We start from the raw sequence: 72,089 nt of genomic DNA, 5'->3' as shown, positions 1-72,089 counted from the left end.
GAAAGAGTGTTAAGTCGAATATGTAATTGGCTTGATAGTAAACCGGCTTCGTCAGAGCCACGCGAATCGGACCAGACCAAACCGTGTGTCAGCACTAGTTAGCATGCCAAGCATGGTTGCATACTTGCATTGCCCCATGCGTGACAGCGGTGCATTTAGCAGCGCACGTGCAACCTTCCTGGCCTCGAATTGTAATATTGTGTTGCGGCGGCTGCACCATAATTCAATTTCCTATTTTTGAGTTTAAAATTAAAATTTTGCCTCTGTTTTTAATTTTTTAATTTAATTTAATTTTTCTAACATACTTGAATTTAGAAATAAAAATAGTTTTATAGAAATTAAATTCACACAATATGAATCTGACTTGTAAAGAATGTCATATCTAGTCAGAGGAAATATAAAATACTTAAAATATTATGAGGATTATTAAAGTTTGACGTAGTAATGTGAATTTATGCATGTCCAACAAAATTCTGTCAAAAAGACGATAAAAATTTAAGGAAACAAGGTATTTAAGTGGGATAATCCTTATGTATCCTCAGCTATCGAATGTTGGATGTCCTACATCTATATGCAACCTAACAATGACTAATTGTTATGTCAACATAAGATATAGCATTGCATGTTTAAGTTCTATTTACTTTACAGGGTGAATTCCTATGTCTAGTTCATCACTAATTTTATATTAAGCATGACATTTTTGGAATCAAGTTAAACTCAACTCAGGAAACTTAATCCAAAATCAAGTATTGTTCTGATATGTTCTACTAAGATAGGCCCTTTTGTGGCTCTTTCTTAGCCTTTATCATTCGATGCGTGGTTAGCCAAAATAATGAATGTAAATAAGCTTTACCAAAACAAAATACTATAGCAAATATGCACAACATATATATCCAGTCAATAACCGATTAAGATTGTTTATCACTCAACCACAAGTAAATTTAGTTAATAGTTTGTGAAAGAAAAGTAAACAACAAAGTTTCAGCCATTGAATACTTCTTCATGATCAAAGAATAAACAAGCAAACAAGAAAATAATAAGAAAGATTGAATTCTAATTGATTCCCACAAATTCTCCATTGATTGCAGCCTTGATTTTTGCTCTTGAATTCTGTTTTTTTTCTTTATTTCTTTTCAGTTTTTGATTTTAGTTGACAACTCTCTCTTTTCCTTTGTGCGTGTCTTTCTTTTATATTTGAAAACTAGGGTAAATGAAAGTCTAGGGCATGCATATTCCAGATTAGGAAACTACAGATAGCAATCTGATAAGTGCCTCGAGCAAAATCTTTTCCGTCGTTGTTCCAGGATTGTTACAGCAATGGATGCTACAGTAACCGCTACAACATCTACATTATTTCAGATTTGTTTTAATTCTTCTATAGCCAAGTTCTTTTCCATCTTTTGCAAGCCTATTGGCATATCATCCTTCCCATGAAATTTGAACTTCCGGTTACCTACAATTATGTATATGTTTTAAGCACACGATTATTCGAAATCAAACAAACTTTTATTAAACTTAAACTGAAATTAATGTTAATGCAAACTATCATTAAAATGCACTAAAAAACATCAATTACTCTCTAAGTAATCTTGATTTGACCGTAAAAATATCATGATAACTCTCATTTCATAGAGTTATCACTGAGCTGCATGCAAGATGACCTTATGTGTAAATTCGAAGAGTACTGTATGCCTTATGTAATGTAGCTTGAATGAAAAGTTAGGTGGTACTTTGACCACTAAACTAAGAGGGCTCAACATAAAAAATGATGGACATGTATTGACTGATGAGCAATATGTTCAGGCAATCATACGATTGCTTCCTAATAATTGGGAATATATGAGAGTTAACATAACCCATAATTATAGCATTAAGACATTTAATGATATCAAGTGTCATTTGGAATTAGATGATGATCGCCTAAAGGCTGCTAAAACTTCTAGCCAACTCTGTATGGATAACTCTAAGCCGCATTAAGCTTCAGGCTTTAAGAGTAAAAAAAGAAGGAACACTTTTCAAAGGAAAAAGAGAAATGTGACAGCTCAAGGGAACCCTAATAATAGAAAGCGCATGAAAGGAAAGCGCGTTGGATAAAAGAAAGACAAGACTAAAATGTATTGTTATAATTGTGGAAAATTAGGCCACTTCGCTTGTGAATGCACTGAGCTAAAAAAGGTACAATTCATCTCCACAAATTTATGTTCTAACTCTGTGATAATTTTTTTTTTAACTGAATCTCGTCCTTCGGGGGCTGTAGACTCAGGACCAATAGACCACATGGTTGGAGAGTGCAGAGCATTTGTGGAGTATCGTCGGATTAATCAAGGAACAAAATAGTATACGTGGGTAACAACTCATAGGTTGAGGCGAAATGAATTGACACTTGCAAGTTAGAGTTGCGTGGTGGCCAAATACTTTATCTCCATGATGTTCTTTATACTCTAAACATCCAATAAAACTTAGTCTATGTTACTGTTCTTCTTAGGATGGGATATCAATTACAATTTTATGGTGCTAGTTTAAAGATTGTTCTTAATTCAACTATAGTTGCTGGTGATTATTTATTGGATGGTTTTCTTGTTTTGGATACTAAATATTATGATTTCAATAATAATTGGTTTTCGGTAAATGCATTTTCCAATGTGGATGTAAATACTTGGCATGTTATACTAGGATATGTAGGGCAAGAAAGAATGGACAGATTAGTTAGAGAAAGCTTATTATATATTGTCTTGCCTATTTGTGAAAGTTGTCTAGCTGGAAAAGCAACTAGAAAACCATTTGGCAAAGCTACTAGAGCTGAAAGTCCATTGCAAATAGTCCATTTTGACATCCGTGGACCAATGAGTGTGAGGGCTAAATATGGAACCATCTATTTTATCACATTTATTGATGACTACTTCTGCTTTGGTCATGTTTATTTGATATCTCATAAATCTGAAGCATTGGATTGCTTTAGATCATACTTGAATTTAGTAGAGAATCAATTAGACAAAAGATCAAAGTCCTAAGAACAGATCGTGGGTGTGAATACCTTTTAAAGCAGTTCAAGGAATTGTGCAATGATAAAGGTATTGAGAAACAACTAATTGTTCTAAGGACTCCACAACAACATGGTGTTGCAGAAAGGAGGAATAGAACATTACTCGAGATGGTTAGGTCTATGAGGACATTATTGACTGCCATTTATGTACTTAATCGAGTTCCAAGCAAGTTAGTAAGTTCTACTCCATATGAGTTATGGATAAATAGAAAACGTGATCTTACTTATTTGCGTCCTTGGGGGTCTGTAATGTATGTTCACAACCCATCTCATAAACATGGGAAATTAGGTCTAAGAGGAAAGAAAAATGTCTTTATAAGATACCCAAAACACTCCAAAAGATATGTGTTCAAAGGTGAACATGATGATGGAAATATAACTGAGATAGAGTCATGAGATGTTACATTTTTGGAAAATGAATTATTAGCATTTCAGAAGTTGACAAAGAAATTCATCTATATGAGTTGAATGATCCAGAGATTAATGACACTTCTGATTTGCTAATTGAGAGAAACTTAGATATAATTGGGAATACTATTCCTAGTAGGAGTCACCCACAAAATAAGTCTACTCCACAAGACAACTCAATTCGTAAAAGCAATTGCATACCCCTCCCATGTCGTCGTTTTAAGATTGAGAATGAGGCATTTATAATTGCTTCACATGATGGTGATGAGCCAAGAACTTATAGAGACGCCATCACATTATCAACTAAGGAATTATGGATTGAGGTAATGAATAGATGAAAAAATGGAGTCTATGAAATCAAACCATATCTGGGACTTGGGTGATCTACCGCTTAACTGAAAGGCATTGGAAACAAATGGTTTTTATGTGTTAAACGAAAGGCGGATGACATAATTGAATGATACAAGGCATGCTTGGTAGCGAAAGGATATACCCAACAAGAGGGTATAAATTATGAGGAAACATATTCTTTAGTAGTAAAGTTTGTTTTTATAAGATTAATTCTAGTAATTGTTGCACACATGGACCTTGAATTACATCAAATGGATGTTAAAACAACTTTTTTCAATGGAGAACTAGAGGAAGAAATTTATATGAAATAGCTAGAGGGTTATATAACCAGTTACCAAGAGCGCAAAGTTTGCAAGCTAAAAAGGTCTATATATGGGCTAAAATAATCCTCTAGACAATAGTATCTTAGGTTTCATTAATCTATAATGTCTTATTGGTTCTCGATGACAGAAGAAAACCATTATGTGTATGTTAAAAGGTTTGAAGGTAACTTTTTTTATCCTATCTCTATATGTGGACGATATATTGTTGGCTGAAAATAATAAGGAGTTTGTCCAAATCATCAAGGAATGGTTATTTTCAAACTTTGAAATAAAAGATATGGGTGAGGCATTTTATATCTTGGGAGTTAAAATCCATAAGGATTGTTTCAGAAAACTTCTAATTTTGTCACAAGAGTCTTACGTTAGAAGAATTCTTAAAAAAATTAAAATAAATAAGCGTAAACCTATATATACTCCCGTCTCTAAAAAATAAACTCTTAGCTTTTAACCGTGTCCAATGAATCTAAAAGAACGTAGTGAAATGACACGAGTTCCATACTCGAATGCTGTTGGAAGTCTCATGTACGCTATGATGTGTACAAGGCCAAATATTTACTATGCTATGGGGTTGGTAAGCAGATACCAATCAAATCTTGGGCGTAAACATTGGAATGCTGTCCAAAGCTTTTCAACATATTTGAAAGGCACTATTGACTATTTTTTATGTTATCAAGGAGGTGTTTTATGCTTAATTACATAAACAGACGACGATTGAGGAGGCGATCATGATGAGCGCAAATCAATCTCATGATATGTATTGCTACTGAGTCGCGGTGCGATCTCATAGAGTAGCAAGAAGCAAACATGCATGGCTCTGTCGATTATGGAAGCAGAATATGTGGCATGTTTAGTTGTAGTATAAGAGGTTGTTTGGCTTAAGCATTTCTTAGATGATCTCGAGATTGTTACTGTGATAGCCAAGCAGCCATATCTTTTACAAAGGATATAAAATACCACAACAAGTCCAAACACATAGAGACCAAGTACCACTTTGTAAGAGATATTGTGGCGAAAAAAGAAGTGTTGATGCAACACATATCAACACGCTTCATGTTTATCTCACGACATGAAATGTTTATCTCACATACATGCGATCTTTGGGGTTACATAGATTGTAAAGTTGTACTTGATGAGATTTTGTTTTTTGGATGATTTTAATAACATTTTTTAAAAATTTTCAAATGATATTAGCATGATTATGAAATGCAAGTTACGCAACCCAAGAGGGGGGTGAATAGGGATTTTAAAAATTATGCAATACAATTCGTACAATAAATCAATCTAACGCCTTAATGGAATAAAAAATAATAAATTCAAACAACCATAATAATAAAAGAGTAAAGGGATGAGAAAAATAAACACAAATTTTTACGTGGTTCGGCAATCCCTGCCTACATTCACGCCTCCAAGCCAACCAAGCTCGAGGATTTCACTATCCAAGCCTCCCAAGGCTTCAAGTTCTTACAATTGACTTCCAAGGTGTCAATGAACCTTTACAATCAAGAGATTATCTTCCCAATCTCTTCACCCCAAGTATTTCTCATACTTGTACACTCACAATTTGACAAGAAATGAAAATTACAACAAAAACTCTCTTTAAGAGTGGATATGCAAATAATAGCACAATAATGATTCAATCTATGATGATTTGCGATTTGGAAGCTCAATATATGTTATACGATCTTGTTTATGCTTGCATTAGTCTTTAAAATGATGTTGGAGTTTAGTTTTTATAGTTAGAGCCCAAAAACTAGCCGCTAGAGGCAAATTCCCACAACCAAGCGGTTAGCCGCTTGATTTATTCGGTTAGCCGCTTGTAATAGTGATGTTACCGTTATTTTTGAATTTCGCTACAGTAACACTGTTAACCAAAATTATACTTTGGCCCAAAACTTTCTATAATTATATTATGACCTAAAATTTTACAAATAGGTCCAATTTCAGAATTTCTTAATAATGATTGTTATTCCAAAATTTTACAAAATTATGATATGTCCCCAAATATATTATTATTTCTCAAAAAGGTCCTTTTTAAAATTTAACATAATACTCATATTTTTCAAAGTTCTCAAAATCTTTCACTTTAGTCCAAAATGTTCATAAATTATAGTATGACCCAAAACATTTCAAATATTTGCAAAAGTATCCAACTCCGAAATGCAAAATAATACTTATTAAAATCAAAGATTGCAAAACTTTTCATTTAAGTCTAAATTACTCAAACCCACAAAATACTCTACCTTATAAAAATAAAACCTTTTAGTTTATGAAAAGTAATTATTTAAATAAATCTCTTGGGCTTCTCAAATGCTAAATCATGCATCAATTAAATCATACCGGCTGTACAAGAATTTATCGCAATAATTTATCCATTAAGCTCTAAACTTTATTCTTGATTTCGCCGTTGTCCGTTGAGTGTCTCAACTTGATTTCACTTGATTCACTTGCATAAATATTATCCTTAAAAAACTAGTAAAAATGTGAAATACAATATTTATTAAATTTACTTAAGACACATGTTTATTATCATCAAAATTACATTATGTGTAGCCCTTTAGGCCAACAGATTACACACACATATGATTACTAAAAGATGTCTTTAGGTTTCGACTGTTTTTCTTACACAAGTAGTCGCCTCAGTTGTTAAGAAAAGCAAGCTGAGATGAGACACAAGATTAAGAAAAAGTACGGGGTACATTCTCATGGAGCTTATATCTTGAAAATGTCGCATTGACTAGGTCAAGCTGAGAACATGATTGAGCTAGATACGAGTTCATTTGGCACCTTATAAAGGCAAGCTTATTGGGACTCAATTTGGGTGCTTGAATAACAACTAATTTCATATCTATACAATGAATTGTTAAACATATGCTATTATATGAAGAGAATTCAAGGTAACGCGTGATTCATACCATGCGTGCTTTTGTGACTAAAAAGGAAAATGAGTGAATGAATCCCTGCTTCCTCATTGTGTTAGTTCATTTGATGTATAAGAAAGACTTCGACAGTAATCCTTAGTCGCCGTCGACTATATCTTAAAGGGAAAGACTGGTGATAACTACTCTAGCATGTTTTTTTATGACTATAAGGTTATTCGGCCTATGAAACACGTCTAAGAAAACAACGAGCCTAGAACTAAAAGATATGAGTAAGATGGGAATATTTATTCTCTTTACATCTGACTTATGCATTCACTGGTTGATTATATAATCTACTTAGGGATGAATATAATTGTGAATACATAAAGTGCATAGCGTCAAACATAATTTTTGTTAAGGGACTAAATATGTTTGTACCGATGTAATGGAAAATGAAATCTAGGATAAATGATGAACAAGTTATTTGAATCTCTTGCAAATGGTGCAATTGAGATTTCTTAGCTCTGGTATTTATATTGTGTTCATGGGTCACATGTTGCATTTACCTATATGATACTGCTGCAGTGGCTTTGTGCCCAAATGCCCTACTCTCGTTGCTTTGGTTACTTAGTCATCCCATCACATGTGAGTGAGAGATGTTATATTTAGGCACCCATGATGGGTTGACTTTATCCAACTTGAGAGATATGATAAACTTACAATTTATCTAGGATTCTTATAAAATAAACTTAGTGTTTTACCTGAATCCTAGTCACATAAAATGCGGCTTATTCAAATAACTATAGGAAGTTTATTTGAATTAAACTACATTTATTGTACTATATAAGCACTAAATGGGTGGGTGCAAATGCGTACAATAATAATAATAATAAGAATCCGAGTAACATCATAAAGAGAGTGATAGAAAAGGGAAAAGGTAATGGGTTACTGCTTTGTGAATTGAGAGGATTTTCTAGCCACGTGATTGTCCTTCGACCATCATTGACATAAGCTCATTACGATGCATTCGTGAAGGTTCCAGTAATCAGTTCCTCTTCGTTGCGATATGTTCGTGAAGGTTCTTGGAAGTCCGTTCTTGGAGATTGGAAGGAATCTATTATTTGTTTCTGCAGATTTGTGACGATTTGTTTCTGCATTAACCAATAAGGTATGAATTTGGTTGATAAAATAAAATTGCATTATTGATTAAGAAAATCCACAAACCCATTTTTTGAAATGAGCCACTCTATTAGTTAACATTGAATTGTTTTATGGTTGCTATAATGATTTTAAAATAAATTTAATTTTTATCTACAATTTCATTTCTTAATTTAGGAGGTGTAAAATAAGACATTAATTTTGGCAATTAAAAGCAAAAGAATTGCAGGGAATAAATTCGGCAACTAAAGTGGTAGTAAAATAATTTTTGAATTTTTTTGTGGGGAATTAGTACGGCCAAGTTCCTTGCAAAAATCAGGGCTTACATTGGCTGCTAAAAACTTGGACTTGTTGTGAGGCCACTTATTGCAACCATTAATATTTTTGTTAATACATAAATTTTGGCTGCAAAAATTTTTTGCCACCAAAATTGTTCTTATATTTGTGGGGAAAACTTTTGGTGGCAAAAACTAATTTTTCTTGTGGTGCTTTTGCTCGAAAACCCTTGTTTCTTATAATTTGTAGTCTTGATTCGCACTCTCATCACAAATAACTAGGGGATTGATGTTTGGGGATAAAATATTGTGACCACAATCTAATGTTTGCTTGAAACTTAAACATGCTTGACTCCAATAAAATAAAGGCTAATTGCTAATGAGCTGAGGGGAGAAAAACTATCAAGAGCAGATATCGTGGGAGGAGAAAAGTTAAGATTAGTTAAAGTGCAATAGTACCACTTAAGTAGTATTTTCTTTTTCTGTTTGAAATCTAAATAAGTCTAAATTTTGTTGAAATCTGAATGGCATTTCATTTTTCTTTTTTAAACATATAAGTGGAATCTCATTTGTTCTTATAAATTTAAAAAAAATTAATATAGTTATTTGATATTTTATGTCCCTACAAATCAAATAAAAAGAAAAAGAAAAAAAGGACTAGGTTTTATATTTTAGGAAAAAATATTTAATAGATGTACTTTTGGGATATTATGTTTACTTCCTATCAAAATATTTTTTCATTTAGATAAAAGTCACAAAAGTTCATATTTTCTATTTAGATGTAAATGTTTGAATATTAGACATATGTTATGAAAACAAACAAGTAAATTTTAAAAAATAATAATAAAATTTTAGACTTCAGATATTTAACAAACAAACCTTCAACAAAAATACCCCGCTTATTTCCTCTAAAAAATTAGGGATGATGTTTATCTTCAAACATTTCACTTTGAGAGTCCAAGGAGAAGAGAATTCCTAACCACTATAAAGACCTGGAAATTCAAAATAAGTTAAACTTTTCTCTCTTTAGACTTCCTTTTACCTTTTATCTGTTTACATGGAGATTTTTTCTTTCCCTTTCTATTACACTAAAAATCGAAAACTATATTTTTTTTTAGTAAACCCAAAAAATTGACTTGAGTGCTGGAAATTAACGTTAGAAAAACTTATATCACCCTCTTATTGATTTTTGTGGTTGCAAGTATTTGCGGAGAATCTGCTTGAGTCCATGGATTCGCCCAGAATTTAAGAGATTGGCAAACTGCCCTCACACATAAAAATTTAAATGTTGGCTTTGAGGTTTAGTTGCTAGCCAACAAATCGACTAAACGAGATTTTAATTTCAACAATATGTATTAATTAAGAGTTTGAAAACCTTTCATCTCTAATGACATATTAATTTCAGCTTAAATAAATTATTATTAATTAATTTCCTACTTTTCCAATGCTCAGATAAACTCGAAACCGAGCAATCTTTTGACTCTGGCCATCTTCATTCCAAGCAGCCTTAAACTTCTCCATCACATTTTCTGTCAAAAGCTCAACACCTTTGTCTTTAGCCTTCTGATATGCTGAACATGACCTTATGAACTTGAAGTAATCATCTAAATCCATCATCTTCTCTACAACAAACTGATCGAACGGCCCCGTATTCTCATATCCATCAACAGGCTCGAATGGAAAATCAATGCTCATGTACTTTTTGTCCACCAATTTACGTTGTGGTGCCCAAAATGGATTACAATCAATGGTATCGAATGGTTTGAAAACTGCACCGACGGATTCATTGATTTCGGGCATGGTGTAAGTCCATGCAGCTATTACTCCACTAGGTTTTTTGAGTACCCATTTTACTTGTTTGTAAAATTGAGGTAAGTCAAACCAATGTAGTGCTGAAGCAATTGTCACTAGATCTACACTTGATTGTGTTGCCACATTTTGCTCAAGCTCAGTTATGGACATGGTTGGAGTAAGTTGATACCGAATGTTGGGGAGCTTTATTGCGAATTTTAGTTGTTTTGGGCTTGTATCTGTAGCAATGACGTGTTGATAGATCTGTGCTAGCTGAAAGCATAAAATTGTGAGAAATCATAAATTATAGTAGGCTATAACAAAAGTACTCAGAATTGAGAGGGCCAAATATTAAAATTACATAGGTATCGTGAGATTTCAACTCATACTTCATTTTTTGGGTAATTTTACTTTTTTCATCCTCAAAGTAGCTGGGCTACCCTAGGCTTCACCTAGTTCGGCCATTGGGAGATAGATAAGATTTTTCATTACTAGTATTACAATTAAATTTTCAAATAATTTAGGTACTAATTTTAAAATAGTACATCACTTAATTGCCCAATAAAAATAATTGTAATTTAACTGGGGATAGCAAGAAGGAGGAAAGGGGATCAATATCTCTATATTCATCTTCGATACTTTGCTTATATCTCTATGTTGTCCCTTTCCCCTTCAAAATTGTTTGAGGGTAGGAGACAAGGATTCACAAGGGTACCGAATCACCAAATAACTGATACTTTTATTTTCCGAACTTAATTTAATCGTATTAAAGTAAAAGTATAAAATTGTTTTACAACACAAAAACATCAAAGTAAATTAAAGTAATTAAAATCATTTCCTTATTAAGCAAAAGTAGAGTTTCAAAATTGAACAAACTTAAAAAATCACATGGTTTAAATCATCAACAAGATTATCTTCATCAAATTTCAAGTGTGCAAATTAGTTGTTATTTATATTTTCTATAAATACTGTGATAAGGAAATTATATGGCATTTGTTATCATATTTGTTATTTATACTATGATATTTGTTATTTATATTCTTACCACTATAAATTAAATTTTAAATATATTTATTAAAAATTTAAAAAAAAATTAAAATTATAAATAGAAATGAGGAAATGGAGGATGGGGATTTCATCGAACCCCGTCCCTTCGTCTAATAAGATATTAGGTATTTAATTATACCCTTATATATTTTCCCCCATCTTTAAACATAGGATGTAAAATTATTCCTACACCCTCCCCAAATGAAGAAAATCTTTCAAGACCCGTCCTTGTGTAAATTTCTACCATCCCTAAATTTAACAGTTATGTAATTCAACAGTCTTATAACTTGGGACCTTAATTCTGAAATATTCATTGGGAACTTTAGTATTATTCAAAAAAAAAAAACGAAAGATGTGAAATGTAGACTTACGGATGCAGCGGCCTGGCCGCTTCTGGTGCCGACGTCCCATGCAAGGTTGCGTTTGGGTGTTTTAGAGGCAATTAATTTGAACAATTCTTTTGGATAATTTGGTCGTGCTACCACGTATAGCTTTGCCTGCTTAATGAACAATTCTGCCATATTTTCTGTTTTTTTCCTAAGTGTTGAGAATGTAGAATTGAGATAAATCTACTCATTTCGTTTCGTTTCATTTCTTTTCTTCTTTATAGAGGCTTTAGAATTTGATGAAGTGGACAAATAGACATATTTTAGTTCGAAATTAATTTGGTAAGGTTTATCTCGGGAAGTCGCAATAGAACTTGGACAATCTCAGAAAGTCTTAAATTTCGACCGAATTTTTCTTTCTTCCCTTAATTTTCAAAAATTAAATACTTATGGACTTGCCTTTTCGGTCGCAAAAATGATTGACCCATCTCATCAATGAGCCCCACCTCAATTATTCTTTGGCAAATTTGTTGGGACAATTATTCTTTTGATTCAACCGTGAAAGGTATCTACTAGAATATTCAACTTTCACTTTATTCTTTTATGAGGTTAAGATGGTGGAGCTACAAGTGAATCAACCTCATGACGAGCGGGAGTTCATGCCCTGTTAGAGAAAAAAAAAATTAAAGAGGTGACTATTTGAGTTACTAATTAGACCCCATTAAGTTTTCTAAAATAACGTGTTAAATTTATTAAAAATTACCCCATAAATTCACAAACCCATAACAATTGAATTTTGATTTTTGAGAATGAAAGGAATTTAGATCTATTACAAATAGATGTAGGCAATTAAAACAACTTAATTAATTTTTAAAAAAACTGTTCACCGTTACTGTTTACTACTATTGTTTATTGTTCACAGCTATTGTTCATCCGCATAAAAAATAATAATTTTCCAAAAACACAATAAAATTGTAAAAATTAAATGACATAGAGATTTTTACATGGTTTGGATTAATGAATCCTACATCCACGAGGCTATGTTTAGATAAAAAGTAATTAATTGAGTTGAGATGTTACAACTTATGGATTTATCAAACTTAAGACTCTCACTTACAGTTTATCACAATACAGTTTACTCAACCTTAGACTGAATCTGCTTCTCTTGAATAATTGCTACCCCTCTTGATCCACGATCCTCAAGGCACTTCGCAAAGTGATCAATAGCAATTCTTCAATTCTTCAATGTCTAATGATCCAAAATCCATCACAGAGATGAAAAGAAGATAAGAAAACAAATCAATACAAAATTATGCGCCAAATCCGGATTCTCTAGGGAGGAGGCCGAATTTCACTTCTCTACTTTATTCTTTGTATTGCGTACCTTCAATTGTGAAATATCTCTCTTTATATAGGCACTAGGGTTTCAAAAAAATAACAAGTTTTAAAAGACTTAAATTATTTCCAAATAAGAGTTTTTTCCTCTTATAATTCTTATGAATCTGAATAGGAATGAATATGATATTTTCACCTTGCTCGTCTCCCAAGAACTATCTGCATTTAATAAACTTCTTGTTTGAACCAACTATTTGCTCTAAATAAATCTAATACGCCAATACTATCATTAATTAACTTGCTAAATTAGACATCTAATTAAATTATGAATCAAATATTCCTAATAAATTGAAATTGACTTGCTAAATTAGACATCTAATTAAATTATGAATCAAATATTCCTAATAAATTGAAATCTCACTAAATTAGGAAATTAATAAATTAATCTCTATTACAAGATATGCAATAAATAAAATTATAATTTAACTAAACTTGCCATAAAATGCCAACTCTATAAATAATTGACTTACCAGAGAATCAAATACTATCATTAATTGACTTGCTAAATTAGACATCTAATTAAATTATGAATCAAATATTCCTAATAAATTGAAATTGACTTGCTAAATTAGACATCTAATTAAATTATGAATCAAATATTCCTAATAAATTGAAATCTCACTAAATTAGGAAATTAATAAATTAATCTCTATTACAAGATATGCAATAAATAAAATTATAATTTAACTAAACTTGCCATAAAATGCCAACTCTATAAATAATTGACTTACGAGAATTATAAAAACTCTCACTTTAATTGAAAAAAAAAAAAAAGAAAAGATCCGGGTTGCCTTACTTTGTGGTCTATTGGCGTAATGAATTTCAATGGTAATTGCAGACATCTTCATGTACAGTTTTTCTGATATTGCACTCCGCATGACTTTTTTTTATCTTGCGGTGTACTTTTTTTATCCGGTAGTTATATATATTTTGTCTTCTAATAATGTGTGCTTTTATATAATTTTTTGTAGATTTATCATCCATGGTTGCATAACTATTAGCATGCTCCGAAAGATCATGTTTTTTTCTTTTCGAAGATGCCGCATTTGCTTAATTTCAACATCAGCATGCTCTCCGTCCTTACGCATTTGTCTTCTGTAATCAACGTAGTCATTAACGAAATTTCAACAAGGTAGAGCAGCATTCAACAAGGTTAGGCTTCTTTTTGAATTAGGAGTAGACTTTTAATTAATTTTTTTTGGAAGTTGGTGGCTATCCACATCAACTTAGACCTATTTAACTAGTCGTGGTCAAATAGCTAAGCTATTTAGGTGATCACCAAAGAAAAATTAAAACAGGAACATAGTACACGCCGTTTGCATTAATTGGCCATTTGACAAAATAGCTCAAGAGATCGGATGGCTAAAGAGCTAAGTAAGCCAATCAAGCAGGGGTGTTGTGATCATTACGTGTCCTAAGGTGATGCACAACAATAAATTGAAGAAATCCTAATTAAAGTAAAATTTGCAACATTCAGAATTATTTTAATCAACTTGTATTCTACTTCATTTGATTTTCTATTTAGAGTTTCATTCTTTAAGTATAACTTATTTAAGTTGTATTATTAATTTAGATTTAAGTCATTGGAAAATAGATTTACTAGTTAAATTAGGATAAATCACAAGTAGTATAAATAAGTGTCTTTTGTAGTATTTACAAAAGGTCTTGATTAATTGTTATTGATTGTTTTTTGGGATATACTCAGTTTGAGTTTTAAACCTGTTGTTGAGATTACGTGGAATCAAAAAAATTTAAACACCTTAGATTTGCGCGTATTCTTAGAATCAACGTGGATTGGGCTTGCTTCCTTTTTATGGTATTCTTAAGAATCAACAGAGTACTAAAAATATCACTATCTATCTGTCACAATATAGCTCTTATCTTTTCGCTGCGTCAGTTTCATTGCAGAGCGTTTTATTATACAGCCACACTACACTAGTTTAGTACTAAAGCTAAAAAAATGGTATTACAAATCTGCCCCCCATCTACCACCAAAACCTTCCCTTTCTCTCTTTTTTTAGCTTTTTGATTTTTCCGTTTAGCTTTATTAAAAATATCAAATTAGAAAAAACTAAAAACAAAAAAACACAAAAAACACAAAAAAGAGAAACAAAAAATCCTAAATTTTTAAACCCTAGTTGCCGCCGATTGCCACCACTGCCATCACTCCACTAGCCTTCATCGTTGTTTAACACCACCACCAAACTCAACAACCACACTAGAAAAAAATCCCAACCAACTTCGTCCTAAAGCCACCATCAAAGCCCTTGCAAAACACCCAAACCCGCAATCTTTTTGCCCAGTCGCCACCACCAAGCCACCAAGCTTTTCCATCAATTTACTACACCACCATAATCCCAAAGCAATAGGCGACCATAATGTCATGGGATGAGAGTTTTGTGTAGCAAACTCATGCGGCACTTAGACAACTTCTAGCACACAAGTCGCTAAGTAAGCCTAAATCACTTCTCAACCTAGTGAAGCAAGAATGCTTTCGGACAATGCTAGAGAGAAGTAGAGCAATATAGCCAATAATATATTTTATTACAGACTAAAGAATAAATTACATGAGAGCTTTACAAGAGACCTAGAGAACTTGTATGTGTGCTTGAGTGTTTGTGTGTGGTGTGGTTGGTAGGCAAATGAGGGGGCTCACCCCTATTTATAGGTGTTGGAGTGCTAGGTATAGAGAGTTCCATGCAACTTGCATAAATATCCTAGGGGTCTAAGTGAAGAGTCCTAGAAACTTCTAGCTATTTACAAATTGTAGAGAAATTTAGATCTTGGGCCAGGCTTGGGTGATTTGGTAAGCGCACCACGGTTGGCTAGTTGTGTTGGTGGCCCATTTATGAGCGCATCCCGCTTCTAAGTGCATCCCGCCTTGTGTGCTAAGCGTATCCCACTTCTAAGTGCACTCCACTTCGAGGTGGACTTTTGCTAAGCGGATTCGTGTGCACGAAATTAACCTCCAGTTGCGGGAGATTTGAATGGCCCGTGACAATAAGCCTAGCTATCCGCTGTTGTAAAGCTGCCATAAGCCACCACACAAAACTCTCAAAACCCAAGAGTTTCACAACTTCGATATGCTTCCATCACCATGAATCTAGCCAATCCACGACCACCATCATGTTCTTTACCACTAACTCTATTAAGTCTGGCCATTATCACACAAAATCACAGCCATCAACTGCCAGCAACACCAAACCTTGAAAGTTAGGTTATTTACAATTTTGCCATTAGTTGTATTTTTAATTTGAGTGGATAAAAAATGATGAAGACAGATCAAGGTCCATATTGTCTTCTTGAGTTTAAAGATATCTTAGATATTACGATAATCCTAATGATGTTTTTGACTAGATTTGCATGATGTATAATTTGGAAGAGGAATATGTTTGTTTGCCTATTGTTAACATGAATATGTTCAAAATATTGATTTTGATGATAACAAACTTTAAATGTTTTTGATTAAAATGTTGGAGCTATTCATTAATAAACGAAAGCCTTATAATCATTCCAATTATATTCATAAAAGTTGGATAACTGTTAAATTTTAAATTGAAAAATGATTCTCTGCAATATTTGGCTAAAACTGTGATCTGGAAATAAATGGTGAACCATTTTCCTTTAAATGGTTAATCGATTAAAACCAGAGAGTAACAAATTGCTTAAGCTCTAACCGGTTAAGAAAAATGAAAAACACAAAATGCTTGGAAGGCTACTGGAATTAAATGGAAAACAGTTTATTGAAATGGTTAACCAATAAAATCTAGAATGGAAGATTGTATTCACCTGGCACCGTTTAACAGAAACGAATAAGGCTAATTTGTTTTGCAGGTTACTGGAAATAAACGTTGAACCGTTAATGTCAAACGGCTAACTGATAAATTCCAGAAAAGTTATTTCGTGCAAATCTTTAACCGTTTAGTGTAAACGGATAGCTGAAGTTTATCTTGCAGGTCTTTGGAAATTAACGACAAAAGGGTAAACCTAAATAGCAAATCGTTTATTTAAAATTTGGCCCAACGGTAACTTTGACCACCCTAAATGTTTAACCGTTAATGGTTAACAGCGAACCGTTTTCAGGCAGACGGTCTGTAACGGCTAATTTTTCAGCTCCAATTATAAATAAGCCCATTCCAATTCAAACAAGGTTGATCACAACACTACCATTGAGCTTATATTCGAGAACACAATCTTCATAGAGCTTTAAACACATTCTTACTGCATCTATTTACACATTGAGCATTAATTTGTAATCTTAAATATTGTGTGAGAGAAAAACAATTTGTAATCTTTTACTTTGAGTGATTGTAAGTGTTGGGATACACTTGGGTTAAGAGATTGGGGATAATCTCTTGTTGTAAAGGTTCATTGACACCTTGGAAGTCAAGTATAAGCTTTTGAAGCCTTGGAGGCTTGTTCAGTGAAATGCTCAAGCCCGGAAAGCTTCAAGGCGTGGACGTAGGTGAGGTTGGCCGAACCACGTAAAAATCTTCGTGTTTGAATCTCTCTTCCCTTATCTTTTTATATTATGATTGATTTAATTATTATTACTTTAAATTCATTTTAGATTTGCATGGTATTTTGTTTTAGAATTGAATAATTTTTAGAATACCAATTCACCCCCCTCTTGGGTTGCATAACTAGAATTTCATTTGGTATCACAAGTTGGTTCCCTTGTTAGGACTTAACCGTCTAGAGTAAAAGGTCCATGGCAACCCAAAATGACTCAACCTTTAGGGAAGGACAGTTTACAACTAGACCACCGTTCTTTGACGGAAACGACTACCCATATTGGAAAACTAGGATGAGAATTTATTTACAAGCACTAGATTATGAAATTTGGGAAGTTGTATGTGATGGTCAGATTATGCCCTTAACTAAAAATGAAGTCGGGGAAGATATTCCAAAACCTTCATAGGAATGGAATGAATTGGAAAAGAGAAAAGCTTCTCTAAATTCCAAAACTATGAATGTCTTGTTTCATGCACTTGATAAGAAAGAATTTCATCGAGTATCTAGTTGTAATAGTGCCAATGAAATTTAACACAAACTTGAAGTTGTCTATGAAGGCACAAATCAAGTGAAAGAGTTAAAAATTAGTAGGTACACTCAACAATATGAGTTATTCCAAATGGAACAAAATGAGAATGTGTACTCTATGTATACTAGATTTACGGACATAGTAAACACCCTAGGAGCCCTAGGAAAGACCTTTTCTAATAGTGAGAAAGTTAAGAAAATCATTCGGTCACTTCCAAAAGAATGGAGACCTAAAAGAACTGCTATTAAAAAGGAAAAAAATTTAAATACTTTACCTCTTGATGATTTAATTGGTTCTCACATTTCATATGAAGAAGATTTGGCAACAGAGAAAGGGCATGAGGAGAAGAAGAAAAACATTGCTCTCAAATCTTCAAAATATGAGAGTGATGGGGAGAGTGAACCGGATGATGAGAGTTAGCCATGCTAGCAAGGAGGTTTAAAAATTTTTTCAAGAAAACTGGTGAGCGAAGAAAATTCAAAATCTTCAAGAATCAAAGGGAGAAGAAATAGGTAATCGCATGCTATGAATGCAAGAAGCCTGGCCATATAAGATCAGAGTACCCACTTATCAACAAACTCAAGAAGAAAGCCATGGTTGCAACTTGGGATGATAGCGATGAAGATTCAAGTGATGAAGAAGAGTTGCAATAAGTATCAAACCTAGCGCTTACGGCAATAGGAAATGATGATGATCTCAATGAGGTAAGTGATCCTACCTATGATGAATTGTATGATACTTTTAAAGAATTGCATAATGAGTTGATGAAGATTGGTAAAAAGAATGTATATCTTAAAAAGGAAATGGTAAAGCTTAAAAATGAAAATGAATCTCTAAATGCAAAAATTACATGCCTAGAAATAGAGAACAAAACATTGAATAATAGAATTGCATTATCAAATAAGAAACCTAGCACCTCACATGAGCATTTAGATTCACACATAGATGATTTGAAAAATGAAAATGAAACACTTACGAAAAAGAGTAATGAGTTAAATGAGATTGTTTTGAAATTTACAAATGGGCAAAAGATGTTGGATAACATGCTCAATTCATAAAAATGTGTATTTAACAAAGCAGGTATTGGTTATAAGCCAAACTTGAAACAAAAATATTATAAGAACTACTTTGTGAAGAGTACATCTAGTAGCAATCAAGTTGTATATCATTTTTGTAATCAAGATGGTCATATGAAAAATAAGTGTCCACTAAAAAGAAATGAATATTATGGTATGAAATGCATTTGGGTTCCAAAAGGAACCATTACTAACTCTCAAGACCCAAAAAGTTTTGGGTACCTAAAACTTGATATTTTCTCTGCAGGGCTTGAAGAAAAAGAAAAATAAATGGTACTTGGACAATGGTTGTTCAAGGCAAATGACCGGAAACTATGCATGGTTCTCAAGCTTCATCAAAATTGAAAATGGTGGAGATGTATCTTTTGAAGACAACTCAAAAAGAAAAATTCTCGGAATTGAAAATGTTGGTAAAGTTTCCTCAACTCTAATTGAGAATGTATGTTTGGTTGAGAACTTGAAACACAACTTGATTAGTATTAGTCAATTATGTGACAAAGGTTATAAAGTTGTTTTTAATAAATTTAGTTGTGTCATTGAGAATTCGTGTGATGGCAAGATCTTATTTGTTGGAAATAGATGTGGTATTGTTTATATCATCGACATAGAATGTGCATCTACTCTTGATAAATATTTTTTGGCATTGCATGATGATAGTTGGTTATGGCATAGAAGACTAGGACATGCAAGTATGGATTTGATTTCAAAATTTTCGAAAAATGATTTAGTCAAAGGTCTTCCAAAAATCGATTTTCAAAATGATAGAATTTGTGAAGCTTGTCAATTTGGAAAACAAATCAAAACATTTTTTAAAAACCAAAATCATATTTCCACTTCAAAACCACTTCAACTTCTTCACATAGATTTGTTTAGACCTTCAAGGTATGCTAATTTAAATGGCAAATATTATGCACTTGTGATTGTGGATGATTATTCTAGATACACATGGGTATTGTTCTTAGGTAATAAAGATGATGCCTTTGATGCATTTAAATTTTTTTATAAAAAGGTTCAAAATGAAAGAATGTATTCTATTACTTGTATTAGAAGTGATCATGGTGGAGAATTTAAAAATTATGCATTTGAGAATTGTTGTAATAATTTGGCATTGAGCATCAATTTTCATCACCTAGAACTCCACAACAAAATGGAGTTGTTGAGAGAAAGAATATGTCAATTCAAGAAATGGCTAGGACTATGTTGAATGAAAATTCATTGCTTAAGTATTTTTTACCTGAGGCTGTCAACACCGCTTGTTTTGTTTTAAATCGTGTGTTGATTAGACATAATTTTAATAAAACTCCATATGAGTTTTGGAAAGAAAGAAAACACAACATTGGTTATTTCAAAATCTTTGGATGCAAATGTTTTATTTTGAACATAAAAGATAATCTTGGCAAATTTGATCCAAAATCTAATGTTGGTATTTTTCTTGGATATTCAAACTCAAGCAAAGCTTATAGAGTTTATAACAAAAGAACTCTAATTGTGGAAGAATCTATACATGTTACATTTGATGAATCTAACCACTCCTCTATGGAGAAAGTTGTTATTGATAATGATGCAGATGAAGAATTACAAAAAGAGTCATCAAAAGATAACCAAAAGGATGCATCTCATGGGAATCAAGCTGAGCAACATGAAAAAACAAATGTAGAGCAAAATGAAGGTACTTCTCAATCACTCCCCAAAGAGTGGAGGTATGTTTCTTCTCACCTTAAGGATGTAATTTTAGGAGATCCCTCACGAGGTGTCACAACTAGATCATTACTTAGGAACACTTGTGAGCATAATGCATTCATTTCTCAAATTGAACCCAAATCCTTTGCGGATGCAGAAAATGATGAATCTTGAATTATGGCAATGCAAGAGGAGTTAAATCAATTTGAGAGAAACAATGTGTGGGAATTAGTTCCTAAACTGGAACATCAATCCATTATAGGTACTAAATAGGTATTTAGAAATAAGATGGATGAATCCGGTGTGCTTGTAAGGAATAAAGCTAGATTAATGGCTCAAGGTTACAACCAAGAAGAATGAATTGATTTTGATGAAACTTTTGCACCCGTAGCTAGACTATAATCAATTAGGATGTTGTTGGCATTTGCATGTCATAAAGATTTCATCTTATTTCAAATAGATGTGAAAAGTACTTTCTTAAATGGTTATATTATGGAAGAAATATATATAAAACAACCCCCTCGTTTTGAAAATGAAAAATTTCCAAACCATGTTTATAAGTTGTTTAAAGCTTTGTATGGATTAAAACAAACACCTAAAGCATGGTATGATAGGCTTAAGAATTTCTTGTTAGATAATGATTTTTCAATGGGTAAAACGGATACCACTCTCTTTGTGAAGCATAAGAACAAAAATATACTTGTTGTTCAAATTTATGTTGATGATATTATTTTTGGTTCTACTAATGAATTGTTGTGTAAAAAATTTTCATCTTGTATGAGTAATGAATTTGAAATGAGTATGATGGGAGAGTTGAAGTACTTCCTCGGGCTATAAATAAAACAAAATGAGAAATAAATTTTCATAAATCAAGTCCAGTATGTGAAAGATCTACTCAAGAGATTCGGCATTGATGACTCAAAGACCAAAAATACTTCGATGAGCACAACAACCAAGCTTGACAAAGATGAAAAAGGCAAAGAAGCGGATATCAAAATGTATCGAGGTATGATCAGATTTTTACTTTATTTAACTGCAAGTAGACCCGATATCATATTTAGTGTATGTTTGTGTGCAAGATTTCAATCATGTCCCAAGGAATCCCATTTACTTGCTATAAAATGAATTTTTCGTTATTTAAGTGGAACTGTAGATCTTGGCCTTTGGTATCCTAGAGGAACTCATATAGATTTAACATGCTATTCGGATGTGGATTTTGCTGGTTATAAAATTGATAGGAAAAGCACTAATGGAACTTACCATATTCTAGGTCACTCTCTTATTTCATGATTTAGCAAGAAATAAAATTCTGTTGCACTTTCAACTACCGAGGCTGAATATATAGCTACTGGATGTTGTTGTGCACAAGCTCTTTGGATGAAACAAATACTTAGAGACTATGGCATTAACCTTGAACAAATTCCTATTAAGTGTGATAATACTAGTGCTATAAATCTTTCAAAGAATCCCATTCAACATTCTAGAACCAAGCATATAGAAATAAGACATCATTTCTTGAGAGATCATATTCAATAGGGAGATATTGCATTAGAGTTTATTTTTATGGAAAAACAACTTGCCAATATTTTTACCAAACCTTTTGGTGAAGAACAATTTTCGAAAATTCGACATGAACTTGGGATGATGAAATTTTCGCATTAACTTTTCTATACATGTTATTGAGTACATTGAATTGATTATTGATAATTTGATGTTTTGATATTTATGAAATGCTTAAGCATGATATTCAAGTGATGTGTTTGCTTTGTTAATTCTTGAATGTTTATATGAATTGATTGTTTGAATACATGTTCATGAATCATGCATTAAAATGGCTTATAAAACATTTTTGGATCAATTAAATGATCTTGGAATGTATTATTTGCTGGCCGAAAATTAAGTCAAATGTGCGAAATCATAAATAAAATAAACGGATAACCGTTTCTCACTAAACGGTGTACCATTTAATTCCAAAAACTAGAATATGATGTCTGTCTTTTATCCTTTTACCGTTTGATACAATCGGTAAACCGTTTAAAAACAGAGAGCTCACTGGAAGTTACTCCTTAACCGTTAAAAGAATAACCTTTCACCATTTCCTATTAATTGCTCTCTGGAACTTACTCCATAACCGTTTAAATAAACGGTTAGCCGTTTTCGTGAAGTATAACACTGTTCCAAGGGTTTCTTCTTCTCCCTCACTTACCCTCTTACTGTTTCAGCCATCGTTGCACAGTCGAAGCTTTCTCTATCCTCAAGCCTTCATTTCTCTTGATTTTCTTACCAAATCACACATATAAAATCATTTCCCATCATCATTTGATCACTTTCACTGATTCAAATCTTCAAATCGAGCCTGAAATTGAAAAATACCAAATCAAAACGCTAAGTGCAACTGGTCGGGTTTCGTTATTTTTTACCTGATTCTTGTCCTTTTTTGACCACATTGAGTCTCAAAATTATATCATCTACCCATCCTTAACCAAATAATCGTTTTATTTTCATCCACTCACATCTCCTGCAAATTTTTCAAATTTTCTTATTTCTCACCATGGCTGAGTCATCTCGGAGAACTCGAAGGAGGAAAGATACGCCTCAAAGGAATCCCATACCACCACGGGCAGTCTCTGAATTCGAAAGAATTCATTTCCCCATACCTCCATTGGCCAAGCGTTTCGAGGACCGCTTCAATGGTAGAAAGGTACTGGATTCTTTCTATGTTGACACTGAATATTTTAGAACCTTAATTGTGTGCGAAGTGTTAGAAATATGCTTCAACCTTGGGAACCCGCTATTGATTTTGATGACCGAGTGTATCCTAACTTAGTGCGAGTTTTCTATTCAAATATGGAAATTTCCGCAACCCGCCTAGATAGGATAATTACTCAGGTTGGAGGTGTACATATTGAATTTGATGATGAAGACCTTAATGGCTTTCTAGGTATCTCTAGTGATGGTCATAAAATTTATACCTCTAGGAAAACTCTTTCCTTTGTTGGTTTCACTCATGATGATGGAGTTTGTAATATTTGTCGGCGTCGAGACTTTAGTGATGACATTTGTACTCTACCTTTTCGGTCTCAACTCTTACCTCTTCAAGTTTGCATCCTTCACACTATTTTACAGCATATCATTACACATAGGAAGGGTCACTCGAATGAGGTCACGAGGTTAGACGTTGGCTTATTAGATAGCCTTATTTCAGGACGACCCATTAACCTCGGCTATGTTATTGTGAGGCACACGCTGAGTACTCCCACGGTTAACCACCTCTTACTTACGTATGATAGTATCTTTACTAAGATACTGCGACGTTTTGAGGTGCCTCTTCTAGATACAGGATATACGAAGACCAGACGGATTGGTCCAAAGGCCATGACTAGTATTGGTTTTTCTTGAAAGAATGGGCAATGGATCAAGACTAAAAACTCCAAAAATCGGGATACCTTGATTGATCCAGAGGACGATCGGATGCGCAACGATGTTTATTCTCCAGATCAGCTTCCAGATTTTAGACTCGGAGCTCATCCTCCACTTCCTCGTCGCTGCTCTGTTCCCCAACCTTAAGCTGATTCTGATATAGAGGAGCGCGCGATGGATATTGACCAGCCCTCCGCTTCTGAGCCACCTCCTGCTCCCGTGCAGCCTTTCGCTTCTAAGCCACCTCCAACTCCCAAGCAGGCTCCTGTTTCAGTCCAGCCACCAGCTTCCAATACTTTGCAGCAGCTGGTTGATGACATTCGCAGACTTTCTAAGCGGCAACAGCTGATTATCGATCGATTAGACACTCTCTCCCGCGACCAGCAGCAGCTCCATTCTGACTTTCAGACCTTCCAACAGCAAAGCATCGATCAACAACTTGAGCTTATAGCTGGACATCACACTCTTCTTCGTTATTTTGGTTATGATCCGGGGAGTACATCTTCACCACCTTCTTAGTTTCTGAGTCTCATATTCGTACATACATTTTATATTCTGTTTTTTTGTGTGTTGCTATTTATATTTTGGTATACTTTGCTACTTCTCTATGATTTTGATGATGGATTATTTTTGTAATGTTCTTGATGTTGGATGATTAGATGTTGGATGATTATGTTTTGGATGATGGAGTTGTTGGTATATGGATACTTGTTAATATATTTGGAAGTGTTTTAATCTCATTTTGTATTAGCGAATTTGTTCTAATTTAAGGGGAAACTCTGCCAAAATTTTTGCTCGCCTAATCTGGGTAATTTCTTTCTCACCTCTATGCTTTACATTTTTCCTTTTCTCTTTTTTCTTTTTAATGATAAAGGGGAAGAGATTATGTTAATACTCCTATATATTGATAAAGGGGGAGATAGTGATTAATAAGAAAAAAATTCACTTTTGAAATGAATTTTTTTAAAATGTTTCCTTGAGCAAAAATCTATTTATTGGACATATTTTTAAATTGGCCATACATTTAAGGGGAGCAAATATTAAGGGGGAGCAAAATATTGAATGAAGTTTGTCATTATCAAAAAGGGAGAGAATGTTAACATGAATATGTTCATAATATTGATTTTAATGATAACAAACTTTAAATGTTTTTGATTAAAATATTGGAGCTATTCATTAATAAACAAAAGCCTTATAATCATTCTAATTATATTCATAAAAGTTGGATAACTGTTAAATTTCAAATTGGAAAATGATTCTCTGCAATATCTGGCTAAAATTGTAATTCTGGAAATAAACGCTGAACCGTTTTCCTTTAAACGGTTAACCAATTAAAACCAGAGAGTAACAAATTGCTTAAGCTCTAACCGGTTAAGAAAAACAGAAAACACAAAATGCTTGGAAGGCTACTGGAATTAAACGGCAAACCGTTTATTGAAACGGTTAACCGATAAAATCCAGAATGGAAGATTGTATTCACCTGGCACCGTTTAACAGAAACGGATAAGGCTAATTTATTTTGCAGGTTACTGGAAACAAACGGTGAACCGTTAATGTCAAATAGCTAACCGATAAATTCCAGAAAAGTCATTTCGTTCAAAATGTTTAATCGTTTAATGTAAACGGATAGCTTAAGTTTATCTTGTAGGTCTCTGGAATTTAACGGCGAAAGGGTAAACCTAAACAGCAAACCATTTATTTGAAATTTGGCCGAACAGTAACTTTGACCAGCCTAAACGATTAACCATTAATGGTTAACGGCAAACCGTTTTCCGGCAGATAGTCTGTAACGGCTAGTTTTTCAACTCCAACTGTAAATATGCTCATTCAAATTCAAACAAAGTTTATCACAACACTACCATTGAGCTTATATTCAAGAACACAATCTTCATAGAGCTTTAAACACATTCTTACTTCATCTATCAACACATTGAGCATTGATTTGTAATCTTAAATATTATGTGAGAGAAAAACAATTTGTATTTTTTACTTTGAGTGATTGTAAGTGTTGGGATACACTTGGGTTAAGAAATTGGGGATAATCTCTTGTTGTAAAGGTTCATTGACACCTTGGAAGTCAAGTGTAAGCTTTTGAGGCCTTGGAGGCTTGCTTAGTGAAATCCTCAAGCCCGGAAAGCTTGGAGGCGTGGACGTAGGTGAGGTTGGCCGAACCATGTAAAACTCTTCGTGTTTGAATCTCTCTTCCCTTATCTTTTTTATATTGTGATTGATTTAATTATTATTGCTTTAAATTCATTTTAGATTTGCAGAGTATTTTGTTTTAGAATTGAATAATTTTAGAATACCAATCCACCCCTCCTCTTGGGTTGCATAACTAGAATTTCACCTGTAAACTCGAAAATCGAAGAATTTGTTTAGGATATTGGTTGGCCATTTATATCTGTTATAACCCCTCAACATCCAACCATTGATTTCAGTCAACTCCGATATTTGGTGAACCAATTTTTGAGGATGACAAGCATGAGATTTTTCAACCTGTGGAAAATTTTGAGAAAAATTCATTTATCCTCAACATTAGCTCTGAAGATTTATATGATCAGTACGATAAGATATGGTTAGAGAGATTATTGCTTGAAGATTTTATCTCATGCTATTGGATAAGATGGATTAATATTGTCACCAAGGTTGGAAAGTTCAAGTTTGTTCATCAATATTGAAGTTGTATTTTAAAGATAATCTTAAGGAAAATAAAGATTGTCTTGGGGGTTATAAACAAACAAAATTTAAGGATGAATTTTCTCCACCTTGGCGGGAATGATGGAGGGTAAGAAATTGAAGAAATGATAATTAGATTGAAATTTATAATATTTAGGATTGTTTTAATTAATTTATAGTCGAATTTAATATAGTTTCCTAATTAGAGTTTCATTGCTCAAGCATAACTTATTTAAGTTGTTTTCCTAATTTAGGCTTAAGTCTTATGAAAATAGGTTTACTAGTCAAATTAGGATAAGTCGTGACTAGTATAAATAAATATCTTTTATAGCTTTTACAAGAGGTCTTTATTATTTGTTATTGAAATCTCTGTTTAACTTTTATTCTTGTTACTTCTCGGTGTTCTATGGAATCAATGAGTTTTAACACCCTAGATCCATTGGTATTCTTATAATCAATGCAGATTTAGCTTATTTCTTTTTCGGTATTATTCCGAAGCTTAAATGGAGTATTGAAAATATCTCTATCTATCCATCACCTTGCATTTTCTATCCATCTATTGTGTCAGTTCCATTGCAGAGCATTCTATTGTAGAACAACACTGCATCATAAGTTTGTTTTGATTAGCTGATAAATCTTATAAATAGAGAGCATTAATTGTTCTTTGTAACTTATACAATAAATTGAAAGCCTCATCAATAACAAAAATGCCATTTTCCTTTATATCATCTATTTATTAATTTATACTTCCTACTTATATTCTCAATAATGATAACATGTTATCAGTATGATTATTGCTCTGGTATAGGAAGTATCTCTTCCCTTGCTCTTTTATTTTCTCTATATAATTAATAAAACTATTCTTAGAAATATATATGCTCGGTAGTTGTCATTAATTTGGATCTTTCACATCAGAAATAAGACTAGTTATTGTATTTCTTCTTGTTTATTTTATACTACTAATGTTATATGCAAAGACCAAAGCATATAAGAATAAAGCATAAAACTGAAGCATACATCAAGACCAAAGCATATAAAATCGAGATTGAAGCATATAAAATTCAGTTTGAAGGCTTAAAGTATCAAGATTTAAACCTATTAATTTGAAACCACATTTATATATTCTAAATTTGAAGCCCACAGTATTTTCTTGAAAATTATTTATCTTCAATTTTGCCTTAGTAATTTATCTAGAAGCCATATGCCTCAATAAAACAACTAAAACCATAGGACTTAGTACACAATCAAGCTCATCCAACTAAAACAAAGCCATTTGTAGAATTGATACGAAGCATTACTTGAAGACAAAATGTCTCACCAAAGTAGAATAAGTTTCAGTTACAATATTTCAAATTAGCCCATGATCATAACTCCGTGCTTACAAAATCACATCCCAATTAAAGATATGTGGAAACAAAATTTTTCAAGAAGAAGATATGCTCAACAATTCATGCTTCCAACATAATTATGCGGCAACAATATTGAGCTCGCTAATTGATAGGCACAGAGTCGGGTTCTAAATCAAAATCCTATCACATATAAGCATGGTGAAAAGCATTGACATGACAAGGTTACAACATGCCAAAAATAGTGGTTACAATTATGATTAAAGTTACAGTCTTGAAGAAATCATTTTTGATCTCATAGTGATATCATACATTCTTTAATGCATGATGCCTAAATAGTTGATTAAATTGTTAATTAAGATATCTATACCTATTAAGATTAGTATTAAATTTTATGAGCTTTTGTATTCATATGTATTTTATTTTATATGATAATGTCTAACAAATTTATCTTTTGAAAGGATGTGGATCTTCAAAGGGGATTGCATGATATAAAATATTTAACTAACAGTGCAACTACACATACAATCCTTTGAAATTAGAAATATTTTATGAGTTTATAATTATTTGGAGCTAAGTTGAATACCGTTTTAAGTCCTATAGATCTGATCGAGGGCTTAGAAAGAGCATGTTCATATTACTGTGTGGTACAAAATTATATATCCATGATGCTCTGTATTCACCAAAGACTAGAAGAAATCTTTTGAGTTTTGTCATATAAAGACAATAAATGAGAATAGTATAGAGTATCTCTATATTACTTCTACTATCTCAAACAAAAAATATATATTAAAAAACCTTCCCACTTTGTCATCTGGCTTATATCATCTGACGATGAAAGTAATTGAGAGTATGCAGTCATAAAACAGACACTTTGTGATCTAAAAGCTTTTCATGCTTTGGCATGATCTTCTTAGTCACGTTAGGTCAGCTATGATGAGTAGAATTGTTGAAAATTCTCATGGACAAACTTTAAAGGATTCAAAGATTATTTTATCCAATAAGGATAATTGCACTGCTTGTTCTCAAAGCAAATTAGTGGTTAAACTAGCTCGTTCTAAGATTAGCCTTGAATCTCCGTCATTCTTACAAATAGTTTAGGGAGAAACATGTTGATTTATTAATCCACTCAATGATCCATTTCTTTATTTTGTAGTCTTGATTGATGCATTTGTACGATGGCCACATGACTGATTATTATCTACATATAAAATTGCATTTACTAGATTGTTTACCAAGTTATCAGATTACAATTTTAAGATTATCTAGATAATACTGATAAATTCACTTTTAAAGATTTTAATGATTACTGCATGTTAGTTAGTATTGACGTATAAAATTGCATTTACTAGATTGTTTACCAAGTTATCAGATTACAATTTTAAGATTACTAGATAATACTGATAAATTCACTTTTAAAGATTTTAATGATTACTGCATGTTAGTTAGTATTGACGTATAAAATTACATTTACTAGATTGTTTACCAAGTTATCAGATTACAATTTTAAGATTATCTAGATAATACTGATAAATTCACTTTTAAAGATTTTAATGATTACTGCATGTTAGTTAGTATTGACGTAGCGCACCCAGTACTATATGTTTATATTTAGAATGGATTGGCATCAAACATCTTTAAGTAATTGCAAGAACTTTGTTTTTATATAACCTGATTACCTAGTTTTTGCATTACGACATACTATTTTGCATGTTGCCGCATTGATCCGCTTGAGGCCTACTGTTATCACCAGTATTCGCATTGCAATTGGTACTAAGGCATCAACTAATATATCTCTTTTGTGCAGTTTGTCTATACTGTACGAGTGCCAATTTGCGCCTCGCTAGCATACTAAAATAGAACTCTAATGATGTTTAGGGATTTATGGGGTTATGACTCACCATCTATTATCAAGTATCTTTAGCATATTACCAATGACTTGTTTACGTATGCAATATGAATTTCCATTTTAATGAGATAAAATTTGCCTTGTCATGAGAGAAAAAGCCGCCATATGATGATTGATGCAAGCTTTTATGGCATGTGGCAAAATTGTCTCATCTAGATTTTTGCACTACTCGAAGTGAAAATAAAGTATGGAGGATAATTCACTTACAACAATTTTGCAAATCACTTGTCAAATGCATTTATAGATGGATCTAAAGTAACCAAGTCATGTATACCACAAGTAAATGCATCTCACCAAGTAGTTGTTCCTATTGAAAATTTTGATAAAAAAAATAGCTAATTGAATAATCTACGGCACACCTAAGGTTTGGTAGACCAATTGGTTTAAAAGATAATATTCAACTAAAATATAAGAGTAAAAGGTTAGGATTTAATCAATTGTAAGTAAAAGTGCTACTTCAGAAGAATAGGTCCTCTCCTATGTGCCTACAGTGACACTACCTTCTGAAGAGACAAATACCTCAGATGTAAGCCAACCTCTTAATGTAACTAAGAATGAAGAAAAGTTTGCAAATTTTACTCACAAAACGGAAAGTGTATAATCATAACAAAAAAGCTATTGAAAATGCTTTTTCATTTACAATAGCTATTGATTTGATAAATGATGATATTGACTAATAGTCCATTGACAAATATAGACTAAGACATGATTGGCCCGAATAGGAAGAAGTAATCCATGTGAAATTGATTTCCTTAGCCAAGCATGATGTTTTTAGAATTGTAATCCAAATACCTGTTATTGCTAAACCATTGGGTATAAATATGTAGTGAATTGGGTGCTTTTAGAAAATGATGAACAACCTATTACACTGCCCAAGATCACAAACCAGACTAATCAAGATGCTAATAACCTAATCAATCTCACTTTAAGAGTTAACAGAACCTTTAACGTAAATGGTTATAATCAGAAAGTACCAAGAACCAGAATTAGAAGCTAATCAAACTCAGAACAAGAAAGTGTTTTACGTGGTTCGAATGTGCATAAGAGCACAATCTACCTCCACGGGAGAAGCCAACATAACAAGCTTTATTGATGATTCAAGCAATCTTTACACCGTAATACAAGAGCTATTTACAAGGATCAAGACTAAGCTTTCTTTGTATCTTAACTCTCTCTATCACGCTCTCAGATTCATATCGAAGCTACTCTATTAACCAGCTTATATAACAGCTGATATCAATTCTAGAATGCACAAATTCTTGCCACCTATACTAACAGCTTCGTAACTAACTTGATTCCCCTCTTCACGTGCATTCCACATGTTCCACTTAAGTCTTTGTTCAAAACGTCACAAGCCCCTGTCGTTTCAGACTTAAGTAATCCACATGCCAAGCTCGTGATACCTAAGCTGATTAAACACAAACAAAACGCTGCCGTTTCACATGCTCAAGTTTTGGATTCACCATTTTAGTCCACATTTCTCCACCTTGAACCAAAACTCCTCAATCTGCTTCCTTCTCCAAGACCTCAGGCAATCAGCAGCAACCCAAGCTGACTAAACTCAAGAACACCTTGAATTTAGCCGTTGTTACTACCTTAGTAAGCATATCAGCAGGGTTCTCATCTGTATGAACCTTGGACATTTTCACAGCTCCTTTGGATACTTCATTTCAAATGAAATGGAGTTTAATATCTATGTGCTTTGTTCTCTCATGATGTGCAGGGTTCCTACACAGATGAAGTGCACTTGAGCTGTCACAGTATACTGTTACAATCTTCTGTTTTACCCCAAGTTCTCTCATTAATCCTTGTAGCCATAATGCTTCTTTCACAGCTTTAGTGGCAGCTGTGTATTCTGCTTCAGTGGTTGACAAGGCTACCACATGTTGCAGAGTTGCTTTCCAATTCACAAGACAACCATTAAACAAGAACATGTAACCAATTAAAGATCTCCTCCTGTCCAAGTCCCCTACATAGTCTGAATCCACAAACCCCAGCAGACCTTCACAACTTCCCTTATTTTTGCCATACACTAGCCCACAGCTCAATGTACCAGATAGATACCTCATTATCCATTTAACTGCTTTCCAGTGCTCCTTTCCAGGTGCTGCCATGTATCTACTCACAACAGTCACAGCATGTGATATGTATGGTCTTGTTAAGACCATGGCATACATAAGGCATCCCACTGCATTAGCATAAGGTACATCTTCCATTTTCAGCTTTTCTTCACTTGTTTTAGGACTTTGCAAGTTATTAAGCCTAAAATGAGCTGCTAAGGGAGTCACCACTGGTTTAGAATTCAGCATTTGAAATAAGTGCAGTACCCTGGTCAAATATTTCCTCTGCGATAAGAACATAAGACCAGCAGCTCTATTCCTCTCAATTTCTACCCCCAATATTTTCTTTGCAATCCCCAAATTCTTCATATCAAACTTAGAGCTTAGGATTTTCTTCAAATCTTCTATTTCTTCCCTTATTTTGCAAGCTATCAGCATGTCATCTACATATAGGAGGAGATATATGTAGAGGTCATCCTTCAACAGTTTGTAGTACACACAACAGTCATAACTGCATCTTATGAATCCATGTGTTACCATAAATTCATCAAACCTGAGGTACCATTGTCTAGGAGACTGTTTTAAGCCATAAATGGATTTCTTAAGCAAGCAAACATGTCTGGGCTTCTTAGGGTCTTCATACCCTTCAGGTTGAGTCATAAATATTTCTTCTTGAAGTCTTCCATGCAGAAAAGCAGTCTTGAACTGCTGTAAGTGATAAGATTACTCTTATAGAAGCATGCCTAACAACAGGTGAAAAGACTTCTTTAAAATCAATCCCTTCTTTCTGTGTATAGCCCTTTGCCACAAGTCTTGCTTTAAACCTCTTTGGTTCTGAGCTGGTCAGTCTTTCTTTGATTTTGAAAATCTACTTGCAGCCCACTATTCTTCTTTTTTCTGGTCTTTCTACCAGTTCCCAAGTTTCATTGTTGTATAGGGACAAGATTTCATCATCTATGGCCTCTTTCCATTCTGTTCTGAATTTGCTCTGGATTGCATCATTGAAGGTCTTTGGTTCCTTATCATCAATTTCATGTGCAGCTTCCAAGGCATATGTGATGAGATCAGCATATCCATATCTTCTGGGTGGTCTTGTTGGCCTTTTAACTCTGTCTCTAGCTAGCTGGTAACTTTGTAATTGTGATTCTAATTGAGTTGCATCCTGAGCTTCTGATTCATCATTTATTTCACTTGAATCTGCAGCTTCATGTGTTTCATGATGATTAGATAGCTCCACCTCAAACTGATGTGTATCCAGCCCTTTTGCTTCTTCCTCAGACTTTCTTTGAACAGGTTTCCTGGGTATGAGTTCTTCTTCATTGAATATCACATCCCTACTAATTATGCATTTTGGAGGGTTTATATCTGTGCACCAGATTTTGAATCCCTTAACTCCTTCTGGATAACCTATTAAGATGCCCTTTAAAGCCCTAGGAGCTAGCTTTCCCTAGCTTACATGTATATAGGCTGTACAGCCAAAGACTCTTAGATCTCTATAGTTTGCTGGCTGTCCAGTCCATTTTTCATAAGGTGTTTTGAATTCTCTGGCTGAAGATGGACTGAGGTTGACCAGGTAGCAGGCTGTTAAGAGTATCTCTGCCCACAGTGACTTGGGGAGCTTTGTTTGAACAAGCATGCACCTTACTCTCTCCATGAGTGTCTTGTTCATCCTTTCTGCCAGCCCATTCTATTGGGGTGTCAGCCTAACCGTTCTGTGTCTCATAACTCCCTCCTCTGCACAATATTTTTCAAACATTTGATTACAAAACTCTAAGCCATTATATGTTCTAAGCTTCTTCAGCTTCTTTCCAGTCTGATTCTCAACTAAAATTTTCCACTCTTTGAACTTATCAAACACTTGATCTTTACTCTTCAAGGTATAGACCCATACCTTTCTAGAATAATCATCAATGAATGATAGGAAATAGCTATTACCCCCTAGAGATTTCTGTTGAGCAGGCCCCCATAAATCTGAATGAACATACTCCAGCTTATCCTTGGACTTATGTACTGATCTTTTGAAACTAGACCTTGTTGCTTTGCCTAGCACACAATCTTCACAGAAGTCTAGGTTTCCAAGCTTTTCATTCCCTAATACACCTTGTTTCTCAAGTTCTTTAAGGCCCCTTTCACCTATGTGTCCCAGCCTTAGATGCCATATTTTGATTTTATCAATGATATCAGCTACTGACATTCTAGCTTCACCATTAACTACATCCTCATCTAAGATGAACACCCCATTTTTCCTGCTACCTTTCATAACAGTCTGTGAATCTTTGACAATCATCAGCTCTCCTGATTCAATCCTAACACTATACCCCATCTGATCAAGCATTCCCAAAGAAATCAAATTTCTTTTCAACTCAGGCACATACCTGACTTGTTTAAGCTCCCTAATGGTTCCATCATGTAGCTTAAGATTAATATTGCCAATTCCCATGATTTTGCACACAACATTATTCCCCATCATTACTCTACCACCATTATACTCATAATAATCAGTAAAGTAACTCTTATATGGGCTCATATGAAAAGTACACCCTGAGTCAAGAACCCATTTACCTCTATATTTGCTGTCTGTGGCAATGCACACTCCAACAGATTCATAGCCCTCTTCTTCAGCTACTGTTGCATCTCCATCTTGTCCTTTCTTTTTGAACTTCTTTTCTGGACAATCTTTCTTGAAGTGTCCCTCTTTGTGACACAAGAAACACTTCAGATCTTTTGGTTTTTCTTTGTACTTGCCTTGCTTCTTTTTCTTGCCATCTGATTTGGCTTTTGCTGTTAAACCTTGACCTGATTCAACTCCTAGATGATCTTGTTTGCCTTGCAGTTCCTTTGTATTGAGTGCTGACTTTACTTCATCTAGAGATAGTGTATGCCTGCCATACATCAAGGCATCAACGAAATTACCATATGACCTTGGCAGAGAGCTTATCAATAGAAGAGCTTTATCTTCATCATCAAGGGCAGCATCAATAGTTTCCAAAGTGTCACACACTTTGTTAAACTCATCCAGGTGGTCATCTAATGGTGTGCCCTCCATCATCTTTAATGTGAACATCCTCTTCTTTATGTATAACCTATTTGCCAGGGATTTTTTCATGTAGATACTCTCTAGTTTAGCCCATAAACCAGCTATAGCAGGTTTTTTTGCCACCTCCCTTATTACAGAATCTGCAAGACTCAAGATTATCATCCCTCTAGCCTTCCTATCAATCTCAACAACCTGCTCAGGAGTCTTAGATGTGGAGAACTCTTTACCCTCTTTCTTGGTCACTGGTTGGATTGCATCACCAAGGCCTTGAGTAACCAGCAAAGCCTCTATTTTTACTTTCCACATGTTGAAGTCATTTTTTCCGTTAAACTTCTCAAGGTCAATCTTTGGGTTTGCCATCCAGGGATCTTGATTTGTTAACCTTGCTCTGATACCAAGTGTAGTGAATTAGGTGCTTTTAGAAAATGATGAACAACCCAATACACTGCCCAAGATCATAAACCAGACCAATCAAGATGCTAATAACCTAATCAATCTCACTTTAAGAGTTAACAGAACCTTTAACGTAAATGGTTATAATCAGAAAGTACCAAGAACCAGAATTAGAAGCTAATCAAACTCAGAACAAGAAAGTGTTTTACGTGGTTCGAATGTGCATAAGAGCACAATCTACCTCCACGGGATAAGCCAACAGAACAAGCTTTATTGATGATTCAAGCAATCTTTACACCGTAATACAAGAGCTATCTACAAGGATCAAGACTAAGCTTTCTTTGTATCTTAACTCTCTCTATCACGCTCTCATATTCGTATCGAAGCTACTCTATTAACCAGCTTATATAACAGCTGATATCAATTCTAGAATGCACAGATTCTTGCCACCTGTACTAACAGCTTCGTAACTAACTTGATTCCCCTCTTCACGTGCATTCCACATGTTCCACTTAAGTTTTGTTCAAAACATCACAAGCCTCTGTCGTTTCAGACTTAAGTAATCCACATGCCAAGATCGTGATACCTGAGCTCATTAAACACAAACAAAACGCTGCCGTTTCACATGCTCAAGTTTTGGATTCACCATTTTAGTCCACAAAATAAATATTTTTTTCAAAAACTTAATGAAAAGAATGAGGTGGGTAGATATAAAGCACGACTTATTGCACAAGGTTTCTCACAAAAAAGTAGTTATTGATTATGAGGAGGTGTATTTACTAGTAATTTGTGCAGTTTTGTTATGATTCTTGATTAGTTTGACTATATCTGAGATGTTTAATATTTGTTTTCTAGATGTAGTGACAATTTATTTGTATGAATCATTAGATATAAAATACACACAAACACATATGCAGTGGCGGCGCCACTCGAGAGCCCCTACTAAATTTTAAAAAAAAAGTAAACTCATCTTATTTTTTAGTGGATTTACAATAAAGCCCCTTGTAAATTTTAAAAATAACTAAAAGATCAGTATTTAAAACAGTGATTAGAATCCAAAAAAAAAATTCAAAATCAAATCCTTAACCACCACAATTGATCCTTTGCCAAAGAAAACCTCTAGCGGCTACCATCAGTGATCAGCTTGTCGTCTATCTCTGTCCAACTCCCATGTCATCACACCTCTTTGTTTTCATGCCATTGCCATAGACGCTACAACTTGTAGCTCGCAATTGCAGTCGCAGTCTTGCATCACCGTATGGTCCTCGCACTCGCAGCCTTGCATCACCACATGGTCCGCATGCTTGCATTTTTTCTGGTACTACCATCGCACCTTTGCAACTTTTATATTAATTATCAAGAATTAATTAAATTATTTTGATAATTAAGCACCTCTGTCACTTTATGATTTAATATTCTAATTCTTGAATTAGTTTATACCTTTTTTAATTGAATTGGTTTATGCCTTTTTTAATAGAATAATATTATTAGCTTTCAATTATTGTGGCGATGCCTTGTGGATTGATAAAGTGGCAATGCTTTTAACTTTACTGATTATAACTAATAAAATAAAAATTCCATGGCCCATGGGTGACGTCGTGACGAGTTAGTAACCTAGTGGTTGAGGATTTTGTCGGATAGTCGGTTTATTAAATTAATAATTTGTAATTTTTTTATTTTTTTTAGATTTTGACATGGAAATTTTCTTCGATTTCGCTTTAAATAAACACAATTAATTGTGTTTAATTGTCACAGTTATGGAGAAATATTACTTAAGAAAGTCATTGTCACAACCTTCTCCAAAAAAAAGTAAAATACAGCTCAAATCAAGATGTAGAATTCAATTTACAAGATCCTCCTACAAATCCTGGTTTACGAATTTCAATCTCTTGTTATATTCTTAATATTCAAGATCAAGTCTGAAGAGCACACTTATAGAGAGGTCATGTTCAACCTAAAAATTACAACTTCAAACTTTTAGATTTTGGAAACCAAAAAAGGCAATTTGATAGTAATAGGTTTGGCAAATTTGGATCTTGGTTGGAATATAGCATAGAAAAAGATGCGGCATTTTGTCTCTTTTGTTATCTTTTTGAAGAAGAGATTGGTAATAAAGGGGGTGGTGATTCATTTATTGGTAATGGTTTTAGAAATTGGAGGAAACCTGAAAAATTTGTTGAACATATGGGAGATGTTGATAGTGCCCATAACAAAGCTAGAGAAAATATGAAATGTTGATGAATCAAAATCAACACATTCGAACAGCTTACACAAGACATTCTAACAAGCATCTAAGCGATTATCGAGCTCACATGATAGCTACTATTGATTGCATTCGATTTTTATTAAAACAAGGGCTTGCATTTCATGGGCATGATGAGTCTAGAGATTCAGGCAATCGAGAGAATTTTCTTGAGCTTCTATTTTCTTGTCAATCATAATGAAGACATTAATGCTGTTACTTTTGATAATGCTCCTGAAAATCTTCAAATGACATCAAATGAGATTAAAAAAGACATTGTAAGTTGTGTTACAGTTGAAACTACCAACATTATTATTAAAAGAGACGGGTGATGTTTTATTTTCTATCCTTATTGATGAATTTCGTGATATTTTTACAAAGGAGCAAATGGCTGTTGTTTTGAGTTATGTGGATAAAAATGGCTATGTGGAAAAAAATGGTTATGTGGTTGAGCGTTTTATTGGGATTGAACATGTTACTAGTACTACATCTATTTCACTTAAAGAGGCACTTGCACTACTAGAAAAATAGTCTTTACTGACACTTGTCTTGTGATACTTTATTAAAAAGTATCAGTAATTTCATGAATTTGGGGCATTTTCCGTGTTTAACAAACAAGTATCATAGATCACTGATATTATAGTGTCAGTATATTAAACATCAGAAATCATTGACGCTAAGGTATCAATAGCAAAAAAATTATCATTTTATTTTTGTTTTCGCCTCAACTCGAACCCAAGATCTATAAACTTCAAACTTTTACTTTCAATCGCAAAACCGCTAAGCCTAAAATTTTTTATTTGTTTAATTATTAAAGTCTTAAAAATATAAAGTATATCCATTGCAATCTAAACCTAAACCTAAACTTCTCCAAACTTCTAACGCCGCCTCTCTCATAAAGTCTCTGAAAATTAAAATTGAGAGAAAACAAAACTTCTCTAGTGTCATTTTGTAAGCTACCACACCAACTAATTTTTGATGAGATTGGATGAAGAGACAGAGAGAGATATCTTTGGTGGACTGTGCTTCATCCTGAGACGACGACATATCAGAGCAGAAAGATGAACAGTCATGAAACCCTAACGAACAACCACAAATTTCTACCCACCAGCCTTCTCCTCCTACTCCGCTGGCAAATTCGACCCGGAGCTTGAACTTCGCCTGCGGTGCGGTAAGGCACCACCCTGTTGTGCCAACAGCCAACTCCGGCGTGTCAGCACATTCAACATAGTGTTCGGACTCATGTTCCTTCCAAAACCAGGGGTCTTCGAGCCTGCTGCGTACAATTAGCCAGCCTTGCGGCTCATTGACGGGATCCAGTTCGGATTCCGGGGGTGGGCGTCTGGGTCCTAACCAGATCTTCCTTTCTAAGAGGCTGATAAGACCTTAGGGTAAGAAAGTGAAGGAGATGAAAGGGGAACGTGGTACAGATCCTTAACTAAGAAGTACTCTTTAGCAGGTTCCAACAGAAAGTCAAGATCTATTGACGTTCGGTAATTTCTCTTTTCCTCTTTTAATTTTGATTAAAATTCAATATAATTATATTCAACTAATTTTAGGGTTTCTCATTTGTGGCAAGGAAAATCTAGATTGTCGACTTCAAATCAATGGCTGAAAAATGTGGCGCCGCCTTCATTACACCACCGACTTTCAAAAAACATCTGATGCTTCTGTTCTCTTGAACTTGGCCTCTATGCTTGTGGTTTCAAGAACGGACAGTGCCTCTTGAGTTGTGATTGTAATGGTGAACAAATTAAAGAGTAATATTGATGGGTAAGATAGTTACTACAATTTATCCTTTCGCCATTAATAAATAATTATTTTTTTATTACTTTATTGAATTGCATAAGCTTACGATCTTACTTACTCTAGACTTGATAAATATAAAATTATGGGTGAGTATTGTCCATACGATTGTTGATTTTTTGGGTGAGTACTATTTTTTCCCATTGTGGAAGAGCTGTGAATTGATTAGTTGATCTCAAGATAATCATTATATATTTGGCTAAATTCTGATACTTAGCTACCATGTGAATATTGGGTGGTAGTACCCCTAACCTTTTCGTTCTTGGTTCTTACATCATTCTTCTACTCAATTCAGTACTTCATCTTGATTTCAATTTTTTGATTAATCAGCACATTTGGCAGTAGAAGTTCAAATTATTATATGGGGATTGATGATATTCGAGTTGTTGGACACTTGATTTTGAGGTAAAAGATTAATTAATAGTTTATGAAATTATGCTGAAAATTTGAGGATTGATAGACTGTTGTTGTGAACTTGGTTGTTTCCGAACTTGACTAAATGACTTTCAATTGATTTGAAAGTTTGAATAAACTAAGTTTAAATGAGAACATTTTAATTCTGGAAATTTTGGAATGAATTGGGTTGATATTTGATTTTGAATGGATTTCTCAATATGGTTGGTTGTTGTCTAATTTTATTAGAAATTACATATGTATCATGTTTGATATTGCAAACGTATAGTCTAACAGAGTTAGAATAAGCTGAAATTCGGCTAAACTACACTTCTATTTGCATATTTTGAATCTGGAAAATTTTATTTTGATTGAATTTGTAATTTATTTTTATTGATTTTTCAAACTGTGCTGTCTCTGCAGTAACTTCTTTTGACAGAACTGTTAATTAATCTTTGATCCTATCAAACACCAGCCTAATGATATCGGAATAGCCTCAAATTTTAATATGTTGTTGACTTATATGTCCACTTAAAATTTGGAAAGTATCATTATGATATATTTAGTATTTTAAATTTAATATATATTCAAACACCTGCTGCTACTTTTACAGTTTCATATACAATTTTAACTTATATAGTTTTATCATGTGAGAAGCAAATATAGTTTTCTCTAATGGCTGGATATTGGTAGCTAATTTTTTTTTCTTTTCCATGTATTCATATGCAGATTTGATCAATGTGTTTGAAGTGTTTATTCCTCAACTTCACTTATATCCTAACCCATACAGTCTATTGAATGGAGAAGCTGCTGGTGTGATAACGCAATTATACTACTCATATTCAAAGAGTGAAAGGCAGCCATCCTTCTCAATTTAACTTCTAGATTTATTAAATTTAGCCAGAAGTAGTAGGCATTTAATTGGATGGTAGAAATTTTTGTGTATTGAATTTGGATTATTTAGTTATGAGAATAGGATATCTCATATTTTTGTTATTGAAGTTTTGGAATTTGCAATATATACTAATAATATTTAAATGTGAAATGAAAGATTTTGTGATATAAATCAATTTCTTTTTGTTATTTTGTGGTGCCTTTTAATTTTACCAATAAATCAATAGGCAATGATCCAATTCAATTTTTTATTTTTAAAAATAACTTAACTAGTGATGCCATGGTAACAATAATTATAGACACTAATAAAATATCAATAACTACTAATACTATGGTGTCATAATATCGGTGATGCTGTGGTAATAGTAATCACTGACACCACTTACAAGTGTCACTATTTTTCTGACTCCCAGATTACTGACACAATTAACAAGTGTCAGTGAAAGTAATTTCTGACACTATTCTAAAGTCAGTAAAGACCATTTTTCTAGTAGTGTTGACAAATTATTTTCCAGACATGGTTTGAGTATGTCTAGGTTGCACGGACAAGGATATGATGAAGCTAGTAATATGTAAGGTGAGTTCAATGGTCTTAAAGCACTGATTTTGGAGGACAACAAATGTGCTTATTTTCTTCAGTGTTTTGCACATCAACTTCAATTGGCTCGAATTTCTGTGGCAAAAAAGCATGAAGATGTTAATTCTCTTTTTAGTTTAGTTACAATGTTAGTCAACGTTGTTGGTGCTTCATTAAAACATTGTGATATTCTTCAAGAGAAACATGCTCAAGCAGTTATTAAAGCATTCAATGATGGTGAACTTTCAAGTGGATGGGGTTCAAATCAAGAGGTTACTTAAAAGCGATCTGCTGACACATGTTGGAGCTCACATTATGGTATGTTATTGAGCATAATCACCATGTTTCCATCTATTATTGACATGCTTGAGATAATTTTGAATGAGGGAAATTTTGAACAAAGATTTCAAGCTACAATGTTATATTAAGTGCATGTAATTATTTGAATTTGTGTTTAGTTTGTTGTTAATGAAAAAAATTCTTGGATTTGCACGAGTTATCACAAGCATCACAAAAAAAGGATTAAGACATTGTGAATGCTATAAAATTAATTGGAGTGTATAAGAGAAACTTACAAAATATGAGAGAAAATTGATAGGACTCTTTACTTGGTGAAACTTCTTCTTATTGTGTGAAGCATGATATTGATGTTCCTAATATGGATGATTTGTTTCAAACTTAAGGGAGATCACAATGCAAGGCTCAAAATATCACAAATTTGCATCGTTTTCGTGTTGAATTATTTTATGAAATTTTAGACATGCAACTTAAAAAATTAAGCAATCGTTTCAATGAGACGAATACTGAGTTGTTTCTTTGTGTGACATGTCTATGCCCTAATGACTCATTTGCAGCTCTTTATAGGCAGAAACTACTTCGCCTTGCTGAGTTTTATCCAAATGATTTTTCTCCAGTGGATCTCGTAGTACTTAAAACTCAACTTGATATTTATATTATGGATGTGGGTGCTAACAACAAATTTTCAAGATTGAAAGGGATTGATGAGCTAGCAAGAAAATTGGTTGACTAAGAAGGATCAATTATATTCATTAATTAATTTATTTGTGACATTAGTATTGATTTTACTAGTTGCCATAGTTACAGTAGAAAGGGCATTTTCAGCTATGAATTTTGTGAAAAATTGTCTTCGAAATCGGATGGGAGATTAATGGTTGAATGATAGTCTTGTTGTATACATAGCAAATGATATATTTTGTAGTCTTGACAATGAGGTTATTCTTCAACGTTTTCAACATATGAAACCTCGTCGAGGATAGTTATAAGTGTATTGAATTAAATACTTTAATGAACTTTTATTTTAATATAGGGTTAATTCCGTCCTACCCTCAAATGTTTCAACATATTCCACTGCGCACCTAAATGTTTCAACAATGCTCAATCCACACCCAAATCAGTTAATTTGACCATTTATTCTAATGGTCAAAGGAAAAATTTGGAAGTTCATGCCCTAAATATTATTTGATAATGATAAATTAAATTTATTTAATAAATTAATTGATGGGATTATTATTAATTACTTTTAATTAAGATTTTTTAATGTAAATATTAATTATTGGATTAACATTTTATCTCATTTAATTCTTTTCTAATTCAAGATAAGGGGTATTTCAGACATTTCATTAACTTTCAAATAGCTCCGTTAAAAATAATGATAAAATTAACGGAATTAGGTGCGTGGTGGAAAATGTCGAAATGTTTGGGTGCACGGTGGAAAATGTTGAAAGATTTAGGGGTTAGGTGGAAATAACCCTTTAATATATATCATTTATTGACTACTTTCTTAAATGAAATTATTATTTAACTTAGCCCCTACTAAAATTAATTTCTGGCACCACCACTTCACACACACACACACACACACACACACACACACACACATATATAATGCTTAAACATCCTTGTCACCACATTATGGCTTGTATTCTATAAAGCTTCAAAAATCTTTAAACAAACTGAAACAATCTAGACACATTTGGCATAGTCAACGAATACTTGATCAAGGATACATGCACTGTAAGAAAATAGCTCGGATGTGACGGTGTATATGACTGCAAAATTGGGGGTCGCAAAAGATACTAAACTTTGCCGCGTGTCTCAAAGCTATTTTCTTGGTAACACGTGACCATTTTGGGACATCAAAAACCCAGTCACAAAAAGTACTCTAAAATAAAAAAAAAAGTTTGGCCTTTAACTCGTCGAAACTGTAACCGCCAGAACGCCACACAATTAAGTCCTTACCAATGAAGCCGAAAGCAAAAAGCTTGTTGGAATTTAAAGTTTAAACATATTTAAGCATCTTATTTGTGTACAACTAATTCCATTATTCATCATTTTCACTTGTGCATTCATTTTATTTCCAATTCAATATTTTAGTTACATTATCTGTTTGCATCATATTTGACAACTCTGAAATTAAATCTCATAATTACATATTCTCTGTTAATTAATTGTGCTTTTGAGTCCTAATTTGAATCATTTGTATACCTAAAATTAGAGTTTGAATCGATTACAATAATTAGGGATTCGAAAACCTAAAATGAATAGGGTTTTGATTATCTTTCCTTTTGAATTTTTATCTTCATTTCTATTTCCATGACTTATTTAATTGGCGAAGCTTTTTCATAGTCCTTTTATATTCATAGGATTTGAACGAACAATTGTTTCCTCACATTTCCTAACGGCTCTTTTTTTCTTTCTCCCCAATTATAAGTAAATTTACTATTTAGCTTTTGAATTTGTTGATTAAATGCAGCATTGATAAGATTTTAGATATTGTTATACTTCATGTAAAGAGCTTGATTAATGTTTAACAGTTCAATTTACTATATAAAATTATTTTTGTTAATGTCGAAATCCGATCGAGTCGGTTAGCGACTCGATACTAGACCCTTGCCTCAGCATAAAATTTGTTTGGTGGGAAAGCAGCTTGCCAAACACTAAGAACACCCTTCGACCATTACCAAATAACCTAAGAAAACCTGAAATCACAAAGAATAGTAAGAGGTGCCAAAAGTTTTTTTAGCGATAACCCTTTAACGCTCAAATCAATTTATAGGTTTACCAGAATAAAAATAAATAATTTCTTTTTTAAATAAAAACAGAGATCAAAAACTCAAAAAAAAAACCAAGTACCAATATGAAGAATGGATTTTTTTTTCAGCTTGGCTGAATCCTCAAAGAAAAAAAAAAAACAAAGAAGTAGGTAGCAATGTTAGCATAGGCAACCCCACTCCCGTTTGAAATTCTCCATTTTCCCCACTCCCGATAGCCCATTCCTCATTTTGCTCACCATCCTTTATAATTTTTTATACTCGTCTCCCCAAAATGGCCTTTGAATACATAAGTGAATGTCTAGGCTTTGGTAAGGGTAGTTCGGTCATTGCCTTTTACAAGTAAGATGGGTGATGTTGAAAAATGAGGAATGCACGTCCTCTTCAGTAAATCCCACTAACAATTTCATTTTCTTTATTAATTAATTTTTTTTATCTTCAAACACTAGTCCCCCAGTTTCTAGTGTTGAGAGTGTAACGAATAAAGACTTGAAACTTTATAAAAAACTTTCTTGATTGATTGGGTAGATAAAAAAAACAGCAGTCGCTGCTGCAACATAATTTTAAAGTGACCTTGAGGTTACTTCTATGAGTCGACTCAGGGTTGCTGAAATTAACCTCGCCATGGGCAAAAGAGTTGAGCGAACTTTAAGTTTTATTCCTCACGTCAAGGATATTTTGAGCTTACAACCTTTATTACTAACTTAAGTTGTTTTAAGCAACTCTTATCAATTTAAGCATGTATGCTTATCTTGAGCAAATTTTAAGGCTTTTTTTTAACTTTTAACTAACTTAAGCAATTTTAAGCCACTCTTATTAATTTAAGGTCTTATGCCTTATTTGGAATAGGCTTTAAGGCTTTTAACCTTGTACTGAGTTAAGCAACTTTAAACAGCTCTTGTCAGTTTAAGGTTTTATACCTTACTTAGAGCATGTTTCAAGACTTTTAACCTTTTATCGATTCTCTTTGCTTTTTATTGTGCCTTATAAAATATTAATAAATTTCATCTATAAACTTTGTTTGGTTCTCAATGCTAGCCTACAACTCTCCTTTCATAAATTGTTCTCACATTGAGTAAGTTTCAAGAAATCAAGCTGATTAAGTTATATCATTAGCCCTTATACGAGCTCAATCAATTTGATAAGTAAAAGTCGTCCCTATTTCGTAAATTATTAGTAGGTAAATACTATACCCGCAAATAAAGGCAGCAAATGCATGTTTTGATATAGACAGTAAGACAAAAATTTGTTAGAATTTCTGACCCGATTAACGTGCAACTTTAGCATCAATGTCTCCTTCTAGGTGAGCCTGTCTCATACGCAAATGTATCAAAAATTGACTTGGCCATTCAAATAAGAGTTTGTCAAATAGACGACAGACATAAATTATAGATGTGATATCATTCACTAGGAATTATGTGATTCGAAAACATAGGTTAAATAGCAGCGAGTCTAATGTTCAAGTGTCTAAAGTCATCATCGTCACGAAACAACTCAAACCAAACTGCAACTTATAAATTATCCACAAAGTAGCTCACAAAATCAAACACAATGGCAGGGCTTCTAGCCATTTATGACTGATGCTTCTAATCATTTATTTATGCATCTAGGTTTTTTTTATGGATAAGCATCCTTTGTGCTCCATTAAAAGTCCTCTGCTAAAGGTCCATATAGTACTATTTATTATTGCTATGAATATTGAAATTTAATTTATAAATTAATAATAGCATTTTAGTATATGTAATCACAAAAGAGATGGTAGTTTAAACCATTAAACAAAGTCATATCATTATATATGATGGAATATATAATCGTCGTATCAAAAAATGGCTAATGATGATGACTTAAAAACCCAATCTGCCTTAAAAGTCAATAAACAGATTTGAAGAATAAAATAAAATCTTGATTTTAGAACAAGTGACCTTGTTTGAGTTCTAAGAATTCTGTACTATCTTGCAGTGGAATTGCATAATAGAATTCCCTGCATATTCTTCACACGAAAATGAGCTACGTGGTCGAATTATTGGGTGTAAAACTAGCAGAAAATACCCTGAAGAAACCAAAGATGCATGGATTTTTTATGCTTGTCACCAAATAGGTTTAACTATATGAGTAACCTTTATTTAAGAACCTGAACATTGATAATGCTGCAAACCAATTATTCTTTTGGGCAGACTTTATGTCTAGAGTCCAATGCAACGAGAATACAAATATGTAACCAAAATAATGATGGCAACGACGTTATGAATCTAAGAAGCCAGAACAAAGCTAATTGTTACTTATTTAAGACATTATGCCAAGCATGTGGTGGGCAAATATAAAATAAATTTATTTGCAAGTGTAATAGAATGTAATCTTGCTCAATCAATTATGAACGAAGCCCGTTCTAGCAAGCTGATTTTATAAGAAAATATTTTCAATGAATTCCAAAATATAATATTCAGTTCTTTCATCAAGGATATCATGCATGTTAGTGAAGAATTTCCAAACATCTCATTTTCGATAAGCTAATCATCATGCCAATTGTAATTTAAATTCTAATGAACATTTACTTAGAACACTGCAAAGATAAATAAGTGAATTAGAACACTGCAAAGATAAATAAGTGAAAACCTTCACAGGCGGCATTCCATTTAGCCATTGGCTTCCTCGTTTGAGCAAGTTCATCCATTTAGGCACCGCTAATCAACTCAACTGGATTTCAGCATCAACATTTGGTGCCGCCTAAGGGGAACGGTATAAAAAGCCAACTTGTTATCTCTATCAATTTTCATCTGGCCGAAGCGAAGGTATTTAATTAATTTTTCTATCTGTTGAATTTGCAGAAACTTTCAGTTTCTGAGAAAAAAGTGAGGTTGCTAATGCGTTTTACTCTTGACTTGTAGGTGGCTTGCGTTATGTGATTTTATATATAAATACAACTCATTGTTCACCTGCAGGTTCTTATATTATGAATAATTCATAATAGTTGTAAATGATATGGTATTCAATTGGAATTGTTGTTTGGAATAAATTGTAGGGATTTATGAATGTTTATGTTCAAGTTTCATCTTTTATATATATTTAATTATTTTAGTATGTGCATTGAAAATTTAGACCCATTTAAGAATTATTAATAAACACATGTTTTATTAATGTCATCTTTGGATGACAGTGAAGATCATATGTCTATTAATAATTCTTGAATTATCCCGTCTTGAACAGTTTGGGAATGCAGAATTTTCTATAGTAGCTAGTAATAGAAGTTTTGTTCCACGTAGAAAGGATCTTTTGGTAACTACTGCTAATGTACTCTAGGTACTTACTAGATGAATGGCTGTCATGTGTTATTTTGACATAGCACTTAGCACATAAACATTCATAAATCTATATCGTGTACTGGGAGGAATATAGGGAGATGTTGCTGGAATTTCCACAGATATGGAAGAAAACTTCAGCTACTTGAGATTGAAGAAATTTGTGCATTCTTGAAGGGGAAATTTTTAGGACCACCTACTTTTTGTATATGTGAAGAGAAGGTTAGATTAGTTGAGGGGGAGTGAAAGAGCTAAGTTAGAGGAATATTATTGGTTAATTTGTCTTTTTGTGGTGTTTTATTGTGGTGGCTTTGTGATCTTTGTCTATATGTGGAAGAAAGTGCAAGACATTTGCAACAGTTGTTTATAGCATTGTCTAAATAGTTGTCCTCACAGTTTTGAGCTTGTGATTTTGCTTATTTAATAGTGTTCGTGTACACTATAAATGGAATATTATTTCTGATATTAGTTTATCAATTCTTTTTGCTTGTCCGTTAGCTGTAAATTAGCAAGCAATATATATATGAAAATGTTTTGATAAGTGCATATTTTCTCTATATTTTATTAATTAATTTCTTTATCTTTTTCTTGTTATTGATCTTAAATATTCTAGTTATTTTAGTTAATTTTTAATTTAGTAAATTATATTTGATTGTGTTAATTTTTATCTTAGTTTTCTTATTTTGTTATTTTAGATATATCCTGAGATTAAAGAGAAATTAAATCGGAGTATTTAAAAAGAAATCTGCTTGAAGGAATTAGAAAAGAAAATAATTGAAGATTTTAGAAGCCAATCAATTAATTGATGCAAATTCAGAAGCTTATACGATTTCATGGAGATAAAAAAAGACTTTGGGAATAAGCATGCATAAAATAGGAACTTTTTTAATGTGCATGGCTTTATAAGTTGCATGCAAGATTCACTTTACTAATTCAAAAAGATCTCATGCATAAGTCTTGCCTAAACTAAATTGCACATGCATGGCATTACATATGGAAAGCAAATTGAAGAAAAAGAAAATCAAAGCGGACATGTGCGTGGCAATTAAGGGAAGCAAATTAATTGCTTTAAATTAGAAATAAAATCCAATAAGGATTTGGCCAATCTTAGGCATTATAAAAGCCAATATTTGGCTTTTGATTCAGGGAGTGGACAGCCATACATATGCAACAGCGATGGCAAGAAGAGAAGAAAAGAAAAGGAGAAGCCAGATGGAAGAAAAGTAGAGTTAGCCGCTTGAATTAATGTCCATTATTGGTTTTATCAAATCTCTTATTCCCAATTCAATTATGTTAGGCTAAATTTTCTATTTGGTTGAGCGTGAATTTGAAACCCCAAATATGTCATATGATTAATGTTCAATTTCTATCATTCAATTTATTTAATTGAAATTGTTTATTTTCTTCTATAATTAATGTTTATGATTTTATTCTTGTCTTATTTGAGTGGTCAATTAAATAGGACTTGAATAAATTCTATTGCTAGATTAAAATTCTTAATTGGTAATTATCTTGATATTTTAATAATTAGTAGTAGGTTGGAACCAACGATTTTAATTGGAGAACATAACCTAGGTTAGATCATCCGAGCTTGTGTGTTTATTACCTACATCAACCTAATATCTTTCTCTACTTAATGCTTCCATTATCTTAAATTTAAAGAGCTTGTTTTAAATTATTTAACGGTTAGAGATTAGGTGAAAAACTTGTTTTGCCTAACGACATACTAAGGAAAGCTTGAGACTAACAATGCTTAATGTTGTCTACGGTTGATAGGTTCAATAGAAATTGGTGATAGAATTGATATATTATGTGTATATTTGGTGGTGGCAAATGATCCTTTAACCAAAGTTTTTATCATTATTATTTCTCTCTCCTTTAATTTTAGTTTTTATTAAATTATTATTTTTGTAATTTTAATTTCTTTATTTCTTGCTATTTATTTAAAAATTCATAAACCTCATTTTTTTTATTCATCATTGCCATTTTCTTTAGTTAGATTAATTTATGTTATTATTACTATTATTATTACTACTATTATTTTATTTTAAATCCTCTTTAGAGTTGATAATAAATATAACTAGTATATTTTCGTGTGATCGGTCCTTTCGCAGGATCGATCCTTACTCGCTCTATACTAGTTATTTATACTTGTAGTAAGATTTTAAATTTGGTGCACCCTAACGACACTACCATGTTTCAACTGGCTAGCCTAATTTACTGTATATATAATTTATTAGTGTGTGAAAGAGTATAAATAGCAGCTAGAGCACTAGACTTTAAGAAGTTACCGTACACCTTAATATAGCTGTAAGTTAGTTAACAACATATGTGTATACGACAATGAAAATGCTTCACCTGGTTGGCCTAATTTATTATATATATAATTTATTAATGTATGAAAGAGTATAACTAGCAACTAAAGTATTAGACTTTAAAATGTTACTATGCACCCTAATATACATGGATAGTTTCTTAAAGTCATTTATTTAGATTTTACTGTTTTTAAACATCCAAACCAACAACCAATTGTTATTTTCAGCCAATTTTTTGCTTATGGAGATCTCTAGAGCTAATAGCCAATTGTTATTAACATACAAGTCACAAACTCTGCACACATTAAAATATCTCAGTAGAAATAAAGAACTAACAAAACTTATTTTACTAATTTTGTGGTGTGTTAAAAGGAGATAATCATGGACAGGAGTTAGACTGATTTTCTAAATAGGGCAATCAAGTCATCTACTGATGGGGGCAAGGGCATTTTAGACTTTGCATTTAAGAATGTTGTTGGTGATACAAGAATTTATTGTCCTTCTAAGGAGTGTCGCAATCGATATCTTGCTAAGGAAGTGAAAAGAGACCATATCATAATAAACAATTTTTGGTCAAAGTACAAAAATTGGATATTGCATGGTGAACCATCTTCATCTTTGGAATCTAACCAACAAACTAAGGTTAATTATGACTCGAGTATTGATGATGATATGGTTGGAATGATTCACGATGTAATGGGCACTCCAATTAATTATCATCCACCAGAGCATGAGGGTCTAAAGAATGAAACTAAAGAATTCTTCAAATTGCTCCAAGAGGTAGAGTCTTCTTTATATCCGGGATGTGAGGAATTTACAGCCTTACCATTCTGTTCGACTCTTACACATGAAAGTATCATGTGGGTGGACAGACAAGTCATTGACAGTGTTACTGGAATTACTAAAAGAAGCATTTTCTAAAGAAATAGAACTGCCAAATTCATATTGTAAGGCTAAAAACATAACTGCTGATTTAGATTTTACATGCAAGACTTGGGACACAGGTCCTATTCTATGTTGTTTAGAAATGAACATAAAACACCTGAACGATGTAAATATGTTATGCATCTAGATATAAAAAATTGATGTGAATTCTGGTGATCCCTCAAACAAGGGTAAGCAAATACTGATCAAGCAAGCATGGTATTTTTCCACGAGTAACAAGATTATAAATATTGTTTATGTCCTCGAAAACTGCTTCTTTTATGAGATGGCATGCTAAATCATGCATTGATGATTGCGTGCTAAGGCATCCTACTGATAATCCTGCATTGAAATCATTTGATCAAATAGATATTGATTTCATTCTAGATATTGGTAATGTTAGGCTTGGATTAGAAAGTAATAGTTTGAATCAGTTTAGAACGATGTCTGTATCAAATTGTAAATGGCCTGTAGTTTTAATTCCACACACACAAAACAACCATTCATAATATTTATATGTGCTTATTGATAGACCTAAAGTGCCAGTAACAAGATTGATGTTTACTTGCAACCATTGATTAAGAAGTTGAAAGAATTATGGGTTGAAAGGGGTACTTAGCTATGATGTTTCGCGCAATCAAATGTTAAAATTACATGTAGCACTGTTATGGATTATCAGTGATTTTTCAGAAAATATTTTTACTTGGGCCTCTATTAATTTTTTACCACACTACTAGAAAAATGGGCTTTACTGACACCAATTTAGTGTCAGTAATTACTTTTGCTGACACTTGTTAATTATGTCAGTAATGCTCAAGCCAGAACACACTGACACTTATTTTTGGTGTCAGTGATTTTTGCGTCAATATCTTGTGTCACTATAGTATCACCACAATAGTGATACTATGGTGTTAGTATCAGTTGATACTATTTCTATGTCAGTATTTTGTGTCACTAGAGAGTCACAAGGATAGTGACTCAATCGTGTTAGCATTTAATGATACTATTTACATGTCACTGATTTATGTGACTACAGTATCAGGAATCCACTGAGTCAGTATCATCAAAAATTCTTATCGTCATTTAAATAATTAGTGTTAGTATTAACGGTGCTATACCAGTTGTGTTTTATTTTTTTAATCACATTATTCCTATTTATTTTACAATTAAAATAAACCCAAAATATATTAAACATACCAAATCTTGTAATGCAATTCACATAATACACATTTCAAATACATCAGTTAAATTAAAATAGTTCAAATACATCATTGTTTGGGGGTAAAAAACAAGTTCAAGTACTAAATTAAGCTTTGAACAAGTAGTATAAACGATAAAGTACTAAATTAAGTTCGGAAAATTTAGCCAAGAAGAAAAAATAGATAACAATGTCCGCATATCCCTTCATTTTTTTTCCACCTACAAGTATATAAAATCAATTAGCACACCACAAAAAATAAGTCTTGTATATTTTCAAGGAAAAATAATCATAAATTACTTGTATGTTACCTCGTGATTGTAGGCTGTAATTAACTTGGCAACATATGTAGCCCACTGATCACGAAGTCGCGAGAGGTCCTTGACAGTGTATTCCTCAACTCCCTTGAACTTTAATTTAAAAACAACAAGTTATTCACCGAAAATCCTTGACTAAACTACTTAATTATCATTCATTTAAATATATTTGTGTGTTAACAATTAAAGCCAACAAATAAACTCCAACAATATTACTATTTTATCCAAAATTATATAGGTAAATACTGAACATCCTGATCATGGTAATTCCAAAAAAAAAAAAAACAACTTGTGAACCCCAACAGGAACCGCAACAGTACGCGATTTAATACAAATATGGATGTAGATACAAAATCTTAATTAGGATGACAACTTATCCTCATCAAAGTAAAGTACAAGCAACGACACCATAGCACATCCCCACTAACAACTACTTTGCAACCCAAACAATTGTTTTATGTTGGGATATGCAGTACATTGTGTATATCCCAAATCCTAATTCATGTCTATATGGATATTCATATAATCTATTCAACAGTATGCAACATAGTCACCATTATAAGTACCCTTACAGTTTATAAAATGCATACAATACGCAATAAAAAGATAACTATAAAGAAGCACACAATATGTGTTTGAGCTGATTCATTTCACAATAAATTAAAATAATATGATGCAGTATTGTAAAAATCGTTTTCAATACTTACATTATTTTTCAGAACGTTCACATTTGTGATGATATCTTGCATGTATTTCATCACATAGTAACCACATTCAAAGCTGCTCGGTTGCCTCGGACACTACAAGATCAAAATTACATTAATTTTTTATTGTACGTTAACAATAATTAGTTAGGTTTGTCTGATTTTTACCTTGACAGGTATCCATTGAACATTGGCCTTTGTATCAGAATTTAAACTCTGATGTATTCGAATCCCCCTACAATTAAGAGACATAGCTAACGTTAGCAAATAATTAGCATAAGACATAAAAATAAAACAGCATGATCAAAGATACAAATAACAAACTTAACTGATTGACAATCTGCATTAGCTCTTCATCAGGACTACCTTCCAAAGGATCAAGATAATCGGTTGTACGTCTCACCATATCAATTGCCAATAACACCCAGTGGGCACTAAACAAAGTAAAAATTGTTCTCACACATGAATTACTACAAATTAAAGAATATAACTAGCAAATAAAAAAGGTTATACCCAGGGTTATATGGGAATACGATGACTTGTCCCAATTCTGCCAAGCCTAACAGTTTTGAAATGTATTGAGTCCTGTCTTTGAAGCTGACCCTTGGATATAGCTTCTTAAAAAGCCCAAACTGAATTAGTTTAGTACTTCCATTGCTCTCCATCTCCTCATACAGGTGTGTAAGAAGAAACAAATATATATAACGAAGTAAGTTTGAATATAGGAAACAAAATAATAGGGCCAAGTTTACTAAAACATAAGTTATGATTTACCGTACTTGATCCATATGTTAATGATGCAGTTTGAGACCTCTTTAAACTCGATGATTTTAGCACAAATCATTTTGTCCAAGTGTGTTTCCCAAATTTCACCAAAGGTTGATGTGTCATGTCGAATCCTGATCAACCGAGGTAAAGAATTCTCGATGAACATGGTAAACATGTTCATATATTCACTCATGTCATTCTTTCTTGATCGTGCTGCTGCCCGTGTATTCTTCACACGTACATTGAGGTCTTTTGCTGCTGGTCTGATGACTCGGGGTTCTTTTTTGGCTACTTCTGCTGGTCTGATGACTCTGGGTTCTTTTTTGGCTACTTCTGCTGGTCTGGTGACCAGTGGTTCTTTTTTAGGTACTTATGTTGGTCTGATGACTAGTGGTTCTTTATTGGGTACTTTGTCATGACAGGAGAACTGCCTATCTAGTACTTTAGGAGTTAGTCTAGGAGATCGTCTCGGTGTGGGCTTTGAAGTAATTTCACACTCTACTTTTTCAGGGGTTTGTTGAGGAGTTGCTTGGGAAATTGTGGTGGGACTGTCCTTGATTTTACTCTTCACAGATTTTGGAGTCGACTTACCCGATGGGAAATCAACCTATGCAATAATCAAAACACATACCATTAGTAGTAATACATGCATATACAAATGGAAAAAAAATAATGACATGTAACAGGCCACATACCTTTCTTTTTCCAAGAGTTTCAGGGGATTGTTGATCATTGTCAATCTGAACACCAGTGGAAGTTTTCACAAAACTGGTTTTTTCCTTTTTTACTCAAAGTATAGGGAACTGGAGGTAGGACTTTGTTTTTTTTTGTTTGTTTCATCAGGAACTAGTTTTCCCCTGATCTTCAAAGACTCAAGATCTTTTCTAGCATTAATCCCATCTTTTGTTTTGCCTGGTTGATGAAGTAATGTGCCATATATGTTCTTGCACACATTTTTTTCAATGTGCATCACATCTAATTGATGGTGAACTAATAAATGCTTCCAATAATCTAACTAAAAAAAGATTGACTTTTTTTGTACAATTTTTCAGTTATGTTCTCATCACCATCACCGCCACCACCGCCATCATGTTTTCGCTTTTTGGCCTTCTTTTTCCCAAACTTAATATCTATATCTTCCACCATATTAAAGATTTCCTCACCAGACAAAGTTTTAGGAGGCTCATTCCACTCTTGCTTCCCATTAAAAACCTTTTTCAGTTTCCGAAATAGGTGACCGAGTGGTAGAAAGCGGCGATGGTCTATATATGACATTTTCCTACTATGTGGCAGCCAACATGCACAAGTGTCTATCCCACAAATTGAGCAAGCATAATAGCCCTTAACAGTACAACTAGAGAGGTTTTCGTATGCTGAAAAGTCACTGATTGTCCACATCAAGACAGCCCATAAATTAAAGGTTTCTTTTATATAAGAATCATAAACATCAATACCTACATTCTATAGAGTTTTTAAGTCCTCAATCAAAGGTGCTAGGTATACATCTAGATCATTTCCAGGTTGTTTAAGGCCAGATATCAAAAGTGACAACATCAAAAACTTTCTCTTCATACACAACCATGGAGGAAGATTATATGTTATTAATATAACAGGCCAACAACTATAAGTAGTGCTAAGTGTACTATATGGGTTAACCCCATCAGTTGAGAGAGCTAAACGGAGATTTATAGGTTCTTGTGCAAATTTTGGCCACTTATTGTCAATTAGTTGCTAGGCTGGTGAGTCTGCTGGGTGGCGAAGTTTGCCATCTCTAATTCTTTTATTAGCATGCCATGTTAAATTTTGAGCTGTTTGTGGTGATTGAAACAATCTTTTCAACCTAGGAATATGTGGAAAATACCATAACACCTTTTTAGGAACCCCTTTCCTAAATTTTGTTGAGCTATCTTTTTTTATTTGATACCTAGATGCTCCACAATTTGGGCATTCAGCAAGATCAGCAAATTCATTCCTATACAAAATGCAGTCATTTGGACATGCATGTATTTTTTCATACTCTAAGCCTAGCACTTTCATTGTTTTCTTAACCTCATACATTGACATAGGTAGAGTATTATTATTTGGCAAAATATCAACAAGGACTTCTAACAAAGCAGAAAACCCTTTATCGGACCACCCATAGTTCCCTTTCACATTGTAAAGTCTCATTAAACTAGATAACTTTGAATGTTTTGCACCCGGGTACAAAGGCTTTTCAGCATCTTCAAGCATATCCTTAAAAGAACTAGGATCTCTATCACAATGATCGTAAGCATCTTCGACCATGTCAATTATATTACTGTAATCATGACATCTAAATCTTTGACTATGTGAATGGTCTTCACAGTTTGTAAATGTAGATTTAGAGTCAGTCTCACCATGCCAAGTCCAAACAATATATCTTGGGAGAAAACCTTTTTCAAATAAATGATCCTTCACCTGTTGAGGAGTATGAAACTCTATATTACAACAAAAGGTGCAAGGACATCTAATTGACATTCGATTTTCAGCATTCAAAATGGCAAAATCTAAGAAATCAACAACTCCAGAACGATACTCTGTAGACAATCTATCACAAGTTATCCAACTTCTGTCCATTTCAAATATTTTACCTGTTCACATATGTAATGTCAGTTTAAGTTTAATTAAATTGCATGATTAATTTAAAGTTCAATGTTATTATGATTATAGTTGCAATAATAAACTTATAATTCTGGAAAATCATTAATAGCCCCTATAAATCATTAATTATAATAATAATTTAGACAAAATCCTGAAATTGAAAAAAAAGAAGTTTTGAAACTTAAATAGGAGATTAATAGGTAAGATGGGTACTAATGGCTTTTTAAGTAGTCGAACTAATTCATAAGTCAAGTAACTAACAAAAGTTAAGAGTTCAAATAAATAATGTCTTAATACCACTTTGCAAGCCATTTTTTAAGATTCTATAAATTATTTTTTAACTTCAAATACAGCATGCAGAACTACTTTAAAACAAGCATATCTTTATTGAATCAAACACAAATCATCAACTTTATACAATCTCAAAATACTCACAACCACGAACTTAATTAATTCATATCATAGTCATTGTCTCTATTACAAATCGTCCAACCAAAACAGAATAAATAAACAAGTAGGATTATATAACAAAATTTGCCTCTCTTCACATGAAACATAGATGTAAATAGTTTGTAACCACTAAATACACAGTCATTAAGCCAATATAACACCCAAACAATCATCTCCTAATCACAAAGGCAAAAGCTAAAATGAAATTTCATATTTTAGTACATTCAAAATCAATTAACTTATTGCTCAAAGTTAAGAAACGGAGCTAATAGTTTATTTCAGAAACTAAAAAAAATGCACATTCTTAGTTTTAAATAACAATGACAGTAAATCACATGCACAAAAATTTGAAACTGACCTCAAATGTGGCAGAAAAAACAGAGTCGCAGCAGCAAGTGTTTTGAGTTTAAGTAATGCACCACTTAAAATGACTGTATTTTTGGACTACATGTGAGTGAAGATATAGAAAAATAAGAACAAAAATTTCAAGTTATGAATAAGTAAAAGGAAAAAAAGATTTGGAAAACAAAACCTACCAGGGTTGCATACTGTTCAATTTCTGAATATCTGAAACAACCCAAAAATAAAAATTCAAAAATATTATTCATAAGCCAAATTAAAACAAACTCAATAATTAAATTGCCCAAAAAAATAAAATATTCTGCCATTACCAGCTTATAACCTCCTCTACAGTTCTTTCTCTGGACTTAACTTGTCAGGGAGAATAAGATTACCTGAATACGCAACCGATGGTGCCACTTCACCCCTTGTCGATGGCTTTTACTTGGTTGCCTAGTATAGGCACTGGATGGTTTAGTTGGAGAAAAATCCCTTCGATAACAAGCGATTAAGGTTTTGGTTTGTGTTTCAATTTGGGGAAAATGGAAAAACGAAACAAAGTTTTAGCTTTTCATTATCTATCTAAATTAATTGAATTTAATTTGTAAATGGATAGTGCAAAACAGAAGAGATCGAGAAGAGAAAAACGAAAGAGAAAGTGAACGATAAAAGCAAGATAGAGACAGTCGATATAGTCTAGATGGGGAAAAGTCAAGTTTGTTTTATGTTGTTGTTATTTATATTTTCATTTTTTAATAATTTAAATATTATTATGCCTTTGACTCATCGAGATTTGATGGTCTGTGCTCCAAACATTAAAACTTTAAATCTTAGAGCTCTCAGGTTCGAGTTGGAGCTAAAACAAAATTTTTATGAATTTTTTTATCATTGATACTTTAGTGTTAGTGATTTTTGATGTTTAGTTTACTGACACCCTAGTATCATTAATCTCTGATTCCTATTTGTCAAAAGCGGAAAATGGTGCATATGTACATAAGTACTGACACTTTTTGCAAAGTGTCAGTAACGAAGTGTCAGTAAAGCCCATTTTTCTAGTAGTGCCAAGATGTCATCAGTTTCAGAAAGACAAAGTATTTTTTTTTTTTTTTGATAAAATAAAGAAGTGGGGATAAGACCTTCCCGGTTATCTGGAATTGAAGTGTAAAAATAGTTGTATGATATACTTAATGCTCGATGTGTCCATACTGAAGAATTTAGCATTTGGGGTCTTAAATGCTATGGCAGTCATGTATTGATGCAAATATTACTTCATACGGCTAACGTAGAGCATTACCTACAAATATTGTTGAAACTTTGATTGAATTAAGCAATTATTTTTGGCAACTATGCTCAAAGTAAACGCATCTGAAGACTTACTCAAAATACAAGAGAGAATTTCCCTTTCCCTTTGTCATCTTGAGAAGATTTTTCCAATGTTCTTTTAAGATATGATAGAGCATTTACCTATTTATCTAGGTAAAGAGGCATTAATTGCTAGTCTTGTTCAATGCCAATGGCTGTTTTTCATTGAAGGGTACTGCAACAATGTTTTTACTCGTATTTTTTTACTATATTTATGTCTCATTTTTTTGTTATATTCTTCATATCTTTTGGTTATAAGGAGCTATTGACTTCGAAAGTATGTGCAAAATCAAGCACTTCTTGAGGCTTCAATTGCTTAAGGGTACCTTATGGAGGAAAGTATGAATTTTTGTTAAAGTTACATTGACAAGGCAGAAACCAAAAGTAACCGACCATTTTGCAATGATGTTGGTGGTAACAAATTTGGGTGTCCTGGCAGTAAAGGGGTTAAATTATGTCTTAATAATGTTTCATGGGTTCAGGTACACAAATATGTGCTATTTAACACAGATACTGTAACCATTTTTCACTGAGTATGTAGTGTAAATTTTTGGTTCAAATATTTTTATCTCTAGTTTTTAATTATCATTTATCTAGTGACTTACTAAGTAATGATTGAATTGACATAGGGCAACATCTAGCAATTCTCAAGCGAGAGATACTGCGTGGTGCAAAACATCACATTAAAAAAGTTCACAATGAAGTATTTCACACATAGTTTCGAATCATGTAAGTCTCTCAAACATTGCGATTGTGAATTTTTGTTTCAAGTAATAGCAAATTTTTTTTTTATTTCTAATATGTATTTATAGGTTAAAACTTTGCAACGAGCGTCAATTGTAGAATTCTTCGAAGAAATTTTAAATCTAGCCAACGGTCCAAAGAAGTTTGCACAAAAATCCAAAGGCTACACTTTTAATAGCTGTTGATTCTGCACAACAGATAATGATAAGAATAAAACAACTTAAAATTTTGGTGTTGTATTAAAGGCTGACACAATGAGCTATACCAGTGCAAGGGATAAAAATCCTCACTTGGGCAAAGTTACATTTCATGGGGTGTTAAAAGACATTATAGAAATTCATTATAATAATGACATGAAGTTTGTTCTTTTCATGCGTGATTTGGTTGATGCTCGATTTAGAAAGATACTTGATGAGTTTAATTTTACAATGGAATTTCAACCATTTGTTATATGAAAATAATCAAGTTTGGGATGAACATTTCATTCTAGCGGGGCAAGTAGAACAAGTTTGTTATGTCCAAGACCCTGTAGATTTAGATTGGCATGTTGTTATGAAAATGACAATTAGGGAATTGTATGACAAGTATTCTTATAGCCCATTGATAATGCCTCAAGTTGAGTTATATCTCAATAACAGTTGGATGAGAGTGTGTATATGTGTGATGAAGATATTGCTTGGGTTAAGAAGGGAGTTGATGTGACAACTGTGGAAATTAATTCTGTGAATGATGATGATGATGATCTTAGCATGAAAGATATCGATTAGATTCATTATTTGGACATCAATATTAACATATAATTTGTAATAATGTATGCATTTTGAGGGGCAAAGTTTATTATGTTCCCCCCATATAGGCGTCTTTACTTGTTATCACATCAATAAATCATGTTACTGCTTTTCAGTAGTAATTAATTTTCTCCGATATTTATTATTATTGTTGTCGTATTGACAAGTTTATTATACATTAACAAGTTCATTATGTATTTTAGTGTTTTATTGTAGTTTATCATGGTGCCGAAAAGAAATAGAGGTTTATCCATGGATAGCTTACTTCAGCAGCAAGCAGAATAACAAAAATAGTTATGCTCCTCTTCTTGTTCGCATTCACATGCACCACAAGATGAAGGTGTGTATTGTCATGTATTCTAACATACAATCCCTTTTTTTACCCTTACATGAATGCATCTCGTGCTACTTTTTTGTTTTTTATGTTTTTGGATAATTTTTCTATTATTCCTATTTCTTCATTGTTTTTTACTATTTTTAGCCTTTTTTTCTTGTTTCTGGGGTAATTTAGATATTATATTTTGGTTAATTATGTAGTTTGGAGTGAGTCATCATTAATTAGGCAACTCTTGTCCTGCCCTTGGTCTAGATATATTTGGAAGGAAGTAAAGTTATGTAATGCGTACACTTCATTGTTCAAGTCACTATTGCAAAAATATTGTTTTTTTTTTTCAAATATCACTAACCTGATTTGGCTTTCATGTGTTGGAACAATAACTAATTACTCCTTTCTTAGTCTAACCTTTTTATTTATTTATTTATTTCAATGTTTTAACGGTTAAAGTTATAAGACAATAACTTATTTTGTATTGAATTATAGGAGAACATTGATGCTCCAGAAGCCTATAACTTCATTGTTTAAGGCACATTAGTAAACTATGGAAGGCTTGGAAGTCTAGAGTGAAGACTGACTATTATACTGCTCAAACAAATGAAGAGTTTCTTGCATCTATTCTTGATAGGGTTATTGAAGAGCAGTGGAGGAGACATGTAGCATATTGGGATAATGAGGAAGTTAAGGTATATGGTTAATAACAATATAATGATAATACTAGCTTATTGGGATAGTAATTTAAGAATGTACTTCAGTAGTAATTACATGTATAGTATTTACAGGCACGTGCTGAACAGAATAAGATTAACCATTCACAACTATCTTCCCTTCCTAGAACAGGTCGAACTTCGTTTGCCCCAAAAAAGAAAAAAAGAAGAAATAAAAAAAGGTAGCCATTTTCTTAATATAATGCTGGACTGTGTTCTCCTTTTTCAATTTATCTTTAAGCAACAACTTACTTAATATAATGCCAAATTGAGGTTGTTGATAACTTGTAGGAATATGCACTTATACTTATTTTATAATCTAGATTTAAATTCATGTGTATGATAGAGCTGAATCGTTTTTGTTTCTTTAGGATGGTAAATGAGACATTTTTTCACTAAAATTAATGTCAATAATTTCTTGCTCTAACTATTTCTATCTTATTGCATATTTAGGTAATTTTCTTTTAAAAAAAAAAGAAAGAAAAAAGCAACAACTGACATATGAATCTTATGTCTATTATAAAGAGATATAAGCTTATTTGTCACTCTTATGTCTAAAATTTTTAGATAAAGAAAAATTGGAAAAAGACAGATCGGATAAGTGTGTTTGTAGAGACTCGAACAAGATCTTATGGTAGCATAAGTGATGTAGAGAGTGAACAAATAATTGCAAGTTTTTTTTAAGTATTATAATTCCTTACTTTTGTAAATGCTATAATTAATATTATCTGTTAGACCTTGATCAAAATTAATCAATCAAGACTCCCCAAGATTAGCTAAACACTATAATATTTGATAAAGAAATACCAAATAATCACAAAAGAAACAGAAGCAAAACTAAAAACACCAATCAAAGAAGAACATAATTAAAGTGGTTCGGCCTGGAGATGGCCTACATCCACTGAAGAACAGAGCAGCAATCTTTATTCAATCACCAGGAACAAGATACAAGTTTAAAGACGAAGTTACAAGCTTCACACACGCTGATCTCTTTTCTCTTAAGGCTATATACACACTTAAGAGACCCTAGAAAGTTCCCCACCAGGCAGCTAACTTTTGTAACCAAAACCCAGAATTTTCCTGCCCTTGTAACAGAATATAACAGCCCCTGAGCCACGTGTTTGTTTCACGTTTAATGAAGGCTCCAAAACGGCAACTTAGCAGGTCGTGTTGATAAGTGAAAGCATGTGACGATCACGTGCTTTACTTATCTATAAATGGATGACCAAGTAACACTATCATATGACTTTGAATAACCACAACCTACATGTCATATGCTATTACAACCACGAGCTGACATGTCATATGACTCTCTGGAAATCAGTTTCAGAGCTCACACTTTAACATTCTCCACCTTGAGCTTGAAATCCTCATGATCCTGCTACTCTTCTTTTCAACTACCTCTCACTTATTTTTTATAGATTCTTGCTAATTCTAAGCAAAGCTTGAACTTAACAGTTATAACTAGTTTAGTCAGCATATCTGGAACATTCTTGTCTGTATGAATCTTCTGCAGCTTTACTGTTGCTTTTAACACTTCCAGCCTTATGAAATGCAGCTTGATATCGATGTGCTTGGTCCTTTCATAGTGTGTTTGATTTTTGCTCAAACATATAGCACTTTGGTTGTCACAATTTATCATCATTGACCTCTGATCTACACCAAGCTCTTTAAGCATTCCTTTAAGATAGATGGCTTCTTTAACTGCTTTTGCAGCAGCTGTATACTCAATTTTTGTTGTTGAAAGTGCCACAACACTTTACAGTTGAGCCTTCCAATTGACAGTACAATCATTGAATGTGAAAAGGTATCTAGTAAGTGACATTCTTCTGTCCAGATCCCCAGTATAATCAGAATCCACATACCCAATAATCTGACTATTATTTTGTCTTTGTCCTCCATACATCAACCCATATGTTGCTGTCTCATTTAGGTACCTGAGACTCTATTTTACAGCCCTCCAGTGTTCCTTACCAGCGTTTGCCATACACCTACTTACAACACTCACAGAATAAGATAAATCATGCTTAGTTAAGACCATGGCATACATCAAGCAGCCTACAACACTTGCATAAGGTACATTCATCTTATCATACATTTCAGCTTCTACTTTTGGACACAACTGATCAGATAGTAGTCTGAAATGAGGTGCTAAGGGTGTTTGAACTGGCTTTGAGTTTGCCATTCCAAACTTATCAAGTACCCTTCTGATGTATTCTTCCTGACTAAGAAACAGAGTTCCAATATTTCTGTTCCTGTGTAACTGCATTCTCAGAATTTTCTTTTTTGGACCAAGATCCTTCATGTCAAACTCTCCCTTAAGCTTCTATTTCAAGTCTTCAATTAAACTCATGCTCACACTGGCAATAAGCATATCATCTACATACAATACCAGGTAAACCATCACCCTTGAATCCTCTATGAACTAAACACAACAATCCAAGTTACACCTCTGAAATTTTTTCTTTAACATTAAGCTATCAAATCTGAGGTACCATTGCCTTCGGGGACTATTTAAGTCCATACATAGACTTTTTCAAATGATAAACCCAGCCAGCCTTTGATTCATCTATGAAGCCTTCAGGCTATGCCATTACAATATGCTCTTGTAATTCCCCATATAAGAATGTTGTTTTTACATCCATTTGTTCTAAGTGCATGTTGTTTACAGGTACCAGTGACAAGATGATTCTTATAGAGGCATGCCTCACTATAGGTGAAAATACCTCAGTAAAGTCAATGCCCTCCTTTTGAGTGAATCCTTTTGCAACAAGTCTGGCTTTGAATCTCACTGGTTCCACTTCTGAGATGCCCTACTTGAGTTTGAACACCCATTTGCAGCCTATTATTTTTTTCTTGTCTGGTTTTCTCACAAGTACCCAAGTGTCATTCTTATACAAAGAATCTATTTCTTCCTTCATAGTTTTCAAGCACTGGTCTTCATTCTTCCCTGAAACAGCTTCCTTATAGGATTTAGGTTCATCATAGTCCAGTTCATGAGCTGCTGTTAGTGCATATGCAATTAGATCTACATATCCATACTTCTTTGGTGCCCTTATAACTCTCATTTCTTTATCCCTAGCCAGCTGATAATCCTGCAATGTTGTTTGACTTTCTGAAGTTTCATCAGAATTATCTACATCTCTTCCCTCATCTTCTGATGTCTCATATGAAGTTGTATCCCCAGATTTTCTAGTAAGCTCCACCTTAATCTGATCTTTCAGTAAATTAGTGTCCTTGTTTGAGTCTTTAGGCTTCTGTGTATAGCTCTTAAGCATTTCTTGTTCATTGAAGACCACATCTCTACTGACTATACACCTGGGTGGCTTTAGATCAATACACCAAAGCTTATAGGCCTTCACATCTTCTGGATATCCAAGAAAAACACATTTCAGAGCCCTAGGCTCAAGTTTTCCTTGCTTCACATGTGCAAATGCTGGGTAGCCAAATATCTTCAAATCAGAATAATTTGCAGCTCTGCCTGACCACATTTCTACAGGTATTTTAAAGTCTATGGCACTGGATGGACTTCTGTTGAGTAAGTAACAAGCTGTCATCAGAGTTTCAGCCCATAAAGACTGAGGAAATTTTGAGTGAATTAGTAGACACCTTACTTTTTTTTTCATGAGAGTTCTATTTATCCTCTCAACAAGTTCATTTTGCTGTGGAGTATGCCTTATTGTCTTGTGTCTTACAACTTCATTTTGAGCACAGAAATCATCAAACTGTTGATTACAAAATTCTAATCCATTATCAGTCCTTAGCCTTTTGACTTTTCTACCTGTTTATGTTTCTACCAGTGCTTTCCACTGCTTAAACTTCTTAAAAACTTCATTTTTACCCTTCAAGAGATACACCCAAACCATTCTAGAATAGTCTTCAATCAAGGATACGAAGTATTTAGCTCCAATTAAAGAAGTTGTCTGTGCTGGTCCCCACAGATCAGAATTAATGTAATCTAAGGTCCCTTTGGTGTTATGCACTGCAGTTTTGAAGCTAGTTTTAGAGGATTTACCTAGGACACATACCTCACAGAACTCAACAGGACCTAACTTATCATCCCCTAAGACTCCCTGTCTTTCTAAGATCTTTATCCCCTTCTCACTCATATGCCCCAATCTCATGTGCCACATTAGTGTTTTGTTTAGATTCTGACTTGTTAAGACACTAACATCCCTTGTAATGGTTGTCCCTTGCAGCACATACAAGCCATTATTTTTTGCCCCCTTCATTATCACAATAGACCATTTAATTATCTTCATAACACCAAATTCCATTTTAATGATACAACCCATTTGATCAAGAATTCCTAGGGATATTAAGTTTCTTTTTAGCTCAGGAACATGCATAACTTCACTTAATTCCCTAATCACCCCATCAAACATTTTAAGCCTAATGGCTCCAAGACCAACTACTTTGCAAAGTGAGTTGTTTCCCATCATGACTTCCCCACCATTAAAAAGTCTATAACTAGAAAAAAGATTTTTATCAGGGCACATGTGATAAGTGCATCCAGAATCTAACACCTACTTACCATTGGTTTGAGTTCCAATGGCCAGAAGAACACTAGATGAGTCATAGCCATCATCATCCTTTTTTTCTAATGCAACAACAACATCTCCATTCTTTTTGGGTCCATTTTTTCCTTTGTTCTTTCTCTCTGGATAGTCCTTCATGAAATGTCCCTCTTTGTGGCACTAGAAACATTTCAGATTTTTATTTTTTGACTTAGACTTACTGTATTTTTTGTTATTGTTACTGAAATCCTTCTTCTCTGGTTTACCCCTTGCTGTTAAGCCTTCTCCATCCTTTGTTTCTGACTTCTTTGTAACCTATTTAGAACTGAGAGAATCTTTTACATCAACCATGGTTATTGACTGCCTTCTATATAGCAACGTGTCTACAAAATGTTCATAGGAAGGTGGGAGAGATGATGACAAGATTATAGCCTTGTCTTCATCTTCCAGTTTCACATTGATATCTTCAAGATCAAGAATGATCCTGTTGAAGTTATCAATGTGATTTTCCAGAAAGCTACCCTCCTCTATCTGCAATGTATACAACATCTTCTTGGTGCATAGTCTCTTGGTTAGAGATTTCTTCGTATATAGGTCTTCTAATTTCTTCCAGAGGCCTACAACAGTTGTTTGATCCCCCACTTCCCTCAGAACTCCATCTCCCAGACTCAAGATTAGGGTACTATGAGCCTTGTCCAATGCATCTTGCATTTCTTCATCACTGAGCTTGCTGGGCTTCTTTTCAGATCTTGGATCCCCTAATGTTTCTTCAAGCCCTTGGTGAACTAACAATGCTCTCATCTTGAGCCGCCATAAGTGGAAGTCATTCTCTCTAGTAAATTTCTCTACTTGAAACTTTGAAGTTGTCATTTCTTAGATCAAAGATCAGAGTTGTTGGGCCCTGATACCAATTTGTTAGACCATGATCAAAGTTAATCAATCAAGACTCCCCAAGATTTGCTAAATACTCTGATATTTGATAAAGAAATACCAAGTAATCACAAAAGAAACAGAAGCAAAACTAAAAACACCAATCAAAGAAGAACATAATTAAAGTAGTTCGGCCTGAAGATGGCCTCTCTCCATTAAAGAATAGAGCAGTGATCTTTATTCAGTCACCAGGAATAAGATACAAGTTTAAAGACGAAGTTACAAGCTTCACGCACGCTGATCTCTTTTCTTTTAAGGCTATATATACACGCTTAAGAGGCCCTAGAAAGTTCCCCCACCAGTCAGCTAACTTTTGTAACCAAAACCCAGAATTTTCCCGCCCTTGTAATATAATATAACAACCTCTGAGCCACGTGTTTGTTTCACATTTAATGAAGGCTCCAAAACGGCAACTCAATAATAGGTCGTGTTGATAAGTGAAAACATGTGACGATCACGTGCTTTACTTATCTATAAATGGATAACCAAGTAACACTGTCATATGGCTTTGAATAACCACAACCTACATGTCATATGCTATTAGAACCACGATCTGACATGTTATATGACTCTCTGGAAATCATTTTCAGAGCTCACACTTCAATATTATCTATTTACAAGGCCATTTCAATGAAAATCTGTATAAAATACCCATTAAGCAACAAACAAAATTTGTGAGAGAGCAAGTATTCACTCAAGTGATGGGAACTGATGTCCATTGATATGCTTGAACTTATGGTCAAAGTCCATCAACTTCATATGTCTCACGTTAAAATGTTACTCACGGTTATCAAATGTTACAAAATGAGTTAATTCTTCTCCAGTTGAATAGCAAAAAATTAAAATCCAAATACAATGACTTGCAATCCAAATATAGTGACTTGCAATCTAAATATCTTGATTTGCAATCTAGTTATGGTAAGTTCAAATTGGTGAATACATGTCAAGTATGATAGACTATGTTCATTTTTACAGCATTATTTCAACTATTGTGATGATAAGATGAGTCAATTCATAAGTGATCAGGTATAACTATTTTAACTAATATAATCTTTTACACCGCAATCTACTTAATATGTGTTCTTTGTTGATATGTTCCATACACATCCAATGCGCATCATCATAATACAGCTGCTAGTTCTAATTACGACCTCAAGTTATAAGTAACTTTGTATTTTTAATATTTCCTTTTTTATATTTTGTCTTATTCTAAATATTTTATTGGTTGATTACTTGATATATATTTGCTCTCAATTACTTGTTTGCTAAACATTTGTTAAATAGACGTGATAATATACGAACTTAGAGCATGAAATGAATCTCATTATGCGTTTACTTGATTAGATTTCGTTGAGTTACACTATTGCTTTAACTTTAGATATCTAAACTCAATTGATCAAGGTTAAAGAAGAGTATAAAATCATTGTACTGAACTGCATGGATATCACAGTCTAATGATTTATTCTTAATCCTTCCCAAAGTCATTCCTGTTATTCATGGACATTGGTTGTATTTAATATTACTTATATTTTTTTAACTAACTATTTTCTACAGATTCTTGAGAGAGAGCAGGCATTGGGTTCTTTTTGGACTTGCTATAATTTTGTAAAGAGCGAAAGCTTTAGATTCTAGAGAGATAGATTTCATTGTCTATGTATCAATTCCTATTTTGTATTGACTAATAAACAAACTTATGATTAATGCTTTGTTTTAAAGGACTTAATATTATAAAGTTGAATTTGTTTGTAACAAATGATGTATGTTTTCTTATAATTTTGTATTGAATTTTTTTAATTTTAATTGAAAGTATTGCATTATCATTTTAATTGAAAAAAATTAGATTTTTCAAAAATTTTAAATTTGAAACTGCTTGAACCAATCACAAAGGTTTTAACCTAATGATATGTCACTAGTAGAAAAATGTGAAACAATGATACTACGTTTCTGATACTAAATAAAAAAGTATCAGCACTTGATGACCTAAGCAGATTTTAGCGCCTTTTACATCTAAGTGTCAGTGATCATTGATATACTATGAGAATTGTACAAATTTAGTTCATCTTCATGGTCATCCTGGATATACTATGAGAATTGTGTTTATTGGTTGCGGTGTTTTCATTTTTTCTTTCCAATTTATGTTATAAACTTATCAATCTGTCATTTGAAACTGGTATTATATGAATACAGTCTACATTGATTTTTTAAAGATGTTTTTAATATTGGTTCTAAGATACAAAAGTTTGATTTACCTTTCTAACCATGGTTAATATATTTACTGATAAAAGTATTGATATTGTTATAGTTTGCATGTAGTTGGCAGATTGTTTCTTCAATTAATTCAGTTTTATAAATTATTGTTCTGCTGTTATGCTAAAATCTTCTACAAAATTACGAGAAGGTGTTTCATTGCTGACGGTATGAATACATGTTTAACATAAATACATTTTCACTTTAGCTATACATTGGTGACTTATGATAATGGGTTCATTGACATCAAATGTCTTATTTTGTCCTCTGTTGCTTTACTTGTGAGAAAGGCATGCATGGCTGCTTAATTTAACAATTTGGTGTATGTTGGGAATGATGTGTGATTGCTTAATTTAATAATTTGGTGTACGTTGAGAATGATGCATGGCAACTTAATTTCACTATTTGTTTCATTTAAATAAAATTTTACATTAACAGGCATCGTTGTTGAAATGGATAAATTTTGGATATGGTCAGCAAGAGTGTCCAAAGAATATGAAGATGGAGTGGAGGGGTTTGTGAATTTTGCTATGCTTAATTCTGAAAATCGTAGATTAGTTAGATGTCCTTGTAATGAGTGTTGCAACCTAGAGTTCCATACTACTGAACAAATAAAGGGCCATTTATTTCAAAATGGTTTTTTGCCAACATATATTGTTTGGGATAAACATGGAGAGGTTGATTCAAATGCAGCCTCTGCAAGTTGCCCAAAGTATTATGAAAATCACGAATTTAGGTTCCAAGATCACAGTAATGTCGAGGACGTGATCCATGATGCATATGAACAATGTGATCAAAATCCTGAGTATTTTAGGGATATACTTGAGGATGGTGAGAAGCCTTGGTATTTAGGTTCAAAGTATTCTAAGTTGTCAAGGTTAGTGAAATTGTATAATGTGAAAGGGAAGTATGGGTGGTTTGACCAAGGATTTAACGCTTTGTTAGAAGTTCTTTCTGACATGTTTCCAGAAAAGAATAATGTTCTGAAGTTGATGTATGAGGCCAAAAAAACAATGAGAGTATTAAGATTAGATTATGAGAAATTACATGGATGCAAGAATGATCGCATTCTATTCTGCAAAGAGTATGTAGATTTGAATAAGTGTCCTACTTGTGGACAATCTAGGTGGAAAAATTAAAAAAAAAAGTCAAAACAAGTAGTGGTATTTTCCTCCTATTTCTATATTTAAACTTATGTTTCAATCGCCCCAAACTGCCGAGAACTTGACTTGGCATGCTTATCACCGAACAGGAGTGGCAAACTTTGCCATCCAGCAGATTCACCAGATTTAGTTGACTCTAAGTGGCCTGATTTTAGCCAAGAACCTAAAAATCTTCGTCTAGCTCTCTCAACTGATGGGGTTAATCCACACAGCACTCTTAGTTCTACTTATAGTTGTTGGCCAGTTATGTCGGTCATTTACAATCTTCCTCTATGGATGTGCATGAAGAGAAAATTCATTAGGTTGTCTTTATTGATATCTGGGCCTAAACAACTAGGGAATGATCTAGATGTCTACCTAGCACCCTTAATTGATGATTTGAAAAGTCTTTTGAATGTTGGTGTAGAAACTTATGATGCTTTTAAAAAGTAAACCTTCAATTTGTAGGTTGTCTTGATGTGAACTATTAGTGACTTTCCCGCATATGGGAATCTTTCAGGTTGTACTGTTAAAGGTTGCTATGCTTGTCCAGTCTGTGGCCTAGACAAAAAGTCATAGTGGCTTACATATAGTAAAAAGTGTGTATTTTTAGGGCACCGTCGATTTTTGCCACATGACCACTCATTTAGATCACTGAAGAAGGTTTTCAATAATAAGGCAGAATGGGATAAACCTCCAAAAACTTTGTTTGGTCAAGAAATTTTGAAACTGGTAGATGGTATTAACTATAAGAGTGGTAAGAATAGAGGCAGCAAGTGAAAGCGTGATGATTGTGATGATGATATTGACAAATTATTCAAAAGAAAATCAATTTTTTTTATTTAGAGTATTGGCAACATTTATTAGTTCGCCATGTGTTAGATGTGATGCACATTGAGAAAAATATTTGTGAGAGCATCTATGGCACATTACTTCATCAACCTGGAAAGACGAAAGATGGGGTTAAGGCTAGAAGAGATCTAATTGAATTACATATTAGGGGCAAATTAATTCCTAGTGAAAATGATAAAAATTCCATACCTGCAGCACCTTACACCTTCAGTAAAAAAAAGAAAAAAATGTTCTGTCAAACTTTGTTTGAAACCAAAGTTCCAGAAGGTTATTCTTCCAACTTCATGAGTCTTGTAAACTTGGATGATTGTCGGCTTTAAGGTCTTAAATCTCATGACTACCACACTTTGATGCAACAATTGCTGCCCTTAGCAATCCGTGGTTGTTTGCCAGAAAATGTTAGAAAAGCTATCATTATGATGTGCTTTTACTTCAATGCATTATGTAGTAAGGTGCTAGAAACAAAATCTCTTGACAAACTGAAAAAACAACATTACGTCACTATGTGCTTGTTTGAGCAATTCTTCCAACCTTCTTTTTTTGACATAATGGTCCACTTAACGGTGCATCTTGTTGACCAAGTCTGATTATGTGTGTTAGCCTAAAGGGTTATACATAATGTAATTTTGATGATAACAAACATATGTATTAAGTGATTTAATAGATATTGTATTTCACATTTTCACTAGTTTTTTGAAGGGTAATATTTATGCAAGTGAATCAAGTGAAATGAAGCTCAAGACACTCAACGGACAACGGCGAAATCAAGAATAAGGTTTAGAGCTCAACGGACAAATTATTGCGACAAATTCTTGTAAAGCCAGTATGATTTAATTGATGCATGATTTAGCATTTGAGAAGCTCAAGAGATTAATTTAATTAAATACTTTTCATAAGCTAAAAGGTTTTATTTTTATAACATAAGGTGTTTTGT

General features: G+C 33.2%; 1 protein-coding gene and 1 long non-coding RNA gene across 2 annotated transcripts; both read right to left on the bottom strand.

Moving 5' to 3' along the window:
• Positions 1 to 9,804: 9,804 nt before the first annotated feature.
• LOC102608486 (uncharacterized) lies at positions 9,805 to 11,811 on the bottom strand. Its single transcript, XM_015534318.3, has 2 exons — positions 11,626 to 11,811; positions 9,805 to 10,480 (listed from the first exon to the last, which is right to left on the bottom strand). The coding sequence occupies exons 1-2, from the start codon at positions 11,773 to 11,775 to the stop codon at positions 9,842 to 9,844; spliced, it is 789 nt and encodes a 262-aa protein (XP_015389804.2). The 5' UTR covers positions 11,776 to 11,811; the 3' UTR covers positions 9,805 to 9,841.
• Positions 11,812 to 45,926: 34,115 nt separating this feature from the next.
• LOC127900003 (uncharacterized) lies at positions 45,927 to 47,700 on the bottom strand. Its single transcript, XR_008051908.1, has 2 exons — positions 47,213 to 47,700; positions 45,927 to 46,254 (listed from the first exon to the last, which is right to left on the bottom strand). It is a non-coding gene; the product is annotated as an uncharacterized LOC127900003 (long non-coding RNA).
• Positions 47,701 to 72,089: the final 24,389 nt, after the last annotated feature.

The sequence above is a fragment of the Citrus sinensis genome, chromosome 9, assembly GCF_022201045.2.
Source record: "Citrus sinensis cultivar Valencia sweet orange chromosome 9, DVS_A1.0, whole genome shotgun sequence".
Lineage (NCBI taxonomy): Eukaryota > Viridiplantae > Streptophyta > Magnoliopsida > Sapindales > Rutaceae > Citrus > Citrus sinensis.
The sequence above is the reverse complement of the archived record's forward strand: the minus strand, read 5'-3'. Positions and strand labels throughout refer to the sequence as shown.

Excerpts from the sequence above, each read along its gene's own strand:
- LOC102608486 (XM_015534318.3), bottom strand. The coding sequence starts at position 11,775 with ATGGCAGAATTGTTCATTAAGCAGGCAAAGCTATACGTGGTAGCACGA. Across the intron at positions 10,481-11,625 it reads GCGGCCAGGCCGCTGCATCC|CTAGCACAGATCTATCAACA; the intron begins GTAAGTCTACAT and ends TTATGCTTTCAG.